The sequence below is a fragment of the Helianthus annuus genome, chromosome 14, assembly GCF_002127325.2.
Source record: "Helianthus annuus cultivar XRQ/B chromosome 14, HanXRQr2.0-SUNRISE, whole genome shotgun sequence".
NCBI lineage: Eukaryota > Viridiplantae > Streptophyta > Magnoliopsida > Asterales > Asteraceae > Helianthus > Helianthus annuus.
In genome coordinates, this window is record NC_035446.2 from 34,905,128 (window position 1) to 34,977,216 (window position 72,089).

Consider the following 72,089-nt stretch of genomic DNA (forward strand, 5'->3'; position numbering starts at 1 on the left):
ATTCTGCTGTGCTGGTGGCTGCTGCTGATTCTGGTTCGCAGGTCGAGCGCTTCTACAATCTTTGGCCTCATGACCCATCTTGAGGCATCTTTGACAACGAACCTTATTACACTGGCCACTGTGATGTTTGTTGCAGGTGTTACACTTTGGAAGGTTTCCTCGATACCCTCCCTGTCTGTGGCTGCCTGAGGAGTGCTGACTGGGACTCTGGTAACTGTCTGTCTTTCGCTGTTGAGCTTGCGACTGCACTGAAGCTGATCCCTTGCTAGAATCCCCATCCCATTTTCTCTTACTTTCACTGGGAGTAGCAAGTGTAGTAGAAGCAGTAGCGGTAGCAGTAGCACTGATACGCTTTGGCAGTTTATTCTGATCCACTGCCTGATCGGTGATGCGATGAGCGAGACGCTGGATTTCCTGGATGTTGTTGAGGTTAGCCGAGGTAACGTGGCTCTGTATTTCTGGTACCAAACCTTTGAGATACAACTCGATACGCTTGTATGGAGGGTCCACCATAGTTGGACATAACACAGCCAACTCATTTGATCTCTTGGTGTAAGCTTCGATTTCCGAACCAACCATTTTCAAGTTATAAAACTCGTCCTCCAACTTGTGAATGTCTTCTCTAGTGCAGTATTCCCTCTTGATCAGTTCTTTGAAATCATTCCAGGGTGTGGCGTTAGCAGCTGCCAACCCTAAGATCTGCACTTGTGCGTTCCACCAAGTGAGCGCAATCCCTTCAAGTGTGCCAGTGGCGAACTTCACCCTGCGAGCCTCAGGGCATTCACACATTTCGAAAACCGACTCGAGCTTTTCAAACCAGTGGAGGAGTCCAACTCCTCCCTCCGTGCCACTGAACGAACTAGGACGACATTCCATGAAATTCTTGAAGGTGCACCCAGGTTGTTGCTGAGCGGGTTGACCTATTGTGTACGAATAGGGCAAAGTTAAGTACGAGAATTAATGTAGGATCTAAAGATCCTAGTGTCTATACTGCAGGGTATACTACCTGCTTGGGCGGCTGCAACTGCCGCAGCAACGAGAGCCTCTAGCTGGGCTTGAGTCATGGTAATTCGTGCGGCCATTGATCTTCACATCAAAGGCAACATAAGTGAGAAAGGTTCGCGAATAGTGCGATGACAGAAGAGTGTAAGCACATAAGTATTCTCATGCAATGACAAGTTGTGAGCAAAGTAATGTAAGCATACTACGAGCAAAGTTCTATGCAAATTCTAGCATGTAGGCAATAAACATAAACCTTATTACCTAGGAAGTTGAGTCTTGCACGTGGAGCGAAGCGTCGTTGTGGATCGTGAGAGCACTGTTCTGGTTATAGTCTGGTTTTAATAAAAACGTTTTTCCATATTAAAACCAAGTTCTCTATAACCAATGGCTCTGATACCAATCTGTCACACCCCCAAAATCCACACGCGGAGTATCACCGCTTGGGAGCGTGACTGACCAGGATCAAGCCACCAATCATATCGAACATGTAATTAATATTAAGTAAAATAAATGTAAACCATCCATTCAATACGATAGGTGTTCAAAACATAACCATAGTTTTAAAGTGTAGCGGAAGCATAGTAAATAAACCAACAATAGTTAATAGTTTTAAACGTCATAATAGTTTCAACGTAGAAATCACGATCCTTGCCCACAACGACCCGCTTCCCCAGTGCAAGCTCCAAGTACCTAACGATCTGCAAGGCATGTAACAGAATGATCAACAAACTAGTTGAGCGAGTTCACAGAAAGTAAATGCGTAATAGTAAGTTTGTTTGTAACAGGTGGCTCTACTGGGCCGTTAGTACGTTCTATTGGTGGGGGCTTCCCACGTTGTATAACCACTAGACTAATCGTATCTATAAGTATCCTTCACAACCGAGGATAGTGATCAGTATAGGTATCCTGCACATCCGAGGATAGTGATCAGTATAAGTATCCTTCACAACCGAGGATAGTGATCAGTATAAGTATCCTTCACATCCGAGGATAGTGATCAGTATAAGTATCCTTCACAACCGAGGATAGTGATAAGTATAGGTATCCTTCACATCCGAGGATAGTAATATGGTAGTCTAGTCATAGTGTCAGTATTGTATCTATTCAACCTTATCCTTTCAATCCCATTCCCAACACCCCGGGAATCCCATGCCTTGGTAAGAGTGTGAACTCACCTTGGTTTGCTCGGTATGCTAGGTTATGCACTCACAAGTAATTAATCACGTCCTATTGTATGCACGTATAACAAATTAGTTCATGTTCACAATGATACGCATGTAATATAATGTTCACCTAACAGTCAGTTTGCATATCGGCACAACACGTATCATTTCACATTTAATCATCAACTATCATTCGATTCACATTACCCATCCTTCGATACATTGCTCATCCTTCGGTCTAACAATTATCACAATTATCACAATTATGTTTCGACACGTCTTTCAATACACAGTTATCATCTTACGATTCATGGTTATCTTTCGACACATCAGCTATGTTTCGACATAGTTATCACAGTTATCATTCGGACCGAATGCTATGTTTCGAACCAATGTCATCTTTCGGTCAATGCTATCCTTCGGTCAACACTACTATGGTTCGGTCAAAGTTATCCTTCGGTCAACACTACTATGGTTCGAAGGACAAGTATCTTTCGGTCTCAACAACTATGTTTCGACATAGTTATCCTTCGACACAGATTATGTTTCGGTCAACACACTATCTTTCGGTCAACTATCAATTCCTAACAGTTTCAGTACGTCATCGATCAAACAGGCAGATTTCAATTGTTTCTCAAGAACCCTAATCGAACCATACATGAACACAACATATTTACATTCAATCAGGTTAACTTTAAAACACGACAAGTTCATAACTAATCAAGATCAATACTCGAACCCATGGCGTAACAATCCGATTAACATAAATATTTTCCAAGACATACATACCAACCGATTACAATATGAACAATCCGATTCAGATGAACAATATCTATCGCACATACAATGCTATCAATCATCAGGTATATACATATGCAATTAAATCGGCCCACATGCGATCAACTAGCAACAAGATCGGTTAACAATGAAATCGTGTAATCATGTGTTCGATTATCAGTTAAAGCAATTAGCACGACAAGATCATCAAAATCGTAGGACACTATTTCGCCGACTATTCAGAATTAGACACACGTACATGTTTTATCACACACACAATTAACCAAGATTAATCATATACTAAAGCACCAATCGGAACTAGAATCACTAACCACAATCCAATACTGAATCGGATTCCAAAGAGAAGGGAAAAAGGTCTTGAAGCTTGCTGCCGTCGCACAAGAGGAAACTAGGGTTTTTGAAAACTAACTGTCGACTTACATGCATTCACGTTTATAAATCGTTTCACAGGAATGGGCCAAGCCCATTAGAAAGACTGGGCCGAAAGATGTCGAAGGATAGAGTCCTTGGTCGAAGGATATGTTTCGTAATCCTTCAAACCGAAAGTTGATCCTTCGAATCGAAGGTTATCTTTCGTGATCCTTCGAATCCTTCGAACTGTATGTCATGTTTCGTGATCTAGACTAAGTGTTTTAATAATAATCTAATAATAATCTAATATTATTTTCTACCACAGCAAGTAATCACATATAGGCAAAATGACAATACGTTTCATTAAAACACAACGCGTACAATTTCAAGTCCACAATCCAAACAACTAAACAGTCAAAGTCAACGCGCATCTAATGCGAAAGTGAAAGTCAGAAACTCGAGTTGTCACATTATCCCCAACTTAAAAGAAATTTCGTCCCGAAATTTGGTACGCACTCACTGAGGAAGCTAGGTAAGTTACATTGTTCACTGGTTTTCCTGGGGTGTCACACACATTTTCAGACTTCTTTTTATCAACATCCGCAGGTTTCAGATTTGTACACTTTCATGCAAGATGTCCTTTTTAATCACATTTGAAACATGTTCTCATAGACACATCTTTGACCTGTGGTTGTTGCTTTTCCTTTTGAGCTAGAAACTCATCATTAGACTGTCGTCCAATTTTGAGTTCTTTCTCTTCAGCTAAAGTCTTTCCTTGAACAAAACTCATTTTTGCCTGATAATTTGGCGTTTCGGTTTTCTTCCAATTTTGTTTCTTCTTAGAACCCAACCCAGCCTTCATGTTTTTCTTCTTGAAACCAGGTTTGTTATAAGAACCTTTGTGACCCTTACCAGCAAATTTTGAAATCTCAGACTTTTCAATCTCAACCATTTTGAAAACTTTATCAACCTTTTCTGAAATCACATTCTGAATCGGGAATACAACATCTAAGAACAATTTGTCCGATCCAATCATGGTATAAACCATTCCCTTTGAATCACCATTCCATTTTTTCTCGGATTTTGTGTTCTTCAAATATCCATCATGAAGATTTCCTTCATCTTCATCTTGTGATTCAGATTTACCTGTATCAACCGACTCTTCTTTCAACACACTTTCAACGACTTTACCTACCACCTTTGAATCATGAGAATCATCAGATTTGGAATAGGTTATGTCAATGTTGTCTGGCAATTGGTCTACCATGTTGAAAGCTTTTTCGACCTTTTCCTCATCATAAAATGCAAACTTTTCCGGTGGTGGAACTTGATGAAACTCTGAGCCAATGCCTTTCTTGTTTTGCTCAGACTCACCATCTCCCGGTTTTATATTGAAAATTCTTTCAAGCACATATGACGACACGTGATCACTTTTTAACTTGTTGTTATCCTGTTCTAGATCAGCAATCTGTCGCTTTAGCTTAGCAACATCCTCAATATAGGAATTAACAACATCTTGCTTTATAGAATACATTCGTTTAAGCTCTTTAGTTGTTTCAGAAAGATAATTCATTCTTGATTGAGAATATTTCATTTCATCTTTCACTTTTTCATATGACTCTTTTGTAATGTGATATGCTAATTTCATTGAGTCATATTCCTTTTTCATTTCTTGACAAGCCATTTCTTTTTGAGAACACTGCTCTGTCATTTTAGAAACATTTTCTTTCAAAACTTCATTTTCTGTTTCTAATTTTTTACATTTTTCTGAAAGTTTTTCATCATTTTCTTTTAAAACTTTTCCTTTTTCTAGCATTTCTTTGCATTTTTCTTTGAAAATGTTTTCAATTTTTGTGAACTTAAGATCTCTTGTTCTGAATTGCTCATCTTTTTCAGTACAAGCTCTGCATGGTTCCATGCATTTCTTGCATTGATCAAACAGTTTCAAGTTTTCAGAATCAGAATTTACCTCAGTGATTGGCACTTCGGTGTTTGTTGCAGTCTCTATCTGCTTCTGATCAGCAACCTTCTGCTTTTCTTCAATACCAACTTCATTACCATCATCACCAACTTTCAAATTCTCATTCTTTACTTCTTCTTCTGCTTTCTTCACATCTTCTCCAATCTGCTGTTCTTTAGTAACAGCTTTCTCCACTTCTTCATTCACCTCAACTTTTTCTTTCACTTCTTCAACATTCACAACTTTGATTTCTTTTACAGCCTCAACTTCAACATTTTCAGCTTTAACTTCTTCAGCAACTTTCTTCAAGTTGGTTACCATTTCTTCAACATTCTTCTTCATTCTCTCTTCATCCCTTTTTCTCAGACACGATAACATGGCATATCTGATTTCTTTTTCATGTCTTTTTGCATATTTGTTGTCTTTCATCACATTTCTATAGTATTCGGCTCTCAAAGGAATTATGAGAAGAACATCATAAAAATTATGTCTTTCTTTGGAACAACTGGTTCTCCTTCTCTGTTGTAGTAACACTCTCTCTTCTTATCCCATCTTCTGCTCATAACAGCACTCTCATATTCTTCCTGCATCTCATCCATTCTGTTGTAAACAACGTTTCTTTCTCGATAAGTTTTCTCACTCAAGATCTCTTCCCGAGTTTTCTCCTTGACCTCAACAACAACATTTTCTTCTTTGTTTTCAGCTGTGTCTTTGTCTTTGTTATCTTCTTTAATTTCAACAACAAAAACAAACTTTCTTTCCTCTGTTATAGCCCTGCCATGAGCTGTTTTTCGAACATTCTCCAACCGATCTTCTTCTGGACAAATAGAGCTCCAGTCAAAACCTTCATCATCGTGAATTACAAAACAAGCTCTTGATCTGGTTTTATCTTCAATCAATTTCGGTTCTTCTTTGCTTCGGTGGTAGATCGCCTTTCGATAATAATCATCGTTGAAAGGACGTTCATTTCCTTCAGCAACTTCAGAGTTTCTGCATTCTCTTTTGAAATGACCCTTTTGCTTGTATCTGAAGCAGGTCACTTTGGATTTGTCAAATCCAAGCTTCGTTGATGGACCACCCAATGATTGCTTCCCTATAATCTCCATATATCTTTGAGCTCTGCGAATGCAACTTGCCATACACCAGCGAATGTCAATGAATTCCATTTCCTCCGGATCAATCTGGTCGTAGTCTTCTTTGGTCAATTCGGAGTTTCCAATTTTACCAGCTACAAGACCTTCATACGATTCCAGAACAGATGCAAGGAAACTCATTTGCTGCTTAGCTGCATTGATGCTCATCGATGGAGAATTCTTCAGTTTGAGAGCGATGTTGCACAGAATCTCCTCAGTTTCATCAGAACTTGATTTTGAAGATGAATGATATCCAGAATGGTAACTTGATGGAGTTGTTTGAGGTTCTTTCATCTTCTCACCACTGAATGCTGTCTTTGGTGAACCAACGCCTTTCTCCAAAGGTACACTGCCTTTGTAATATAGACCAGCATTCTGTTGATGTGAAGAACCAGTCATCTTGCTTTGCTTTTGTAGCTCCAGATCATGACTCTCAATCTTTTCAAACAAAGCATCAAGAGAAATCGTGTCATATAAAGCATCATTTTTCAAAATAAACACAAAAGTTTGCCACTGATCAGCTCGTGGTAACGCTTCAATGACTTTATCAATAATTTCCTCTCTTGTTTTCTCAATTTTAAACCGTTAAAGTTCAATTTTGAGGTGACAGAATCTCTCTATCATTTGCCTCACCGACTCTCCTTTTAAACTATCAAAGAGATCGAATTCTTTTTTAAGCAATGCAATTTTGTTCTTTCTAATCTGTTTACCCCCTCAGCTTTAACACGTAAGGCTTCCCAAACAGATTTTGACGACCCATCATGATTAAGCAATGCAAAAATATCATTTCTAATTGCTGTCTGGATTAAAGCTATCATTCTCTGTTCAGCTGCATTATCTGCTTTGTCTTCTCTAGGTAATTTCTTGAATGAAATTACTTCGCCTTTATCATCCTTTGGCCATTCGTATCCAAACTCTAAACCGAACCAGCTTTCATGCGCATATGCTTTTGCCCAGTTTAGAAAACGTTCTTTCCACCATGTATAATCCTCAATGCTCTCCAGAGTTGGTGGCTTTGAGTGTGTTCCGTAGAAATTATCATGCTTGATGTTCTCATTGATCGCTTTCGTGATAGTCTTTGGTGTAACATTGGTAATCTCGGACGATTCGGATGTGAACGCGTTGAAAAACGTGTTGTAGAATTCTTCAGCCATGATGTAATCCTGAACAGACAATCAGACAAACACAATTAGTACAATCCATATCAAATATTCTGAAATAGACTGACACTCGATTGACGTGAAATGATTTTGACACGAAATTTCACTTTTCAAGCGGAATAGGAAACTCAAGCGAAATCACAGATTGACACTTCAAGCGAAATCACAAACTGATTTTCAAGCGAAATCAATTGTCCAACACTTCAAGCGGAATCAGAAATTGATGTTTTGGAGCGAAATCAGAATCACTTCTCAAGCGGAATCAAGTATCGACCAGTTGGAGCGAAATGAGTTGAATGATAATTCGAGCGGAATCAGATCTGTTATTTCGAGCGAAATCACTGTCTCGAGCGGAATTAGACCCAAATTCCAAGCGGAATAGCTGTTTCGAGCAGAATTAACTGAATGATTCAAGCAGAATTAAAAGTGTTCGTTCGAGCGGAATCTGGTTTTAGGCCTGTTTTAGTCATTTTTAGTCCGAATTTTGGTCTGAAACTCTCAAGGCTTTGTTAATACACTGTTATGCACGTTCGGTGAAAGTTTCATTCCATTTTGACCATGAAATTTTGTCCAGATTGAAAAAGAAGGTGTAGAAGTCAGAAAATAGATGATATCAAGCTAAACTCTTCTTCCTGAGCTCCGATACCACTTGTAGGATCCCTGTGAGACCCGACTGAGTCGTTCAGAAGAGCTTTAAATCCGGTTCAAAGGCGGAATCAGTGAAACGGATGTGGAAACAGCTTGATACTATATAATCTGTCACTTTGATTGATATTAACAAAGATTACAACCTGAACAGATTTTGGCAGCACTTCGTTACAAATTCAGAAGCCGTCATCTACCAAATGAAACAAGTGCACTATATATAGTAGTTGTGATTTCGCCCGAAATGGTCAAGGGACAGTTTCAAGCGGAATCAGAACTTTCTGATTTCGCTTGAAATGACCTCTTGACCATTTCGAGCGGAATCACCTCTTAAGTCCTGAAAAACTGTTTCTCGAACCTCGTGCACTGATTATCCTATCCTATCCTATTACATGATACAAGACGAAGTCCATAGACGTAATGCACTAACATGTTCCATAATTGCACATTTACCTTTCACCATTTCAAGTTCTTCCACCAGCTCTTCGTAAGCAGGACGCTTTTATTTTTTAGTAGCACCCATTATGCTACTAGAACTATATGGATCACGTCCCCACCATTGCAAACGAATAAAGCTTCTTCCAAGTACAGTCTCAATAATTGACTTATCGCTCATTGATTTCACAAGATACTCATTTATTAGCTTCATCATATTTGCCTTTTAGAAAGAAAAAAAAAAGAAGAGAGGTACACTAAATTAATTATATACCTAATAATTGATATTTAGTGTAGAAATGAAAAAGTAAACTTACATATTTTGCAGGCGCATCAGTAGATATGCAACCTTTTTTTGCATCCCAATATGTTAGCCACCAAGTCTCAAGTTGTCGGATGAAGATTCCAAATCCAGTCCACACTCAATATGATAGTGTATTGTACTTTTCATTTCCAGCAATTTTGGTGGTTTATTGGTAGTTCCCATCTCATTGACGAGATTCATATTCTGAATCAGATTTGAAGAACTTCCACTGGCCGCACATGCATTGTACATCTCTTGATCCATACTAGCAAAATTTTTCAAAAATAAACTTTAAGCAAATGAGGTTCCACGCGTATGAGGACAGACGTATGAGGATTTCCATGTAACACCCCGTGTTTCGAAAGTCAAAGTCAAAGTCAAGATTGAAGTCAAAGAAGAAAAGATTGCTAATTACGATTTGTCATTCCTTGCTCAATTCCTGTTTTGACTTCTTTGACTCGTAGATAGTCTATGTAATTGGTTACGTTAGTTATATTATGTGGAGTATCTAGTTATAATCGAGGTTATTAGATAATTATCGCATAATTGATCGCTTTATCTCTTATCGCAATCGCGCTCGCAACTCGAATTACGCGTTCTGGATATTGTTTTATGTGTGTGTGTGCCTTATGTGTTACTTGTGCATGTTTATTAATGCTTTTGTTGTGGTGATTAATCGAAACGCAATCGAAACTCAATTTCAATCAAATCGCAAACGCTAAACGCAAGTAATTTAGGATGATTGTATGTTAGATATAGTAGTTGGGATTAAAAGTAATTTGAATAGGAAACTCTATCGCGTCGCAACGCTCGCAATCGCAATCGAAATGGCAAAACTCGTCGCACCGAACACTTGAATCAAGTGGCTAATCAACCAAGTAGCCAGCCGATCGACCAGCCGCTCGATCGAGCTACAACTCTATCGACAAGCCAGTCGACCGGGCTGCCAACTCAATCGACCAGCCACATTCCACCCATTTCCACTTTTGGTAAGCCTATAAATACCCTTGTCAACATCACAACTTACCACTTTTGCACACCTCTGTCCGACCAGCACTCTAACCTTACATTTTCCTCCGATTTCTCGCGATTCCGGTAAGATCTCGTCCTAAATCTTGTACTTTCTTCATCTACACGCACTCCTACACCTTTCTATCTTTTGAATCTTAACTTTTAACCGTGAAATCACTAGATTTGAGGTGTTCTAGGATGATTTCATCATGGTGTTCTTGAGAACTTCATGTTTTGTCTTCAATCCACCAAGAACAACTTAGATCTGAACGATTTCCACATGAATAAACAAAGATCTTTCATAGATCTGGACATATCCATGGTGAAAAGGATTGAAAGATGGTTTTTCAATTTTCTTTCAACTCTTTTACACTCAATGCACTCAAAACCGATAGAATCAGAGCTTGTTCTAACCTTCGACTCTTTTGTGTTAATGTGTTGGGTCAAGATCTGGATTCTATCCACGAGACCATCGATTTCGGGTTAACCAAGAATAGCCGTCTTGAACCGATTAACTGGTTTGAATTGGGTGATTCCTGTTCAATCGGGTCACTGGGGTTAAGATGGGGTTCTGTTGATTAACACGTTGTCACACCGTCTCCATAAACTACAAACTATCAAAATGACCAAGGAAGAAGACGATCAGGTCGACCAGGTCGGAGCGTCGTCCGATCGAATTACTGTCCGAATGGATTACCATCCGATCGGGTTGCCACCCGATCGGCTTGCACTTTAGGTCCCACACTTAACTCAGTTTTCAAATATTTAAAGTTTGAACGTTGTACGAATTGTTGTCCGATCGGATTACCACCCGAACGGATTACTACTTGACTATGTGACGGTTAGACTTCAACACTTAACAATTTTCAACATGTTCAGTACAAACGGATTGCCACCCGATCGGACTACCATCCGGCCGAGTGACAAACTGCTGTGAACTTGTTCTCACTGAAGTGTCCAACCAATCGGGTTATCGTCCGATCGAACGACTGTTCGATCGACTGACCTAAAAGGTAGAGATGCTTCTATGTTTTCAAAATGCTACAACGAAAACTTCAAAAGACAAGCCATCATACACAAACACATCCTTCCCAAAGGAAGTAACAATCCACTCGAAAGGTCACCCGGTCGGATGACCATCCGAGCGGACTGTCACCCGAACGACCAGCTACCCGATCGGATTGCCATCCGATCGGACTGCTGTTCGACCCACCAACACTTTGTTCCGATTTACGTGTCACTTATCGTTTATGCTATCATTCTGATCAGGCTAACTCTACTCTCTAGCGCTCCCTTCAATCCACCAATCGCTGTGAGTATACTCGATCCCGTTTTGCTTTACGCACTTTTGGGTGTTACATACGTTACTTATTCTAAATCACTCAAACACACTACGCTATACTTTAATCGCTAACCTTTTACCGCATGTTATACGTGACTTAATGAATGCTTGTTTGTTATTTTTACACATGGAATGCTGTCTACCTGCCTTAGCAACGATAGTACTATTTGTTTGGACTCAGCACCTGTTCACTCAGGGGTTGTTAAGGACAATTTGTTACATGGCTCACTGTGGTGAGTGTGTATTACGAACTGCCTTGGGCAGTCAACTCGCAGTCATTGGTATCGATAGGTTCATGTCGATAACTAACATGCCTCATTTTACACTGTGTACGTGCTGGTTATGCGTAACGATTTCGAACTCTATTATATCTATTAAACTTGTATGCTCACCTTTACACTATGTGTATTGACTTTTACTTTAACGTATGTGACAGGTGCTTAGGATGCTTATTTGCTTAGCTTGCTGTGAATTCGAGGCTAGGAAAGACCTAGATCAATAAACAATTGTCTGCAATAAAAATCTGAGTTGTCGGAACAGAACAATTTGACTAGATCTTGTCTGTAATAATTATGTTGCCTTTTATGACATGGTATGGGACGTGTTGCTTTAAATAATTGGTAAATTATAGTTGTTATGGAAACTTCTGGACAATCTGTTTCCCTCAGTGCCGTACCCCGATGATTCCGCCATCGGTTGGGGTATGACATTCCAGGCGTATGAATTTCCACGTATGAACCAGGCCAGATGTATGAATGATCACACATATGTAACCTCCAACGAATGAGCTTTTCCAAGCGTATGAAGTGAAAGTATGACCTTTCCAAACCTATGTAGCAAGCGGGTGAGCTTTCCAGGCGTATGAGGTGAGCGAATGAAGCTTATCACACGTATGAGACTTATATGCTTGAAATCTTTTAACGGATGAGGCTCATGCTCATGCGTGCGTATGAACACATGCACTCAATGATTTCTTCATACATCTGAACACCATTTTATGGAAATTTTTGCAGAATTTTGGTGTACATGGATGAATTTTTGTGTATGCTTTTGATATGTTGTACAATAGTGAAAGATGAAGGTGTAGAAGAAGAATCAGAACTTTTAACCACGAGAAGTATGAGAAATTTGCAAATTAGGTCATTTTAATCTTTTCCAATCAAATTCTTCAATATTCAAGTGAAATACAGGTAGATATTAGCCATCCTCGCTTTGATACCACTTGTAGGATCGGTTTGGACGGTTAGAAATGTGTAGAAACAAGAAAAACCGCTTTCCAAGATATATAACGGATCAAAATACATGTGGAATCCACATGTTGATCATGTATAACACTTGTTTCATAAATTCACTTTGTCATTCCAAAATTCAGCAGCATAACAGTACAAAATGAAATCCTATCAAAAGCTCCTAAGTGTCAAGTTCCAAAAGTCTTAACCCTAAGCGCATGAGCCTATCTATTCATAGGCATCTCATGAGCATGCGGCTCATGGGCATGGTTGAGTCAAGGCCTCATACGCACATATGACTCATGCGTGCGTATGAGTCGTTGCTTTACATTTTCAAACACACATGACACCATGTTATGCTACCTATACATAAAACTAGACACAACTAAGATATAGGCATTAGATATTTTATATCAACCTAGTCTTACTAGGTATACTACACTGTAAGTTGTACACTTATCGGGCATGTGTGGTTTATTTGAGAGTCTCACTTTAAAAGTCGCTGAAATATATAATTATACACTTTTCACACATCATTTATTTGTCACTTTTTGTGATTTCTAGATTTGCTTTGCCTTAAGTTCCTTTGCTAGCTTGCTTTCTATGTGTGTGTTTAGTAGGTTTAGTAATTCTTGATTTCGTGCATGCCACATACTCGTTCTCAAGGATCCCCAAATATTGTTTATTTAGAGCTCGAGCGAGAGCTTCACGAGCGCATGTCCCAGCATATGGAGCGCGTGAAAAAGATCACTGATAAAAAGGTAATCATCCTTATTCATCTTCCTACGTTCGACATGGGTAATAACCTAGACTCACCACCCAGGCGTACGATCCATCAGCTTACAGGAGGTAGTTCTCCTATCACTCGACCCGCCATTCCGAATATCCATAGTTGGAAAATCTCGTCCCATATTATAACCACCATTGCGAATACCACCCAGTTCCATGGCCTTGATGACGATCACTCGATCAAAACACAAGTCAACAACCCAAAAGATCCCCGACACCCATGGGATTTTTGCCGCCCCCTTAGGCAACATCGAGCACATCAATGAACTAAGGCTTAATATGAACTAAAAGAGCAAATGAAATAATCAATCAAAATAAAAAAAAAATTGTAAAAGAGGTAATCAAAAAGTATATTTTGCTGTCCTTCAAGAATCATTTTTTAAAAGATGAAGCTTCTTGTCATTTCTAGAAGAAAAGATGGGTATGGGCATGAAAGTCGTGGGGTATTAAGTAAGTACAATGCCGGAATTTTTTTTTGTCATGATATTGTCAAACACTCCTCAGTATTCAAACATATAAATTTAATTCCTTAACTATTTATACACGAATAGTTATAAATCGTTGTATGATACAAAGCATGACATTATTGACTAGCCTATTGGGTTTACTTTCTAAAGGAAACATTACGATTAAGTCATACGTACTTATTTAATTGTGTTAATGGTTCATATAATATACTAAGTACTCTAGTTATTTAAACCTTTTCCAAAACCGATAGAATTAGATCATCAACATTTTCCTATTAATTTTGTTCAAAATCATGCATTTGGTAACTTAATCGTCACTAAAAAATATTTTGATGGTAAGTGGTGCACTTTACAATTTCAAGCGTGTAGTTGCATGTGTGTATTTAACATACAAAACTAGAAATTGTTAAAAAAAGGGTAAATATATGATTGCATCTAACTCAGCCACGTCTCAAGGTGAGATCTATACATGTAACAAGTGAGTCGCAAAAAAGATAAATATCTTTGGGGGAGAGGAACTGCTTTAGATCGTATTCCGACCGAGGAAACCCTAGCTAAAATAGTCATTCTGATCTATTCATGTTCATGTTCTTTGTGTAGGGAAGCAATAGAGTCGACGAACCACTTATACTTATTCTCTATGTTGCATCAGTTGTTTGGGACTGATTGTCCTTTTGGTGCTCCATCACTCCAATATTTGTTTTTTCTTTCTTGCATCTACTCAAGATCCATGAAGGGATCTTTGGGTCAGCGGTAAAGAGAAACATAGTACATTCGGTGATAGTTGTATTTTGTTTTGGACCTGAAAACTTACAAATTCAATGAAGTGGTTTTTTTGCCAAGATTGTGGACATCACAAGCCTCATGGATGAAATCAAATCATTTGGATTCCTATGGGTGCGAAAGAGATCCAAACTAGAACACTTGGATTGGTTACAATGGTGTACATTTATTAAACAATATCGATGAATATTAACGTGGACCATTCTGACACCCTATGCAAATCTCATACTGCCCGTGACCATGAGAGCTTCTTGGATCATAAGGAATGCTTCTCTTAGATCGCCAATGTGTTTTGGGCGGATTGACTTTGGAGCACATGAAAACTCCAACGTGCTTCGGCAAAAAAGATTTTGTTGCATCCCCCGAAATCTTTTCATGATTGGAAACCGAAATTCCTCTTTATTAAAGCCGGTGTGATTCCGATGAAGATGACCTTCAGGGGTAGGGAAGACGTTGCAACAGAGACCATACAGACTCCTTTTTCGGAGACTTGGTACCAAGATTTGAAGGACGTTCCGTCGATTGAGCTTCCGGGGAAAGCCTTAGTTGGTGCTGGCATGAGTCTCTTCTGGAGGATGGATCGGGAAGATAAGCCGGTATACATGGAAGTGGTAAGAGTAAGATTTTGGATTTTCTTATTCTCTTTTTTTTTTTTTTTTGACTTTCTCCTATTTTCCCTTTGGTAGGTCTCTTTTTATAAGTTGTTGCGTACGAAAGAGAACACAGAAAGATGGCCACCATGCCGAAAAGGGCGGATGAGGAGCTCTGGTACCTGCAGATAATCAAGAATTTTGCCTTGCCACGGGAGGAAGATCTGTCGGCACAACCTCCGGCTGGTGCTGGTAAGTGTATTTCTGGTTTTGATTGATATTGCAATATTACTCTTTGTTGTCTTTGCGCGTGGGGTAATATTGCAATATTTTTCTTCTTTAAGTAGGTGAGCTGACTAACCTGGGCATAGGCCTTGAGAAGAAAAAGCGTGCGCCAGCCGTTAATATTGCGTTGAAAAAGACTAATACGGCGAAAGCCCAATCGTCGAAAGTCAAAAATGTCAGGGGAGAGAAGAAAGGTACGCGCCATTCCTCTGAATCTTATGTGATTATGTAGTGGTGTCTGATTCGTTGGAAGGACTTGCCCGGTAGTTGTGAAGACACCAAAGGCGGAGCCTCGGGATACTGCAGATATCCCAGTGTCTAATCCTAAAGATCCAATTGACTTAGAGTTCAGCCCTGAACCTTTGTTGAAGACAGAGACAGGGAAGAGGAAACAGGTTGAAACTGAGGCTGAGGCGCAGCCTGCCAAGAAGATACCAAGGAGGAAAATTAACAAGCGAGGCAACTTGGACGCTTTTATTACCAAACCTCCTCCAGGTGAGTGTCTTCGTCATTTTGTCTTTTCTTTGTATTAAATGTTGATATGCACTTTGCTCTTTGTAGAAAAGGAAACTCCAGCTGCTAGTATTGAGTCGTCATCTGTTGTTAATGCGGACCTCTCGCCCTCACCACCTTGTGCGCCAATCAGTAAACAGCCAGAAGGTTCCAAAGCCGTTGAAGTAGAAAAGTCTGCTGACGTTGAATCAGAGAAGGTTGCGAATCCGGAGACTACGGATGTTGATGCTACTCATCCGAAGTCTCCTGAAGTTGTGACGCGTGATCTAGAGAAGGGGAAGTCAATTCGTGAAGACCTGGTGATTACTATCCCTGCCTCTGCTACCATTCCTGCGTCGGTGAATGTTGTTAAGAGTCCTGGTGATCAAGGTTTCTCTGCGCACAGTGAGGAGAACTCCCCTATCCGCCCGGATGAAACTCAGGGGGATTATTATTACAGATGTTAATCGGAGAAAAAGGCTGATGAGATTCATGCGCCGGTGTGGAAGTTGAAAAAGGGTGATACTTTTTCCGACTGGTGTGTGTGCCGTGATTGGTTGCAAGGAAACTTTCTTCCTGGTGAGATCAAGTTTCAAGAGGGACGTCCTCACGAACAGACTTATCATGCATATCTTGAAGAAGTTGCTATCTATACGTCCACTACGCATCGTATAGTGCGTGAGTGTCGTAGTATGCACAAGGAATGGGCTGCTTTTGAGGCATCCAAGAAGAAATCTGCTGAAGATGAGGCCCGAGCTGCCCTATTGAGGGCTAAATTGGAAGCTGATTGGGCCAAGTTTGAGAGTGACCAAAAAACTGAAGAGTGGTCTTTTGCTGGTTGGAAAAGAAAAGCAGAGGCTGAAGCTGCTCTCCTTTCTAAGGAACGTAAACGTTGGAGGGAGATCTGTGAGAAGGATGATAATGAAAAAATGGGCCTCCGCAACGTCATCAATAATCTCAAAGCTGAAGTCGAAAGACTGAAGAAACAAGATGCGGATATAGAAAGGTTGAAGCAAGAAAAAGCTGATGCTGAAGCGGCGTGTGATGAAGCGCGCTCTCATCGGGAGAGGAGTGAACATAGAAAGGTACGGACTTGCGCCACCCTTGCCCTTAAGGATAAAAAGATAGACAAACTTACCTCATTATTATCTGAACAGGAACAAATTAAAGCGGAGCTTGAGTCTACCAAGAAAGACTTGCAGCTTGAATGGGTTGAAAAAGCTGACACTTCCCGCCATCTTGTTGAAATCGAAGAAAAGTTGGAAAGTTCTAAGACTGCCCGCGTGACGGCGAAGAGTCAGGTTGAACCAATGAAGAATGACATGCTATGGTTGAAAGATCACAGAATCATAAGCGTAAGTGTATCCGCTTGTGATAATATTTTGAGATGTTTATACACCCTCTTATTTGTCTTATTGCGTAGGTTGCCAATTCTGTTCTCAATCCCAATGAGTTGGATGAAACGGTTGCGCACCTACTGGTTGCTGCGCGCAATGATGGGTATGCCCAAGGGTACACAGAGTGTGCTCAACATGTTGTTAGTGCTTTAAAAGTTGATTGGGATACCAGTAGGTCTGCTACGCATGGTGTGGATACTGATGCGGCTCTTGCTGCTGCGAAGGCTCAATACAACACTCTGCAGCTTCCTGTGATGGACCTTGTTACTGTTGCGCTGCAGTCTGAAGATTTCATGACGCGACTGAGGGAAGTTTTCCTAAATAGAGAAGATGACAATAATGAAGGCCTAGAGTAGGTTTTCTTTGACTTTTGTGGTTGTATGAACAATTATTAGTTGAAATAGGTTTGGAATGTGGATCCCTGTTTGTTAATGTGCTATGGCGCAAGTAACTTTGTCGATGCTCTGCCGTGCATGTAAATGGTTTTTTGTTAAGGCGCACGGTGTGCCAGTAACTGTTATAATATATGTTTGAATTACAATATTTTGTATGAGTACAATTTCTTTGATTAGGTAAGGCGAATAAAGGTGGTATAAAGCTCATGTGTGAACGTAAGGCTGGGCCTTTGCGCGATACGTGCGATCGCATACCGTTCATGAGGCTTGTGTTAGGGTTACCATAGTGTTTTTGTGCTTACCAAAAGGAATTGCATGCACTTTGTAATAAACACAGAAATAATATAACAAACTTTGTATTGATTTTGGATAGGGGTCAGAGGCCATAGTTACAAAGTTGTTTCTTAGGATAATTAATTGAGACTTAATTTACTCATTCGAATAGTCCTGTGTCATAGATTGGTAAGTTGAAGAACTTAACAAATATGAAGGAAACTATTATATGTTTGTTGCTCTGGCGCGGCTTAACTTTTAGCTTTTTTGCTTGGCCCCTCATCCCCGCGAGTAATCTGTTTGATGTCCTTCCGCACATTTTGAAGTAAGTGGGTGAATTCGCCACTTTTTAGTGCCTTCTCGATCTCGGTGCGGAGACTTGTACAACTATTGTGGTATGGCCGATATCCTTATGGTATTCACAATACTAGTTTGGGTCCTGCCCTCGCTTGTTTTTCATTGGCGGAGGAGTTCTAAATTTCTAATCCTCTATGTTGAGTACCTCCGCCAGTGTTTTCGTGAAAGGAGTCCATTGCCGCTCACGGTTCTCCTGCTTTGCTTCTTTCTGCGCTGCTAGTTTGTTTATTGTTGCACGAGCGTCGTCGGACGAGTATGTTCCAGAGGTTGAGTCTCGCAAGTTCTTCTTGAATTTCTTTCCGCTGCTCCCACTCATGTCCTACGGACGACTGTTTGGTGGCGGTGGCCTGTTAGAGCTTAGGTTACGCTCGGTTTGCGAGTAAACTTTGGCTGCAACCATTAGTTTTTCCCAGCTTTTGGGTAAACCCTCTGTTCCTGATAGAACTTTAATCATGTCATCACACCTTACAGCGTATTTGAATTGTGCTCGTATCAGATGTTCGTGAATGTCACCAATCTCTGGCACCTCCTTGTTCGTTATGAAGTCCTCCAGGCTTTCATCATCACGCCTCTAGATATTCATTACATCGGTGGTATCTCTGATGGATCTGCGTTGCTGGCTAAAGTGGACCAAGAATTTTTCTTTTTAATCCACCCATGACGTTAACTTCCCTACCGGTAAGTTATCAACCACAATCGCGCCGCACCTGTCAAGGTTTGAACGAATAAGTGACACCACATAGGCAATGTACAACCCCCTACCAGGCCTGCGCTGGTAAATACAAAAAGATGGTCATCTGGATCTGACATCCCGTTGAATTTTCCGACGTTTGATGTTAGTTTCGCCCTTTCGAGGGGAGCTAGAGCGATTTCACTGACAAATTTCGAGTTCTCAGCTGCTTCTACCGTGCGGTAGATTAAGTTATAATCATGTTCTGCATCCGGATTATAAACCGCGCGAGGTTTATAATTTGCATGGTCCCGCTGCAGCCGGCTGAACACACTTGTATTATCACCTTCTTGATATGTTTTGTTGTATTCGTCGGTCTGGGTATCCCGCTTCTGGTAAGAACGTGGGCCTAACCAAGAAGGGATTGACTGCCTTCTACGAGAATATGGTTCATCACGGTAGTCTCAGAGTGAGTAGATTCATACCTGGTAGGAGATCTGGAATAGACTTCTGTGTCGTCTATTCTCAATGGTGCGTCATAGTGTGATGTACGTGGTGCAGACGGTGCTCGTACATGAGATGCAGATCTCCGTGATTGAGTTACAGGAGGAGCAGCCTGTGCACAGAGCTATGCATATACTGCATTTAACGCACCCTGAGATCTGACGTACCACGAGATGGGAGTTTCACCGAGAGGTAAAATTGAACTTATCGGGATCTCAGGTTATACTCCTGGAGTAACAGGATCATTCGGATGATTAACGTTGTACTGGACCTCATTATCATCAGAAGTTTCTTCCACAATCCCTTCGACGCGAGGATTGTGTGTGAAATTTGTTGGCCGAGGGCTTGATTGACGGTTTGTCGGAGTCTCTTCCATTGAAAACAGAGGTTGAAAAGTAATGAATCAAAACGAGAAGATGAGAACGGAAATTGAGAAATCGGTGGGCGCCAATGAAGAAACACTGGTTCAAATGACCGGAATTAATTGGACCAGGGGTTTAGTTCTGCATAAAAGGGTTATATCCTCTCGTTCGATTTGGGGTTTGGCTAAGCTCCTTCTTCGAATGATAACTGCAAAACGAACAACCGTTAGACTCACCATAGGGAGAATGGGGGTTCTCTCGTGACCACCCTCCGGCGTGAGAATAAGTACAGATCTCAATGAAGAAGAAGAAGTAATAGTGAAAGTGAAGTGAGAGTAACTTGAGAAATTGTACCTGACTTGTCTTATTTATAACCGGATTTGGGCGGGAAAGTTTGTTGACGGAAGAGATAACGGAAAGTATTTTCCGTAAGTGTTACTCCTCCTGCCGTTAATCTTCATCTTGATGTTTAAGCACACGGATCGTGAGTGAGATCAACGGCTAGGGAGGTGTGATATGCGTGAAGTGTTATATATTTTAGGTGTATATTTTAAGCCCTTTTACACTTTTTAGCCAAGTTTTAAATTTATAAAGCACGATATTTACTAACACTAAACACACATATGGGCAAGTGCACCTATCGTGGACGTAGTAAAGTGTTGGTAAGAACCGAGGTTGTCCAAGGACACAAGAGCTTTTAGTACCGGTTTATCCTCAATGTCTAATCAAATCAAAAGTTAGAAAAAGGTTTTTAATCTAGAAAAATAAAACTAACTAAAATGCTGGAAATAAAAATAAAAGTAAAAACAGATAGACAAGATGAATCACTTGGATCCGACTCGTGTGTAGTGTAACCTTTGATTATTTCCGCACTTTTGCACTTGTTTAAGAGATTATCTTAGTTATTGTAGTAGACCCCTCTTTTGAAGGTGACGTTACCCTCAACCCAGTAGCTTGAGTCAGCAAGGATACAATCCTAAAGGGTCGGATTATTGAAAGATAATTAATTAAGTTATTAATGCATAATGTGGTAGGCCCCTCTTTTGAAGGTGACGTTACCCTCGGCTAAGTAGTCTGAGTCAGTAGGGATACAGTCCTACGTAGCCGGGTTAAAGTTTTAATAGTAGTTTAACTTATGAGGGGATCAAAGAGTTTGGACCCCCTCCATCCAATACCGGTGGGTATTGAAGGAGGTCCTACTAAATTTGACCCAGGTCCTTTGCAGGATCTATACACTGAACAATGGCAAGACTCTTACCAAACCGTTCCCTTAACCCCCGACCAGGTAGCCAACATATCTCCATATAGACCGTGGAGATATGAATGGTGAAAATCTTTTATTTTATATAGACAGTAAAATAATGTCAAGACACCACAGACAAACGATAAGGAAGAATCACCTTCAACATAAGAAACTAGTTATTAAAGTCATTAATACATAACCAATTAAAAAGTGGGAAAAGATTAAAAATAAAAAGTATTACACTAGACACTTGTCTTCACCAAGTGATGTAAGAGACTTAGGCAAGCATGGCATTTGATTGTCAAGAATTCTTTCGATCAATCTTGGATCCCGAGACGACTCACACACTCTATGATGGACAATGGATGATGGTGGTGGATGATGGTGTTGTGATGGTGGTAGGTGGTGGGTGAAGTGTGAGAGAGCTCGTGTGCCAAGGGATGAGTTGCAAGTGATCCAAGCACTCCTATTTATAGGCTGAACATAAGCTCGGCCACGGCCCCGTGTCCATTGGGCACGGCCCCATGTCCATTGGGCACGACCCCGTGTCCATCCTCCTCTCTTTCTTCATTAATTGCAGTTTGTCTGCATTAGTTGACCACGCCCCCGTGTCCGCTGAGCACGACCCCGTGTGTAGAAGCGTATCTGTACTATCAAGATTTTCCTGGATTCTGCGAATCTTATAGTTGACCACGGCCCCGTGTCCGCTGAGCACGGCCCCGTGGTGGGCGATAGAAGCTTCTACAACTTTGTCTTTTCTGCTGACACTTGGGCACGCCCCCATGCTCACTGAGCACGGGGCGTGTTCAGTCTTCTGTTCTCTTATTTTGCTTGGGAAGATGTTGTCGGGAGGCCGGGCATGCCACGTTTGTTCCTTTTCTTGTATTTATGTTAGATTTAGCTGCCTTTTTGCTTCTTTTGTTTTTTTGAGCTCATTTAATCCTGAAAATACAAAAGGAAGACAAAAACACACTTTTTCTAACATTAGTACTAAAAAAGAGTTAGTTTTATGCCACAATTGATGTAATTTATATGTTGCATTTTGTGCACATCAAATACCCCCACACTTGAATCTTTGCTTGTCCTCAAGCAAAATTCTTTATAATGTGGCTTTTACACTCCCAAATGGAATGGGTATAAGAGAAGGTTTTTGGGCTTGTCATAGAGTGTCGGGTTTTTCAAGATTCTTTATTAAGTTTTATTTTTATTTATTTACAATCCTATTCGTCATGATTTATTAAAAACGTTTCATAAGATAAATTAGTTATTAGGGCATAACATGCCTTTTTAAAATTCCATTTATATACAAGTTCACATACCTCACGGGGGATCACTCAACACTCGGCCGAAAATGTATTTTAGTGAATCACTCGAGAGCGGCATGGAACTTACTCCTACCATAAGCTTGCCAAGCAATCAATCCTCCTCCTTTTTAACTATACACCTTTGTAAATATCAAGAGCACTTTTGGGTGAAGGGTTAGGCTTGGGCTAAAGGTGGGTGGTTGGGTTAGTGGTTAGTAAAAGGGCGAAAAGTGTAAAAAGCGTCGGTTTTCATAAGACTCGTTATTTTTCAAAACTTTTTATTTTGATGAAGCATTCCTTTCAAACAAAGTTGTTTTTGATAAACTTGTTTGTTTATTTCTTTGCCTTCATCCTCATATATTATTTTTTTCATAACGAAGTCATAAGAAAAATTGAGCTTGTTACTAAAATAAAGGGTTTAAAATGAAAAAGGGTTTAGGTGGGTAAAAAGGGTTTTTAGTTTGGGTTAAGAAATGAAAAGGTTTAGGCTCAAAGGGGTTAACTAGGGGGATTTTGGGTAGGTGGTAAATGTAAAAGAAAAATAATGGTGTAGAAATAAAAAAAAGGTTAGTCCTAATGCCTCCATCATTTACTTACTCGGGTTTAAGTTGGTAAGGACCGGGAATGTATTGTCGTGGCAAGTTCTAGAGTCGTACGAACCAAGCGGCTATTCACACAAGAAACGAAAAATGAGCATTTAGTTTAAAGATATGTATTTGTATGCTCAATAAAGGCTCAAAACTCACTTTTGTGGGAATGGGTTTTTATGTGATCAAGTATATATAATCAAATTTTAACTAAGTTTGTCATGCCGTTTCATAATTTTCTTATGTTGGTTCTTTTTATCACGACGCTATCGGTTGTAAATTTGTAAAAATATAACTTTTTAGAATTTGACATTCCCAACTTAAACCTAGACAAGTTAAGAAAAATGAAAATTTTTGAAAAAAAAATTGGGGTGATTAGCAGTTCCAATAGATTTTTGTGTAAGGCTTGTTAATTAGAACTTGCAAGATTCAAAGTTTTAGCATCCCCCCCCCCACATTTAAATTACACATTGTCCTCAATGTGTCCCAAAAATAAGTTTTTAGGTTGATTGAATGTGTAAAAAGGTGTGAAAAAGCAATTTTTATGTTACTGGGCGTCTGGACACGGCCCCGTGGTGTCCGGGCACGGCCCCGTGTTCAGGTGCCAGTAACAAAAGTTTGTAAAAAGAAACAAAAGCCTGGACACGGGGGCGTGTTCAGTGAGTACACCCCGTGTCCAGTTACCTGAACTGGGCATTTTCTGCAGATTGTGCAGCACGGGGCCGTATTGGGCGGGCACGGCCCGTGCTGAACTTGTTGTAATGAAGAAAATTTTGTCGGATGGTCCCGTTTTCGTGCATGGGGTGCTGGTGCAAGTTTCCCTTGTTATCCTTCGCCATCCCGAGTGTGTTTTATTCGTTACAACATCATCCAAACACCAAATTACTAAAACCATCATTCATTAAAACATAGAGAGAATTACATAATAATCCTAAAAAGTTAGAGTTCTAAATAAATAAGTCAAAAGAAGCACAAGAAGTTCAAACCAAGAAGTTCTAGCCTAAAATTTATTCTATTAGCAAAATTTCCGAAAAGATACTTCTCTCGGTTGGACGCGGCTTGAAGAACTTCTTCCTCCAGGAATGGGTCCCTTACACGTCGGCGAGCCACTCCTCTATCTCCCTTGGGAGAAGAAAAGCGGGCTCATCGGCATCGGGTTGAGGGGGTGCAACCTCCACCGGGACTTCTTGTAGATCTTCAAGAGGAGGCTCCGCTGGAATGTCATCCCACCCAGTAGGATTGTTGATTTCAAGTGCTAGGTTCCAATCCTCTTGAGGGAGGATTGGTTCCATGGGAGGTGTTACAAGAAAGTTTAACCTATGGTGCAAGAGGTTAATTTCTTGAAAACTGTTTTCCAGCCCTACCGTAAGATAATTTATACGGTCTATAAGGACGTCCTCCACCGAAGTCATCTCGTCAAGGGCTTCACGTAATACCATTACGTAGCGTACGAGAGTAGCTTCAATCGAAGACCTTCTTTCCCTCCGACTGTTTCTGGAATGTGCAGAAGATGTTCCACTGTTTTGACTTGACATTCTACGAAAACAAACCAAAAAGAGCTCGTTTTAATGAAACAGTACATCGGACACGGCCCCATGCTCAATGAGCACGACCTCGTGTTCACCTTTCTGCAGATTTTTGGAACAAGGAATCTTAAAGTTTTAATTATTTTTCTAGCTTATGAGGCATTTTTGAGCAGAAGTAACTTAAAACAATGTTATACAACTTATTTGTAACAAGATTCCTTGAACAAAAACCCAATAAACACCACAATAAAGCTTGGAACCATGGTGATCTCAAGCTTTAATGGAGGTGTTGAAGCAAGAAAGATGAAGAAGAAGGTATTAGATAAAAGAGGAAAGGACAAGATGGTTGTTAGAACCTTCTTTTAGAAAATACCTAGGAGGGTATGGGAGAAGATCCTCTCAAATCTCTGTCCCTAGATGGTCCAAATGTGCAGGATTCTTGGCTGCATTTATAGAAAACAACAGCATGCTGGACACGGCCCCGTGTCGGCTGGACACAGCCCCGTGTGCAGGCAGGATCCTGACACATTTTGTCCGTATTCTGACAAAAAGTCAGAAAGGAATCTTTCGGTGGACACGGGGGCGTGTTGACTGGGCACGGCCCCGTGTCGAAGGGCTGTTTATGAAGTTTGTCTATTTCTAAGGAATTTATCTGTATTGGGTGGTTCCTTACTGGATGGAACAACCTCAAAGTGCCTAAGATACCTTAATTGCTCTAGATTAAGACGAGAACGCAAGAGGTTGTCGGTGAGGGTGATTCCTATGCTAAATGTAGGTGGACAAGCCCAACCCTTTCCCGGTCTCTCGTTAAAGAAGGTGTATGCCGAATCGCTCAGGTCTATGTATGCACCGAACGAAGTCGATGGAGAGTCCTTCACGGCACAATCAGCACAGGGACGACTATCGGCCAAGTCTTCGCTAGAGTCGAAGGTATTATCGGGAACAACGAAGTTGTTTTTATTCGAATGTGATCCCAACAATTCTTCTTGGTATCGTCTTGAGATGAATTAACAAACTCCATCCTAAGTTCTTTTAACCAATTAAGAATTAGATCTTCTAATTGAAATAATTCATCAAGAAGTATTTCTCCTAGAAGGTCCGGTTGAGCGTATTCGAGGGAAAGATAGGGATTATTTTTACTTTCGCCCCTCTTAAGGCTACAGGAAAACAATGGGTCTATATAATGGGGCTTATAATTTAGAAGGTAGCATGCTAATTCTTTTTGAGAGCCACCACATATTTGACACCACGTACCATAAGAGTGCCGAAAGTAAAAAGTATCAGTATCACTAATGTTTGTGTCAGAAATTACCAAGCCTCGGGATCTTACAGTTCTGTTTTCAGTAACTAAATCTTAGGCACGGGGCGTGTTGAGTGGGCACGGCCCCGTGTTTAACTTACTGTCTGACTTAAAACAGGATTACCAGTTCCAAAGATTGGGCACGGGGCGTGTTCAGCGGGCACGACCCGTGCTGAGTTCTGCAGAAGCTGAAAAATTAAGAAAATCCTAAAAAGAAAAGAAAATTTTAGAAAAAAACGATTAGGCCGTTGATTCCTGACTTTCTTAAAATCCTTGTGTCCCCGGCAGCGGCGCCAAAAACTTGATGTGCGTGAAGTGTGTTATATATTTTAGGTGTATATTTTAAGCCCTTTTACACTTTTTAGCCAAGTTTTAAATTAATAAAGCACGATATTTACTAACAATAAACACACATATGGGCAAATGCACCCATCGTGGACGTAGTATAGTGTTGGTAAGATACCGAGGTCGTCCAAGGACACAAGAGCTTTTAGTACGGATTTTTCCTCAACGTCTAATCAAATCAAAAGTTAGAAAAAGGTTTTTAAACTAGAAAAATAAAACTAACTAAAATGCTGAAAATAAAAATAAAAGTAAAAACAGATAGACAAAATGAATCACTTGGATCCGACTCGTGTGTAGTGTAACCTTTGATTATTTCTGCACTTTTGCACTTGTTTAAGAGATTATCTTAGTTATTGTAGTAGGCCCCTCTTTTGAGGTGACGTTACCCTCAACCCAGTAGTTTGAGTCAGCAAGGATACAATCCTAAAGGGTCGCATTATTGAAAGATAATTAATTAAGTTATTAATGCATAATGTGGTAGGCCCCTCTTTTGAAGGTGACGTTACCCTCGGCTAAGTAGTCTGAGTCAGCAGGGATACAGTCCAAAGTAGCTGGGTTAAAGTTTTAATAGTAGTTATGAGGGGATCAAAGAGTTTGGACCCCCGCCATCCAATACCGGTGGGTATTGAAGGAGGTCCTACTAAATTTGACCCAGGTCCTTTGCAGGATCTATACACTGAACAATGGCAAGACTCTTACCAAACCGTTCCCTTAACCCCCGACCAGGTAGCCAACATATCTCCATATAGACCGTGGAGATATGAATGGTGAAAATCTTTTATTTTTTATAGACAGTAAAATAATGCCAAGACACCACGGACAAACGATAAGGAAGAATCACCTTCAACATAAGAAACTAGTTATTAAAGTCATTAATACATAACCAATTAAAAAGTGCGAAAAGATTAAAAATAAAAAGTATTACACTAGACATTTATCTTCACCAAGTGATGTAAGAGACTTAGGCAAACATGACCTTTGATTGTCAAGAACTCTTACGATCAATCTTCGATCCCGAGACGACTCACACACTCTATGATGGACAATGGATGATGGTGGTGGATGATGGTGTTGTGATGGTGGTGGGTGGTGGGTAAAGTGTGAGAGAGGTGGTGTGCCAAGGGATGAGTTGCAAGTGATCCAAGCACTCCTATTTATAGGCTGAACAGAAGCTCGGGCACGGCCCCGTGTCCATTGGGCACGGCCCCGTGCCCATCCTCCTCTCTTTCTTCATTAATTGCAGTTTGTCTGCATTAGTTAACCACGCCCCCGTGTCCGTTAAGCACGACCCCGTGTGCAGAAGCGTATCTGTACTATCAAGATTTGTCTGGATTCTGCGAATCTTATAGTTGACCATGGCCCCGTGTCCGCTGAGCACGGCCCCGTGGTGGGCGATAGAAGCTTCTACAACCTTGTCTTTTCTGCTGACACTTGGTCACGCCCCCATGCTCACTGAGCACGGGGCGTGTTCAGTCTTCTGTTCTCTTGTTTTGCTTGGGAAGATGCTGTCGGGAGACCGGGCATGCCACGTTTGTTCCTTTTCTTGTATTTATGTTAGATTTAGCTGCCTTTTTGCTTCTTTTGTTTTTTTGAGCTCATTTAATCCTGAAAATACAAAAGGAAGACAAAAACACACTTTTTCCAACATTAGTACTAAAAAAGGGTTAGTTTTATGCCACAATTGATGTAATTTATATGTTGCATTTTGTGCACATCAAGGTGCCACGTGGAAAGTGAATGTGGTTGGATCCATCTCCAAGTTAGTGCCATCATCGTGACCTTGATGAGTGTTCAGGATGATGCCACGTCATCGTTCGGTTATAACTGAATTGGTCATGCACGATAGGGCCTTCTAGATGGTTTACAGCTGTAATCCTCTAAGCCTCTGCCCCATGGTAATTCTTGTTGTAACAGAAAGGTCTTTTCTGTTTAAGTCTGGGTTGCAAATGTGCGGAGGTATTTTGCTTCCATCCTAATTGTTCGGTTGCATGAGTCTGCGCAAGGACATGCTATTGGCTTTCTCGGCGCGCTGATGTTGAGGACTGTTCTCTTTTAAGTTATCTTCTATAGAACTGGTGCGCAGCCGCGCAGGGTTCTCTTAAAAAAGGTTAACGGTGGTGAAGTTGTGGTGTGGTCCCACGCACCTGCGCAAGGTTTTTGGGACCTTATCCCTTCACCAACCAGAACAACCCTCTACTCTTCATTTCATTGTCGTACAATTGGTTTGAGGTTAGATTTTTTGGGTTTTTTTTTCTTTTTTCAAGTTCACGTTGCAACCATTGCTCTGTTCGGCTCTCTTGATTTCAATTCTGTTTTAGCATGGTTTGACAATTTTTTGTTGTTTTTGTTGTTGTTTTTCGTTCTTTTTTCTTTTCAGTGGCAGATAACTAGAAAACGAAGATAGAAAAGTTCAATGGTCAAAATTATTGATAGTGGAAGATGCAAATAACGGATTTGCTAATTTGCAAATAATGAAGAATTTGGATTTCAATTGGCTAGCTCTTAACAAGACGGCTAAGTGTATGATTAGGCTTGCTATGTTTATGTACACTATGTACAATCACTACAAGAAATTTGGTTCTTTACCAACACAAAGTATATGTGGGAAAAAGCCTATAATGTGTTGGTAGTTGTTTTTACCTACACATCAATTAAGTTTCATTATGTGTAAACCCGGTGACTATGGATATAGATCATCACCCAGACATAATTATGTGTAGTTATATAACAGGCTATACCTACACATATATGTGTGGCTAAAAGCCATTTATATGTGTGGTTAGAAGTTTAACAATTTGTTTAGAAGACATCTGTCGTGGTAATGTGACATCTGTCGTGGTAATGTGACATCTGTCATGGTAACTAATGTGACATCTGTCGTGGACTATAGTATTGACAAATGTCATCAATATATGTGTGGGTAAAAGTAATATTATGTATAAGAAAATGTGGAAGATGTGTAGATATTGATCTTAATTTGTGTAGAAAAAAAACAATGATATGTAAATATATTTTAAATTGTAGACATTAATCAAACTATATGTAGACAATAATCTTCAAATATGTACAAACAAATACAAAAGCAATAACAAGATGGAAACATGACCAAATTAAAATTAATAATTAAAATTAATGAACCATCAATCATTCAAACAACAAAATAAAAATACCAGATACAGAAATTTAAATACTAAAACAAAAATTTTCTATAAGTTACTAACGAGTTATAGAATCTACTAAAATGACTTCATTCGTCTGTTTTCAACACCCACTAATGTATCACATTGAGATTATTCTAGTGTGCTTGATGGATGAGGCATAATATTATTCTCAATCAACGCTTGTTCCATAATTGCACATTTACCTTTCACCATTTCAAGTTCTTCCACCAGCTCATCGTAAGCAGGACGCTTTGATTTTTAGCAGCACCCATTATGCTACTAGAACTATATGGATCACGTCCCCACATTGCAAACGAACAGAGCTTCTTCCAAGTACAATCTCAATAATTGACTTATCGCTCATTGATTTCACAAGATACTTATTTATTAGCTTCATCATATTTGCCTTTTAGAAAGAAAAAAAAAAGAAGAGATATACACTAAATTAATTATATACCTAATAATTGATATTTAGCGTAGAAATGAAAAAGTAAACTTAAATATTTTGCAGGCGCATCAGTAGATATGCAACCTTTTTCTGCATCCCAATGTGTTAGCCACCAAGTCTCAAGTTGTCGGATGAAGATTCCAAATCCAATCCACGCTCAATATGATAGTGTATTGTACTTTTCATTTTCAGCAATTTTGGTGGTTTATTGGTAGTTCCCATCTCGTTGACGAGGTTCATATTCAGAATCAGATTTGAAGAACTTCCACTGGCCGCACATGCATTGTACATCTCTTGATCCATACTAGCAAAATTTTTCAAAAATAAACTTTCAAGCATATGAGGTTCCACGCCTATGAGGACAGACGTATGAGGATTTCCAGGCGAATGAATTTCCACGTATGAACCAGACCAGATGTATGAATTGTAACACCCCGTGTTACCAAATGTCATAGTCAAAGTCAAAGTCAAAGTCAAGTTTGACCTCTTTGACTGTAATTAGTCTATTTTATGTTTTATTTATATTATGTGGAGTAAGTGTTGTTAATCAAAGTAATCGAACGAATCGAATGTTAATCGACGCGAAACGTTTTACGACTGTGAATAGTAGGAAGTAACGATGCGATAAAGTTAATCAATCAATAATCAAGCTAATCGAATCATCAATCGAACTCGAAACTAAAATTACGCGACTTTGGTATTATTATACGTGTGTGTGTGTGCCTTATGTGTTACCTGTTCGTGCTTACTTTATGTTATGTGTGGTGATCAATCGAATCGAAACTCGAAACTCAATCGAACTCAATCGAAATCAAATTATGATGAATGGAAACGAAAAGATAAGTGAAATATAGATGCTTGTATGTAGATATAGTAGTTGGGACTAAAAGTAATTTGAATAGGAAACTCTATCGTATTCATATCGTCTTCAATCGAAATCGAAATATCAGAAATCGTCGCAACAAATGCTCAACGCAGGCTGTTGATCGATCAGGCTCCTAGCCGATCGAACAGCCCAGCCAATCGGACGGACTGTCCGATCGAGTAGGTTGCCCGATCGGGATGCCTGGCCGATTGGCCAGCTCTTTCCCTCTTTGGAAGCCTATAAATAGGTCTGTCATTGTCATTCTTTCCACTTTTGGAAACCCTCTGACCGACCAGCTCGTGTTCTTCACTATTTCTCATATTTCTCTCAATCCCGGTAAGATTTCATCCTAAATCTTGTACTTTCTTGATATATGCACACTCCTACACCTTTCTATCTTTCAAATCTTAACTTTTAATCGTGAAATCATCAAGATCTAAGTGTTATAGGATGATGTCATCATGGGTTCTTGAAGAACTTCATGTTTTGGCCTCAATCCACCAAGAATCACTTGGATCTAGCCGATTTCCATAGAAACAAACTAAGATCTATCACAGATCCGAACATTTACATGGTGTGAAGGATTGAAAGAAGGATTTCCAACTTTCTTTCAACTCTTTTACACTCAATGCCTTCAAACCGGTAGAAACGGAGCTTGAGCCAACTCACTAATCGTTCTAAGGGTTGTGTGGTTCAAGATTCGGATTCTATCTACGAGGTTCACCGGTTTTGGGTTAAACGTTAAACTACCGTTCCGAAACGTTCACCGGCCGGACATTGGGTGATTCCTGTCCGAGCAGGGGAAACAAGTAAGAACGAAGGTGCCATGGTTCAACTCGTTGTCAAAATACCTCGATATAACGTCAAAAAATCAGAACAGCCAAGTGTTAGACGAACAGGCCGACCAGGTCAGAATGCTGACCAATCGAACAGGCTGTTCGAACGAACAGCCCAACCGATCAGACATGTCAGCCGATCAACCAGGCCAGCCGATCGGCTAGCACATGGCCCCACACTTTAACAATTTCATGAAGTCTAGTATTGAACAAAGTGCTGTTCGATCGAACTACGGGTTGGGTTGAATTACTCTTCGGATCATGAGATACTATGCTTCAATACTTAATCGGTTTTCAACTTGTTCGACGTATTGGAGTGCCACCCGATCGAACATGCTGTTCGATCAGGTGACATCCTACTGAGGACCCCTTCTGAAGTACCTAACCGATCGGTTAAGCCGGCCGATCGAACAGCCCGTTCGATCGATCGACCTGAATGGTAAGAACACTTCAATGTTCTCAAATACTACAACGAAAACTTCAAAAAGACAAGCCATCATACACAAACACATCCTACTCAAAGGAAGAAACAATCCACTCAAACAGACCAACCGATCGAGCCTACCGGCCGAAACAGGCTGTCCGAACGGACTGTCCAACCGAACGAACAACCCGTTCCATCGAACCTACAGTTCGATCGACCAGGTTGTTCGACCCATCATCACTTGTTCCCATTTAACGCGTTACTCATCGTTATGCTATCAAACTATTCAGGCTAACCCTACTCTCAAGCGCTCCCTTCAATCCATCAATCGCTGTGAGTATACTCGAACCCTTTTTGCTTTAGCACTTTTGGGTGTTACATACGTTACTTATCCAAAATCACAATCGAACACACTACTCAACTATTTAAACGCTAACCGTTCTGCATGTATTACGTGACTAAATGAATGCTTGTTGTTATGTTTACACGTGGAATGCTGTCTACCTGCCTTAACGACGTAGTACTATAGTTTGGACTCAGCACCCGTTCACACGGGGGTTGTTAAGGACATTTACTTGCATGGATTACGGTGGTAATCATGTATTGCGAACTGTCTCGGACAGTTAACCCGCAGTCATTGGTATCGATAGATCCATGTCGATAATTAACATGCTTCGTTTTCCTTTATGTACGTGCTGGTTATGCGTAAACTATTTCGAACTCTATATGCTATTATCAAACTTGTATGCTCACATTTACATTTTATGTATTGACTTTATTTCAACGTATGTGACAGGCAATTAGGATGCTTATCTACTAGGAAGGCGAGCTTAGAATAAGCGTCTAGAGCATAGTTGTCTGTAGATCTTGCAGATCGAGTCTCTAGAGGCGTTTGAACAATTATATTATTTATATTTGAATCTGAGTTGTCGGAACAGAACATTTGACTAGTTGTTATCTGTAATAATTTGTTTTACTATTTGGGATACGGTATGGGACGTATTAATTAAACTAAATAGTAATGATAGTTGTTGTGGAAATTTCTGGACAATCTGTTTCGCTCAGTGCCATGCCGCGATGATTCCGCCATCGGTTGGGGTGTGATAGATTGGTATCAGAGCCATAACTATAGGGAATTAGGCTAGACACGACCTAGTCCGGGTTGCTGTCTTAGAGACCTAGACTATAGTGAGGAACCAACAGACCAAGCTTATGTGCTATACCCAGCTATTTCTCGCTATCACTGCACTCGAATTTTCAAATAGAATCAAGCGATTTAGTCGGGACTAGGTGTGAAAACCGCAAACTCTCGACTAAATTGCTTGGTCAATGCTGATTTTATCAATTTATCAATGATTTCTTCATTAATTTCTCAAAAACGAACGAGGAGAATTGTACCAAATCAGGAGTGAAATCCATATTTTGATGAATAATCTCCTCAATTTTTACTAAAACAAGGAAGAAGTTGCTAAGCTAGGGGTGAAACCCTAAACTTGACAACTTGTTCTGATTTTTATTTCATCTCACCAAAGCCTCGACGGACTCCAATGACCTGAACTCACAAGTATGACCTAGGGAATACGTGTTGAATGCCCAAGAATCGAGGCAGCAACGCGAACCTGAAAGTCGAAAAGTGACGACAAGTCCACTGCGAATAGTCGAATCGCTTTGGGTAGTCGATGTCTAGTAGCCACAGACAATCTATTCCTCGATTTTATGTGTTTCGATTCTGAGCTCGCAACTGCCAACTCTGATAACTCGTTCATTTTATGTGTTTTAAGTGTACTTGTCTGTTCACGTGTTTTGATTTTGAAAAATTATTCGATTTTTGCTATCACTTCGATCGACACACACGCCTCGTATTGCTATTCTATCTCAAGATGCTAACAAGTCGCTGCAATTTTAGACAAAATTATGCTACGATTATGCTATACTACTCGACACGCTATACGACTATACGATGCTACTCGATATACTATTCGCGATCACTATATTCGAACGACACGCGAACTTGGAAGGATAGGTTTCTGTATTCTGACCGCATCTGTTATTAAATGCGTATGTGCTTATGTGTTTATGTGCTTCTGTGATTATGTGATTTTTGTGCTTATATGTTTATGTGATTCATGCCTTATCGTGTTCCTGAGCTTTAGTAAGTAGTAGACGTGTGAGGTAAGATTCGATTTGTTGTGTCTGAGACCTACAACAATGTCTGTTGCAGACCATGTCGTTATCTGGACACCGAACCCCTTGTTAGTGCATCACATCTGTCGACTTCGTCTTGTATCAAGTCTAGGGTTGTTTAGGTTAGATATGGCACGAAATCCTAGAAACAAGTGTTTTAATAGGTTTCGCTTATGTGTCATAGTCTTAGGTTCGCTTATATGAACAAGTTAAGAGATCCGCTTATATGAACATGATAGGTTCGCTTATACGGACATGACCGTATAAGCGAAACCTCCTCATCTATATATAGGGGTCACTCAAGCGGATCTAGTAGGTGGTGTGTGTGTGTTTTCTTCCGGTGAGCCACGAAGTGCTGCCGAAGTGCTGTCAGAACGTGTACTTGTGTTATGATCAATACAACAGCAAATTTAAGTGAATCCAACTGAAATAGCACCAAATCATTAGTTTCCGCCTCTTGATTTGGATAGGAATTCTTCTGATTGACTCAAACAGGGCCGAACACGATCCTACAAGTGGTATCAGAGCTCAGGAGGAGGAGTTCCTGCCATTTCAGCTGCATTTCATCTGTTTTTCTACACTTTCTTCAAATTTTCACACTTTTATCGGTCGAAATTGTCTCAAAATTTCACAGAGTGTGCGCAATTGAATATTAACAAACCCTGGAAAGTTTCAGACTAAAATACGGACAAAAAATGGACGAAATGACCTTCGAACTTAGTTCCGCTTTTACGGACACTTGATAGTTCCGCTTCAGTGACAGCTTAGTTTCGTTCTAAGGAACAGTTAGTTTCGCTTCAGCGTCACCTAAGTTGATAGTTCCGCTCGAAAGTACGTGATAGATCCGCTTCAAAGACGTTTTTCAGTGGTTTCGCTTATCTGGTCCGCTTATCTGGTCTGCTTATCTGGTCCGCTCAAGAGATCCGCTTGAACTGACATCAAGAAGATCCGCTTGAACAGACAACTTGTAGTTCCGATTGAAAGGTCTCGCTTTTAAGACAGTTTGAAGGTTCCGCTTGTGTGACAACATTAGAGTTTCGCTTTTAGTGACAAGTGAAGTTTCGCTTTTCTGTACAACCAAAGGAATCGCTTTTGTGAACAAGTTTGCTTAAGCTTGAAAATTTGTGATCTTTGAACCTTGAGCAATGGACAACGAATTTTATAACGCTTTTGCTAGTCCGATCTCTATTACTCAGAATGCTTTGATTGATAATGAAACCGGAACGTCTCAGAAACCACCTAAACTCATGGATATTGATGATTATAACGTGTGGTCTGAACGATTTGGAAACTGGGTCAAGGCTTATCACTTGGATGCATGGGAACACACTGAAGAACCATATATTAGACCCGTTACAAATGGTGTGCAGCAAACAATTCGAGAGATGAGTACGGAAAATAAAAAGAAATATCGAGATGAGAAATTGATGGTGAGTCTGCTTCAGCAAGCGATAAAAGAAGATATCTTGATATTGCTTCAACATGATGGAACTGCTTATTCAATCTGGACAGAATTGGAAGCAAAATTTGTTGGGAGTGATGATATGCTCAAAAATAAGATGTCTCTCATGAAGAAAGAATTCGATTTATTCCGTGGTTTGAAAACTGAAAACACCAAGCAGATAATTGACAGATATTGTAACTTGGTGAGAAATATGACAAAACTTGGAATTAAGAAAGATACTGACGAATTGATTGAAAAACTTGCAGATGCGCTACCACATGAAACATGGGGAACGTTCCTGATGATGCTGAGATCCAACAGAAAAGATTACAAGAATATGACACTGGGAGATTTCATCAAACATCTGGAAGCTCAAGAGATGGAGCAGAGGAAGATAGCCAGGATGAAGAATTACGATGGAGAACAAGACATCAGTTTATACTACAAGAGTGGTGTTCCCGGAACGACAAATCATTCTCCGAAAATCGAAACTGCTTTTAGTGTTAAAGATTCTTCTGAAAAGAAATCATCCCAGGGATCAAGCAGCACAAGATTTTCATCATTTGATCCAAATATTTCTGTAACAAAGAATGGTAGAAAACTTCAGTGCAATATTGTTCTTAGTATTGAAAATGATCAAGATTACACTGAAGAGATTGCTAAAAATCAAATGTCTTTGTTGGGAATGGTTCTTGAGTCTTATAGTAGTTTTGTGGCCGGAAAGATCAGTAATCCAATGCTCACGAAAGAGGATTACGATCAAATTGATGCTGAGGAAATGGAATTGATGGACATTAAATGGTGCATGGCTAGTGTGATGAGGCAAGCTGAGAAGTTTAAACAAATTACGGGAAGAGATGATTTCCGTGATGCAAATGTTTCAACTTTAGGCTTTGATAAATCTAAAGTTACGTGTTTTCGTTGCAGGGAAAAGGGGCATTTCAAGAGGGAGTGCAAAAACCGTGAAGCTACTGGAGCTCAGAATCCTTTTGGAAACAACGATTATCACAAAAAGGCGATTTATCATCAAGTCACACCACCAGCACAGCATCAGGCACAAACTGCTCACGAGAGAGATGTGATTGATGGGTCAAAAAGAGCATGTCTAAGCAAATATGAAAACTTTTCATGGGATAAATATATTCCAACAAACAGCAAAGTGTGTTTGGCAGAACAAGATGATGAAAAGTTGGCTGAAGGTTTCTGTTGGGATGATTTTTGCCTAGATCAAGATCTCATGGCCAAAGAGATGTCCAAAAACACTTCAAATGTTGATGCTTTCGTTGCTAATGCCTATGATTTGAAATGTGCAGAAAGAAGCAGGAAAGTCATGGAAGCTGCTGAAGCAAGACGAAGAAAGCTCGAAGAAGAGGAAGAAGAGGAAGAGAGATTAAAAGCTGAAGCTAAAGCTGAGAAAAAGAGAAGAGCTGAATTTTTACGATCAAACAGAAAAGTCAAAGAGGTTCCTGAATTTGAAGTAAAAGTTGATGCTGAACCTGTCAAAGTTCCTGAAAAATGCATGAATTGTGATTCTTTAATCAAACAGAACAATGAGTTGCTGCATAATATAAACAGATTGAAAGAATCCTATGATACAATGAACAGAGAAATCAACAAGTATACCGATTCGAGTGGTGAACAAGCTGTGGCAATGATTACACTGAAGATAGCATATCTGAGACAGCTTGATGATGCCAATTTTCATATAAAAAAATGTGCTGGTCTAGAGTTGGAGTTAGCAACACAAAAGATAGAAACTGAGAAAGTTAAGAAATTATTAGAAAGTTACTCATGTTCTACTTTTGTTGTTGGCAGGATTTATCCGGTTGTGGAGAATTTGAAGACGTTTGGAGAAGAGAAGACGTCCGAAGAAAAGAAATCTGTGACAAAAGACGAAGAAAAAGTGAAGATTTCTAGTAAGAAATCAAGTGTGGTCTACAATAGATGTCTGCCCCCGGTCGAAAATGGATATTCACCTCGAAATCCAAATTCCGAGAGAGTCGAAAAAGCAATAAACTTAGAATGGGAGTCTGGGCCATCAGATAACTTGCCAGAAAATATTGATGTCACATACACGTCATCCGACACTGATCATGAGTCAAAGTTGATAAAAAGTGTGGTCGATCAGGTGTTAGATAAAGATGACAGTGAGGAGTCAAACATGGAGTCCAAACCCGAGTCAAAGTCAGGGTCCAATGCGTCAAAGCCAACATTCAAAAAGGACAAACGGGTTTATGATAAAGAGTTTTTGCTATCAAAATCTAATTTGAATGATGAATCATTCAAAGTGGCTTATACTTTGAAAGATTCTGACAAATTATATTCTGATGATGCTTTTCCAATAAGAAGTGTCAGATTTGAAATGATTCAAAAGGTTTTCAAAATAACAGAAATTAATATTTCTGAAATAAAAGATTTACATCTTTCCGGAAAACCTAAACAATACACTTCAAGAAATCAACAAAGAATTAACAAGAAAATGGGTTACAATTGTGGTTATAGTTTCCAAAAGAAACCAAACCATAATCGTAATTTCAAAAAGAAAGGTCTTGGTTTTATTCCACCGAAAAACTATAAAAATGAAAAAATGTATAAACCAAAAACTATGTTTGTTTCAGGGAAAACATCAGAGGCTGAAAAAGAACAATCATTCAGAAAGCAGACAAATCAGGAATTCCTTGCCAAGAAGCAAGAAGAGTTGAAGAAGAATGATGTTCCAAAAAAGATTGAAAAGAGAACCTGTTTTCAGTGTAAAACTGTGGGTCATGTTGCGAAGAATTGTCCGAAGACATTCAAGCCAAAACAGGAAGTCTCTGGTAAAATGAAAGAGAAAGTCGTTGAGAAAACTGAACTTTCAACCCGAAAGTTTACTGGTTTTAAAATTCAACTTTTGAGAAAGGAGAATGTTCAAAGAGTGCTTTGGAAAGAAAAGATAATGTGCCAAATCAAAAATGGGTTGTGAAAGGTTAAGGTAATAATACTGGTGATGAATCTGATTCCACAAAATCAGAGGAGCCACGTGTTGAGAAAAAGGTTGAAAGAAAAGTTCCAACTATGAACGATGAAAATTTTCCACCTTTGCGTGCTGAAAATTTTATGAAGAAAGTTGGAAAGGTTGAAATTTCAAATCAATTTTATTCTGACAAGAAAAAATTTGATGTTGAAAAGACTTTCAATGGAAATGTGAAACACATTTTTGGCAAAATGGTCAATGGTAAGGCCAAAGGTGTTAAAGAATTTTACGCTGCCAAAAGAGGGGTTCACAAGTCCGTTGAAAGAAAAGATGAAGAAGTTGTTGTTACACCCAAGGAAGGTCAGGCTTGGGTGGATATATTTTTCAAAGAATAAAAACCTGACTTGCCGGAGATCCCAAGTTAGTAATCGTGGATCATGAATCGGCATCATTCTTTATTATGTTTGTATAATGTGTTTGAAAAGTTTTTGCAGGACTTGCCGGAACTCCCAGGTTTGTGAGCGAGGAGTAGGAATCGGCACCTTGAGAATTCAATCAACAGATGGTAATTGGTTGAAAAACAGGTTTGAAAATTTGTTTGTGCATATCTGCTTATGGTAAATCAAGGACATTAATTTGTACTTGAATATTTCCTACATGTGGTTGAAGATAATATGATGAACCACATCCCTGAACTTGTTAATTGACAAACCTACAAGTGGTAAGATCAACAAAACTTATTTTCCGGAAAAACCATTCTGATTAAAACAAACTTGAGTGTTTTGAAATCATTATGGGAAAATAGTTTGTTGTGAGGGGGAGTTCTGACTGTTTAAGCCAAACGGATGGAGAATTGAGGTGTTTCAATATCAGTTGTCATGTTCTGTATAGTTTGTTTTCAATTTTCTTTAGATGTATTTGAATTTTCGGGGGATTAAGAAATTTTAGAAAATCCAAAAACATCAGAAAATTTAAAAAAAAACCAAAAACATGATAAAACTGAAAAATGAGTTTTGGTTGCATAAAAGAGGAAATGATAGTACATCAGTGGACTATCACGACATGCTAAAGAAATGTAAAGTCAAAATGTGATAAACAATCTTACTGTGAATGTGTCAGTAGGTTTTTGCACATTTAGTAAACTGTATCGAGATATAAACCTAATTTCAAACTTGCTTATTCTGTGGGTTAACAAAACTGCTTGGATATATAGGTAACCCCTGAAATCTTGTTTGAAAGGTCCCTTATTCTGAGATACTAGGTCTTTATGCTTAGTGATATCTGGGGTATTATCTCGGGACTTCTGCCGTATGGAAATACTGACCTAGTCCCCGGATAATGCTTTCTGCAAAAAGCTTTGAAATATAAGCTCACCCTCAGCATGCTGATGAAACAATAAAATTGATAGTCGCTGCTGTTGTAATTAAAAGATCCTCTAAAGGGGACACACCGAAAGTCGAAGCCGTCATCTCTCTGCGTATACGGAAGTATCGACCTGAGCTCTCACGGCCCTCGCACATAACCTCTTTACAGATATTAGCTGTGGTATACTCACCTGTAAGACTGAATATTGGGATCTGGATACAGGAGTATATTCAAGTAGTGGGACACACGGATAAGTTTAAGTATCTAAGACACTAATTGCGTATCTTGAAACAGTTGAAATCTGTGTGAAAATTTAAGAGGACAAAACATACTGACAATCTAGGTAAATTGTTTAGAGCTTATAATGAAATAAAGCTTAACGGTGTTGATGATATGTCTCAGAAACTGATATGATCCTCTTGCACAAACTCACAAAAATATTGTCTGTAAATATTTCATTTCTGCATTGTTTCGTGTTTTTACAAGTGGTACTAGTTATTTTTTTTTGAAAATCCAAAAAGAGTTTAGTGTGTTTTAGCATAAATTTTTTTAAAATCCAAAAAGATTTTCGACAACTGGTGTTGAAAAGCTGATTTTCAAAGTTCAATGTGCTAAACATGAAGAACAATTTTGGGAGAGTGTATTTGATGTTGTTAAGTTTGTTTGAAAAGAGCCAGTAAAAGATCTTGGATGTAAAATTATTTCTGGAATTTTTTACAAAAAGTTTCTGAAGTGATTGAAAAGATTTAATCTTTGAAGAAACTTATGTTTGGGAAGAGATTGTGCAGGTATACATGTGCCAGGTGACTATTTTGTGATGGAATAGAGCCAGGTATCGATCTTGAAGATAAATTTTGAAGCTGTGAATTTCATATTTCGATCTCAGCAGATTGATAGGGGAGTCTGAAGACAAAAGTTGAGGAAGCAGTTAGAGCCAGTACTGATCCTGGAACTTGCTGTCAAGAAAGAGAAGCTTGTTAGTGATGAAGATAGAGAATGAGAATTCTTGCAGTGACAAATATTTCAGAGAAGAACGAAGACTGATCAAGACTAAAGATGGTTAAGACTTGACACTGCGACTCATCAACATCTAAGGGGGAGTATGTTAGTGTATCACATATGTCGACTTCGTCTTGTATCAAGTCTAGGGTTGTTTAGGTTAGATATGGCACGAAATCCTAGAAACAAGTCTTTTAATAGGTTTCGCTTATGTGTCATAGTCTTAGGTTCGCTTATATGAACAAGTTAAGAGATCCGCTTATATGAACATGATAGGTTCGCTTATACGGACATGACCGTATAAGCGAAACCTCCTCATCTATATATAGGGGTCATTCAAGCGGATCTAGTAGGTGGTGTGTGTGTTTTCTTCCGGTGAGCCACGAAGTGCTGCCGAAGTGCTGTCAGAACGTGTACTTGTGTTATTGATCAATACAACAGCAAATTTAAGTGAATCCAACTGAAATAGCACCAAATCATTAGTTTCCGCCTCTTGATTTGGATAGGAATTCTTCTGATCGACTCGAACAGGGCCGAACACTATCCTACACTGTCACACCCCCAAAATCCACACGCGGAGTATCACCGCTTGGAGGCGTGACATGACCAGGATCCTAACCACCAATCATATTGAACGTGTAATATAGTTAAGTATAGCGGAAGCATTTAAGTAACCCAAATATAAATGTTAACGTATGAAATATCATAAGTGTTGAAATAGCATTCACGACCCTTTGCCCACAACGACCTGCTCCTCCCTATGCAAGCTCCAAAATGTACCTAAGGTCCTGCAAGGCATGCAGCAGAGAATCAACAACTAGTTGAGCGAGTTCACAGAAAGTAAGTTCAGTAATAGAATAGTATAGCAAGCATTGCGTTCGTTTATCTAATCATGCATCGTACTAGTTCGTTCATTGTTCATGTATAGTATTGGTTCGTATCGCGGGCCATTTCGGCATGTATGCGAAGATTGGGGAAAGTTCTCAAGTATTCTAGACTATGTATATTTGTATCGCTGGCCACCCTGGCATGTGTGCGAAGTTTTAGCATGTTTAGTTCGCAGCCTTCCTGAGGCATGTGTGCGAAGATTAGTCATAATATCGCAGCCAACCCCTGGCGTGTGTGCGAAGATCAGTTCAAGTAGGTATACTAGTCTAGCTGTATCTCATCATTTACCACCCTCACCCTGAGGACACATTTCATTATGTTCCGTTAACTAGGTATGTACATATTTTTCATTCAATCCCATTCCCACCCTGGGAACCCCATGCCGTGGCTGTGTGAACTCACCTTGGGTTGCTCGGCAGATACACAAAGAGAAAGAGAGTTCTTGAACTAACAGTGGTCAACCACGTCCTAACAGGGTTATCACATAAGTCAGGTTCGCATATAGCACGTATATTGTATCACGTATAATCATGGCAAACACGCACACGTATTAGTAATCCGATAAGAATTCTAAGTGTTCGGCCCAACCATAACCCGGCCCAATGACAATAATAGCCCATAACAACATATCAGTCCAACCAGATAAGCAGTCCAATTAGCAGAGATGTAAACAAGTCTAATTATCCGGCCCAATTAGTTGGGCTCGTGTCAGTGTGCAAGTCCAAATATGTGCACGTGCATGGTCTCGACTCGAGACTAGAGATCTCGAGTCGCAACAAGGGAGATCTCGACAGATGCATATCCTTCGAGACTAGGTGGTCTCGAGTCAGGTCTCGAGTCGCAACGGGGTTACGAGTCGCAACAGCTGGTCTCGGCTCGTCATGGTCCGGTTACGAGTCGCAACGGGACTCGCAACCATGGTTTCGGCTTGTGTTGTTGTGTGAGGTTCCGCGTCGCAACAAGACTCGCAATCTCGGTTTCGACTCGCAATCCGTGTGACTAACAACTTGTAACAGTTTCCATGTTTCATGCAATCAGTTATGCCAATCAATTATCAACTTCCATAATTCAAATCAACTATCAGTTTCCAATGAAACCTACCAAGTATTATCGATCAAACAGTATCCAAGAACATTCATATTATCATCAAGAACAATAGCAATTAAATCAAACAAACATGCAATCAGATTATCAAACCAGCCGATTCTAACTAGCATGCACCCTAGCCTGTGTGTAATTACATCTGTTAATATGATCATCAATCCGTTCAAGCTATACCAACACTATCAGATCTATACATGAGCCGATTACATGAACATCATCAATCACATACAATAGCCCTAGATTATCATGCAAGAAACATCACCAAACATGAAATCATAAAACATCATGTATAAGCAACCAACCATAAATACTAACCGATTCTAGAGTGTGCACGAGGGATGATCCGATTACAAGGAACTTCGAGACTTGAGAGGGTCGGCTGCCTTGAGTTCCGATCGAGAGAGAGAGCGTTTGGTGTGTGTGTGTGTTCTTGATTGCTAAGTTTGTAAAACCAAAACCCTAGAGGTAATGTGTGTATATATACGTGTGAAAGGGAAGTGGGCCGAAACCCCACTTGGGCGATCTCATGGTCTCGAGTCCACTAAATGGACCGAGTGGGTTTTCGTGTAATCCAATACTATTCGGTTTAAGCAACAAATCACGCAATCACATAACCATGTAACACATAACATGTCATGTATTCGTTCAAGTAATATAGTTCACGTGAGCATATAACGTTACACAAGATAAGTCTAGAGTACGGGTTGTCACATTATCCCCAACTAATTGGAAATTTCGTCCCGAAATTTGGTATGCACTCACTGAGGAAGCTAGGTAAGTTCAATCGTTCACTGGTTTTTCCTGGGGTGTCACATCCTCCCCCCGTTGATCTGGAATTTCGTCCCGAAATTCCGAAGTAGTAGCTTCAGCCTCAGTAGTGGTAGCACTGGTTTCGAATAACTGGGGGTACTTTTCTGTCATTCTGTCTTCGCGTTCCCAGGTGTACTCTGGGCCACGTTTGGAGTTCCAACGAACTCGGACAAGAGGGATTCTCTTGTGTTTGAGGACCTTCACATCCCGGTCCGTGATGTCAACTGGTTTCCCCAACGAACTGCAACCGCTCGTCGATAGTGAGTTCCTTAAAAGAAGGGATGAGGGTTTCATCTGATAGGCACTTCTTTAGGTTCGATACATGAAAGACATTGTGAACTGCCCCGAGTTCAGCTGGTACGTTCAATCTATAGGCTACCCTGCCTATGCGTTCTATGATCTCGAATGGTCCGACATACCGCGGATTCAGCTTGCCCCGTTTGCCAAAACGAACTACACCCTTCCAGGGTGAAACTTTCAATAAAGCCCGGTCCCCGACCTCAAATTCTAATGGCTTTCTACGCTTGTCCGCGTAGGCTTTCTGACGGTCGCGTGCTGCCGCCATGCGTTGCCGTATCTGTGCAATCTTTTTCCGTGGCGTCCATTACAATCTCTGGACCCGTAATCTGACTATCCCCCCACCTCTGCCCAACAGAGAGGTGACCGGCATTTACGCCCGTACAATGCCTCGAATGGTGCGGCTCGTATGCTATTGTGCTCAGGTTTAATCGTGAGTTGAATGGTTCGTGCATTGCTTGCCAAAGTTCTGACGTGAATCGTGCATCGCGATCCGAAATGATGGACGTGGGCACCCCGTGCCTCGAAACAACTTCTTTAGGATAGGCGTCTGCGAGAGGGGAGAACTGGTCCGTTTCCTTTATAGGTAGGAAGTGTGCAGACTTGGTGAGTCGATCCACGATCACCCATATGGTATCGTTCTCACGCTGGGATCTAGGTAGGCCTGTAACCAAAATCCATGGAAGTTTCTTCCCATTTCCACTGAGGTATCTTAGGCTGTTGAAGTAGGCCTGCTGGTTTCCGATATTCAACCTTGACTCCCGCACAGGTCAATCATTTTCCAACGTATGTAGCGATGTGGGCCTTCACACTAGGCCACCAATAAGTAGTGCTGATGTCGTGGTACATTTTATCCGACCCTGGATGTACCGAGTAATGAGACTTGTGAGCTTCATCCATCTCAAGTTCGCGTAGACCGTCGTAAAGTGGGACCCAAATCCGGCCCGTTACATAATAGGCGCCGTCTGCCTTCTGTTCCATTTGCTGTCGTGAGCCGCGTAAGGCTTCAGCCTTGACGTTTTCGGGTTTCAGTGCTTCTATCTGAGCAGTTCGTATCTGTGCTGGAAGGCTAGACTGAATCGTAAGCTGTAGCGCTCGCACGCGCTGAGGTAGAGTGTCCTTCCGACTGAGGGCGTCTGCCACCACATTGACCTTGCCTGAATGGTACTTGATAGCGCATTCGTAGTCGTTAAGTAACTCGACCCATCGTCGTTAACGCATGCTTAAATCCTTCTGCTTAAGGATATGCTCGAGACTCCTGTGATCGGTGTAAATCGTGCACCTGGTACCGTACAGGTAGTGTCGCCATATCTTAAGCGCGAACACATCAGCTCCCAGCTCTAAATCGTGCGTCGTGTAGTTGCGTTCATGAATCTTAAGTTGACGTGAAGCGTAAGCAATAACCTTGTCGCGCTGCATTAACACACATCCAAGTCCCCGAACGGATGCATCACAATAAACCACGAAGTCGTCTGTGCCCTCTGGCAGAGAGAGGATAGGTGCACTGCGAAGTCTATCCTTCAGGTGCTGTAGTGTGATCATGGCTATCCTTAGGTGCTGAGAAGCAGTCTCCTGGGGATTTCCCCAACGGTAGGTGACACCCTTCTGTGCCAGTAGCGTAAGTGGCTGAGCAATTTTCGAGAAATCCCTGCGTAAACCGTCTGCAGTACGTGGTGCAGGCCAGTTTCTGGTTGAGTCTACCTTGGATGGATCGACACGGATCCCATCCTTGTTCACTACGTGGCCTAAGAGGTGGACTTCACGAATACTATGACGAACTTGTCTAGGTAGGGTTTGCACACCCTGTTCATAAGGTTCTTAAATACGGCAGGTGCGTTCAAAAATATCAAACCATCCATCAAAGCAAACATAAGGTATAGTAGTTAAAATAATCCATAAAACCCAATACGACTGATATTCAAACCAAACTTTGTTTGAGTAACAGAGACATAATAAAGAAAATCCCAAAACGAGTTATAAATTCAAAGATTGTTCACAGCGTCTCCTTGTCCTAACACGAAAGCTCGACCTCTTGCCTCGTTGCCATTGTTGTTGTTGTTGTTGTTCCCATTGCCCTGGTTATTGTTGTTGTTCTGATTCTGGTTCAACTGTGGGCAATCGCGCTTGTAATGACCTTCTGCCCCACACTGGAAACATCCCCGATTTCCACGCTGTGGCTGCTGCTGCTGTGGGTTCTGAGGAACTGGTGGTGGAAGTTGCTGGTTCTGGTTTGCAGGTCGTGAGCTCCTGCAATCTTTGGCTTCGTGCCCTATCTTGAAACATCTCTGGCAACGTTCCTTGCGACACCTTCCACTGTGGTGCTTGTTACACTTGTTACATAGTGGGTGTACTCCCCTGTATCCACCCTGCTCCTGACTGCCAGATGATTGCTGACTCGGATTCTGGTAGTCATTCGTTCTGCGCTGCTATGCTTGAGACTGATCGGAATCCCCATCCCATTTCCGTTTGTTGTCGCTGGGTGTAGCAGAAGTAGCAGCTGGAGTGACTGTAGCAGTAGCGTTGACACGCTTTGGCAGTTTATTCTGATTCACTGCCTGATCGGTAATGCGATGAGCGAGGCGCTGAATTTCCTGAATGTTTTCGAGGTTAGCCGACGTCACGTGGCTCTGAATCTCTGGCGCCAATCCCTTGAGATACATCTCAATGCGCTTGTATGGAGGGTCCACCATAGTTGGACACAGAACGGCCAGCTCATTCGACCGTTTCGTATACGCTTCGATCTCTGACCCAATCATTTTCAGATTATACAGCTCGTCTTCCAGCTTGTGAATGTCTTCACGCGTACAATACTCACGCTTGATGAGTTCCTTAAAGTCGTTCCAGGGTGTGGTGTTAGCAGCTGCCAACCCTAAGATTTGTACCTGGGCGTTCCACCAAGTCAATGCTATTCCTTCCAAAGTACCGGTGGCAAATTTGACCTTGCGAGCCTCAGGGCACTCGCACATTTCGAATACCGATTCTAACTTTTCAAACCAATGGAGGAGTCCCACTGCCCCCTCTGTGCCGCTGAAAGAATTTGGACGACAGTCCATGAAGTTCTTGAATGTGCAGACAGGCTGCTGCGCGTGTTGACCTATTGTGTACGAATAGGACGAAGTTAAATACTAGAGTTAATGTAGGATCTAAAGATCCTAGTGTGTGCCTATACTGCAGGATATACTACCTGCTTGAGCTGCTGCAACTGCCGCAGCAACTTGAGCTTGAACGAGAGCCTCTAGCTGGGCTTGTGTCATGTTGATTCTTCCAGACATGATCTTCATTGTAACAAGTAGCATACGTAAGAATGGTTCGCGAGTAGGGCGATGACAGAAAAGTGTAAGCACGTAGGGATTCTCATGCTATAGTATCATGTGTATCTAAACGTAATGCGAGCAAAGTTCTAAGCAGTTCTAGCAAACAGGCAATAATCATAAACCTTATTACCTAAGATGTCGAGTCTTGCACGTGGAGCGAAGCGTCGTTGTGGATCGTTGAGAGCACTGTTCTGGTTATAGTCCGGTTTTAATAAAAACGTTTTCCCATATTAAAACCAAGTTCTCTATAACCAATGGCTCTGATACCAATCTGTCACACCCCCAAAATCCACACGCGGAGTATCACCGCTTGGAGGCGTGACATGACCAGGATCCTAACCACCAATCATATTGAACGTGTAATATAGTTAAGTATAGCGGAAGCATTTAAGTAACCCAAATATAAATGTTAACGTATGAAATATCATAAGTGTTGAAATAGCATTCACGACCCTTTGCCCACAACGACCTGCTCCTCCCTATGCAAGCTCCAAAATGTACCTAAGGTCCTGCAAGGCATGCAGCAGAGAATCAACAACTAGTTGAGCGAGTTCACAGAAAGTAAGTTCAGTAATAGAATAGTATAGCAAGCATTGCGTTCGTTTATCTAATCATGCATCGTACTAGTTCGTTCATTGTTCATGTATAGTATTGGTTCGTATCGCGGGCCATTTCGGCATGTATGCGAAGATTGGGGAAAGTTCTCAAGTATTCTAGACTATGTATATTTGTATCGCTGGCCACCCTGGCATGTGTGCGAAGTTTTAGCATGTGTAGTTCGCAGCCTTCCTGAGGCATGTGTGCGAAGATTAGTCATAATATCGCAGCCAACCCCTGGCGTGTGTGCGAAGATCAGTTCAAGTAGGTATACTAGTCTAGCTGTATCTCATCATTTACCACCCTCACCCTGAGGACTCATTTCATTATGTTCCGTTAACTAGGTATGTACATATTTTTCATTCAATCCCATTCCCACCCTGGGAACCCCATGCCTTGGCTGTGTGAACTCACCTTGGGTTGCTCGGCAGATACACAAAGAGAAAGAGAGTTCTTGAACTAACAGTGGTCAACCACGTCCTAACAGGGTTATCACATAAGTCAGGTTCGCATATAGCACGTATATTGTATCACGTATAATCATGGCAAACACGCACACGTATTAGTAATCCGATAAGAATTCTAAGTGTTCGGCCCAACCATAACCCGGCCCAATGACAATAATAGCCCATAACAACATATCAGTCCAACCAGATAAGCAGTCCAATTAGCAGAGATGTAAACAAGTCTAATTATCCGGCCCAATTAGTTGGGCTCGTGTCAGTGTGCAAGTCCAATTATGTGCACGTGCATGGTCTCGACTCGAGACTAGAGATCTCGAGTCGCAACAAGGGAGATCTCGACAGATGCATATCCTTCGAGACTAGGTGGTCTCGAGTCAGGTCTCGAGTCGCAACGGGGTTACGAGTCGCAACAGCTGGTCTCGGCTCGTCATGGTCCGGTTACGAGTCGCAACGGGACTCGCAACCATGGTTTCGGCTTGTGTTGTTGTGTGAGGTTCCGCGTCGCAACAAGACTCGCAATCTCGGTTTCGACTCGCAATCCGTGTGACTAACAACTTGTAACAGTTTCCATGTTTCATGCAATCAGTTATGCCAATCAATTATCAACTGTGACAACTCGAACTTTAGACTTACTGTGATGTAACGTTACGTGCTTACGAGAACTGAATTATATGATTTTAAATGAATATTTGTTATGTGTGCATGTATGCTATGTGTTGCACGAGCCCAAATTACACGAACCGGTCACACAAGCCCTTTGGGCCACACTTTGAAATCGGACCCCATAAGGTAACCGAGTTGGGCTCGGCCCACTCCCCACTCGCAAACACTAAACCCTTTGGTAAGGGTTTGATTCTCATTGTGGTTACAATTTTCATAACACACACACACCCTACTTGCTCTCTCTCTCTCGGCTCACTTGGAACCCGACGGCAAGAACACCCCTACTCGGATCACCCTCTTCTCCTTCTTTAATCCGGTTAGTGATTATGTTATTGATTGTGTGTTATTGGTTGTTTGTTGATGATTGCTTAATACTCGAAGGATTCTTGTTAACATGCTATGAATAATAATATTACTAATCAATGATAGATAATGATCATGTAATTGGCTTGCACACGAATCGGATATATATGAATGTATCGGCTGTTATGTATTGTTTGATCGGATATGATTAGTAACCGAGATCCATGTTAGAATGTATAATTATTGATGAGTTGTTTAAGGGTTTTTCATGTTGTTCATACGAATTAAGGTTTAGAAAACCCTGTTTGATCGATAAATTCTTGAATGGTAAACTGTTAGTTGTTAATTGATTTTTGGAAACTGACAACGATAATTGATTTGCATAAATGTTGTAACTGAATTGCATGAAATCAGGAAGGCTGTTACACATTTGGTTGCGACTCGGATTGCGAGTCGGAACCCCACTCGAGACCACAACAGCACAAGCCGGAACCATGGTTGCGAGTCCCGTTGCGACTCGTAACCACACCATGAAGAGCTGAAATCACCAGTTGCGACTCGCAACCTCCTATTGCGACTCGTAATCTCCGGCTGTGACTCGTAACCGGGCCATGATGAACCGAGACCGCCTGTTGCGACTCGTAACCACCGGTTGCGACTCGAGATCGCTGGTTGCGACTCGAGACCCCCTGTGCACGTACACTGTTTTGGGCCTACACTGTCACGGGCCCAACCTTATGACTGTTATGTTATTGGACTGCTTAGGTTAATCGGGCCGACTACTTGGACTCGTTATTTGATATGAACTGCTGATATGTTTATGTGCGTTGCCATGATCATACTTGATACCATACGTGATACAAACGTGCTACATACGAACCTAACTTGCATAGTAACCATGATAGGACGTGGTTGATTCCTTACTTGTACACTTGAGCATTATACTGTCTGCCGAGCAAACCCAGGTGAGTTCACACTCCTACTAAGGCATGGGATTCCCGGGTAGTGGGAATGGGATAAAGGTTACAATTGACTAAGAACGAACATATACTTTTCCTAGACTATCACCTACCATGATCCTCGGATGTCAGGACGGTTCCGTAGGTTAGGATAACACCTACGTGGTCATATGCCATTACTGCCTCGGATGTCAGGCACGCACGTAAAACCTACGTGTACGCATTACTTACTTCTATCCTCGGTACAAAGGATACGTACGTGAAACCCACGTACACCCCCGCGTCTCCTATCCTCGGTTGTGAAGGATACGTACGTAAGACCTACGTACACCCCATACGCGCTACTGTTCTCGGAAGAAGAACAGGGATGATACGAGTAGTTGATACGAATAGTCTAGTGGTCACATAACATGGGAAGCCCCCACCTATATAACTTACTATCGGCCCAGTAGAGCCACCCTTTACTTACTGTTACGCACTTACTTACTGTGAACTCGCTCAACTAGTTTGTTGATCATTCTGTTACATGCCTTGCAGATCATTAGGTACTTGGAGCTTGCACAAGGAGGAGCCGGTCGTTGTGGACAAGGATCGTATTACTTTGATTAGATATTTATGACATTTCAGTATTTTAATTTGGGTTTATAACAATGCTTCCGCTACTTAAACAATACTTGGTTTTGAAATATCGATCATGTCAGGATGAACTACTTTATGACTTTTATTATTATTAAATGCAATGTTTGATATGATTGATGGCTTGATCCTGGTCACGTCACGCTCCCAAGCGGTGGTACTCCGCGTGTGGATTTTGGGGGTGTGACAGATTGGTATCAGAGCCATTGGTTATAGAGAACTTGGTTTTAATATGGGAAAAGTTTTTATTAAAACCGGACTATAACCAGAACAGTGCTCTCAACGATCCACAACGACGCTTCGCTCCACGTGCAAGACTCGACATCCTAGGTAATAAGGTTTATGTTTATTGCCTACTTGCTAGAATTACTTAGAACTTTGCTCGTGGTATGATTAGACTACAATGCTCACTATTTGCTATTGCTTAAGAACCCTTACGTGCTTACGCTTTTCTGTCATCGCACTATTCGCGAACTTTTCTCACCTATTTCGCCTTTGACATGAAGATCAATGGCTGGAAGAATTAACATGACACAAGCCCAGTTAGAGGCTCTTGTTCAAGCCCAAGTTGCTGCGGCAGTTGCAGCAGCTCAAGCAGGTAGTATATCCTGCAGTATAGGCACACACTAGGATCCCTAGATCCTACATTCACTCTTGTATTTAACTTCGTCCTATTCGTACACAATAGGTCAACACGCGCAGCAGCCTGTCTGCACTTTCAAGAACTTCATGGACTGTCGTCCAAACTCTTTCAGCGGCACAGAAGGAGCGGTTGGACTCCTCCACTGGTTCGAGAAGCTAGAATCAGTATTCGAGATGTGCGAGTGCCCTGAGGCCCGCAAGGTCAAGTTTGCTACTGGCACCTTGGAAGGAATCGCGCTAACCTGGTGGAACGCGCAGGTGCAGATACTTGGGTTGGCAGCTGCTAACGCCACCCCATGGAACGATTTTAAGGAACTCATCAAGCGTGAGTATTGCACGCGTGAAGATATACACAAGCTAGAAGACGAGCTGTATAATCTGAAAATGGTTGGATCAGAGATCGAAGCGTATACTAAACGGTCGAACGAGCTGGCCGTTCTGTGTCCAACTATGGTGGACCCTCCATACAAGCGCATTGAGTTGTATCTCAAGGGATTGGCGCCAGAAATTCAGAGCCACGTGACGTCGGCTAACCTCGAAAACATCCAGGAAATCCAACGCCTCGCTCATCGCATCACCGATCAGGCAGTGGAACAGAATAAACTGCCTAAGCGTGTCAGCACTACTACTACAGTCACTCCTTCAGCTACTCCCGTTACCCTCAGTGACAACAAGAGGAAATGGGAGGGGGATTCAAGCAAAGCATCAGTTTCGGTTCAGTCCCAGAATCAGCAGCGAAAGACTGACAATTATCAAAGCCCCAACCAGCAGTCGTCAGGTAGCCACAGGCAGGGTGGATATCGCGGAAATCTTCCAAAGTGCAACAACTGCAACAAACACCACAACGGTCAGTGTAACAAGGGTCGTTGTCAAAGATGCCTCAAGATGGGTCACGAGGCCAAAGACTGTAGAAGCCTTCGTCCTGCGAACCAAAATCAGCAGCAGCCTCACGCTCAGCCCAACCAGCAACAGGGCAACAAGGGATGCTACAATTGTGGTACTGAAGGCCACATCAAGAGACACTGCCCACAGCTCAACAGGAACCAGAACAACAACAACAACAATCAGGGCAATGGCAACAACAACAATGGGGGAAACAACAACGGCAATGAGGCAAGGGGCCGTGCATTCGTACTAGGTCGTGGCGACGCAGTGAACGATCCCAACGTTGTTATGGGTAAGTTTCTCCTCGACAATATTTACGTTACTGTTTTGTTTGATTCGGGTGCGGATACAAGCTATATGTCTGTGAAAATGTGTCAACTGCTAAAACGTGCACCAACACTTTTACCCACCAAACATGTAGTAGAGTTAGCTAACGGTAGAAGTCTAGAAGCCACGCACGTAGTTCAGGGTTGTAACCTTATTCTAGCTGGTCAAGCCTTTTCTATTGATCTCATTCCCATAGTTTTGGGAAGTTTCGACGTCGTGATTGGGATGGATTGGTTATCCCAACACCAAGCAGAAATCCTATGCAGCGAGAAGATTATTCGCATTCCTCGTTCTGGTCAGGAACCTCTTGAAGTTCAAGGCGACAAGAGTGGTGCTGTGGTTGGCATCATCTCATTCTTGAAGGCTCAGAAGTGTTTACGTAAAGGTCACACAGCCATTTTGGCTCTTGTATCAGACGTATCAGTAAAGGAAAAGAAATTGGAGGATATTCCAATTGTACGTGATTACCCTCAGGTGTTTCCTGAAGATTTACCTGGCTTACCGCCTCATCGTCAGGTCGAATTTCAGATCGAGCTCGCTCCAGGAGCAGCACCCATAGCTCGCGCACCATATCGTCTAGCTCCATCAGAATTGGAGGAACTGTCAAAGCAGCTACAAGAGCTCTTGGAAAAGGGTTTCATTCGTCCAAGCTCTTCGCCTTGGGGAGCTCCAGTGCTTTTCGTGAAAAAGAAAGACGGTACGTTCAGGATGTGTATAGACTACAGGGAACTGAAAAAGGTGACGGTGAAGAACCGTTATCCTCTTCCACGCATAGACGACTTATTCGACCAGTTGCAAGGGTCGTGTTACTATTCCAAGATCGACCTACGGTCAGGATATCATCAACTGAGAGTCCGCGAGGAGGACGTCTCTAAGACAGCATTCAGAACTCGCTATGGTCACTACGAGTTCATGGTTATGCCGTTCGGACTTACGAACGCACCTGCAGTATTCATGGATCTTATGAACAGGGTGTGCAAACCCTATCTCGACAAGTTCGTCATTGTATTCATCGACGACATCCTGATTTACTCCAAGAGTCAGGAGGAGCACGAGCGACACCTACGCCTTATATTGGAACTCCTTCGAAAGGAACAGTTGTACGCCAAGCTTTCAAAATGCGACTTCTGGCTTCGTGAAGTCCACTTCTTAGGCCACGTGGTAAACAAGGATGGGATTCATGTCGATCCATCCAAGGTAGATTCGATCAGGAACTGGCCTGCTCCACGAACGCCAACAGAAATACGCCAATTCTTGGGTTTGGCAGGTTACTACAGACGGTTTATCAAAGACTTTTCAAAGATCGCACAACCACTTACGCTACTGACACAGAAGGGTGTCACCTACCGTTGGGGCAACACGCAGGAAACTGCTTTTCAGTATCTAAAGGATAGGCTCTGCAGCGCACCTATTCTTTCATTGCCAGAGGGCACAGATGACTTCGTGGTATACTGTGACGCATCAATACAGGGTCTGGGTTGTGTATTGATGCAACGTGATAAAGTGATAGCCTACGCTTCTCGGCAACTCAAGGTTCATGAACGCAACTACACGACGCACGATTTAGAGCTGGGAGCTGTTGTTTTCGCGCTTAAGATATGGCGACACTACCTGTACGGTACCAGGTGCACAATTTACACCGATCACAGAAGTCTCGAGCATATCCTTAAGCAGAAGGATTTGAACATGCGTCAACGACGATGGGTCGAGTTACTTAACGACTACGAATGCGCTATCAAGTATCATCCAGGCAAAGCCAATGTTGTGGCTGATGCCCTTAGTCGAAAGGACACTTTACCGAAGCGCGTGCGAGCGCTACAGCTTACAATCCAGTCTAACCTTCCAGCACAGATACGAAATGCTCAGGTAGAAGCATTGAAGCCCGAAAACGTCAAGGCTGAAGCCTTACGCGGCTCACGACAACAAATGGAACAAAAGGAAGACGGCGCCTACTATGTAACGGGCCGGATTTGGGTCCCACTTTATGGCGGTCTACGCGAACTTGTAATGGATGAAGCTCACAAGTCTCGCTACTCGGTACATCCAGGGTCAGATAAAATGTACCACGACATCAGCACTACTTATTGGTGGCCTAGCATGAAGGCCCACATCGCTATGTACGTTGGAAAATGCTTGACCTGTGCGAGAGTCAAGGTTGAATACCAGAAACCAGCTGGTCTACTTCAGCAGCCTAAGATACCACAATGGAAATGGGAAGAAATTTCCATGGATTTTGTTACAGGCTTACCCAGATCTCAGCGTGGGAACGATACAATATGGGTCATAGTTGATCGACTCACCAAGTCTGCACATTTCCTACCGATTAAGGAAACGGACAAGTTCTCCACTCTCGCAGACGTCTATCTCAAAGAAGTTGTTTCGAGGCACGGAGTGCCCACCTCTATTATTTCGGATCGCGATGCACGATTCACGTCAGAGCTATGGCAAGCAATGCATAAATCATTCGGCTTACGATTAGACATGAGCACAGCATATCATCCTCAGACGGATGGGCAGTCTGAGCGAACGATCCAAACTCTCGAAGACATGCTTCGGGCATGCGTCATCGATTTCGGCAACGGCTGGGAAAAGCATCTCCCTTTGGTGGAGTTCTCATATAATAACAGTTACCATACCAGCATTCAAGCCGCTCCATTCGAGGCATTATACGGACGTAAATGCCGGTCACCTCTCTGTTGGGCAGAGGTGGGAGATAGTCAGATTACGGGTCCAGAAATTGTAGTGGACGCCATAGAAAAGATTGCACAGATACGACAACGCATGGCGGCAGCACGCGACCGTCAGAAAGCCTACGCAGACAAGCGTAGAAAGCCTTTGGAATTTGAGGTCGGAGACCGGGTTTTATTGAAAGTTTCACCCTGGAAGGGTGTGGTACGTTTTGGCAAACGGGGCAAACTGAATCCGCGGTACGTCGGACCATTCGAAATCTTAGAAAAGATTGGCAAGGTAGCCTACAAGTTGAACCTACCAGCTGAACTCGGAGCAGTTCACAATGTCTTTCACGTATCGAACTTAAAGAAGTGTCTATCAGATGAAAACCTCATCATTCCTTATAAGGAACTCACTATCGACGAGCGGTTGCAGTTCGTTGAGGAACCAGTTGAAATCACGGACCGGGATGTGAAGGTCCTCAAACACAAGAGAATCCCTCTTGTTCGAGTTCGTTGGAACTCCAAACGTGGCCCAGAGTACACCTGGGAACGCGAAGACAGAATGACAGAAAAGTACCCCCAGTTATTCGAAACCAATGCTACCACTACTGAGGATGAAGCTACTACTTCGGAATTTCGGGACGAAATTCCAGATCAACGGGGGGAGGATGTGACACCCCAGGAAAACCAGTGAATGCTATAACTTACCTAGCTTCCTCAGTGAGTGCATACCAAATTTCGGGACGAAATTTCCAATTAGTTGGGGATAATGTGACAACTCGAACTTTAGACTTACTGTGATGTAACGTTACGTGCTTACGAGAACTGAATTATATGATTTTAAATGAATATTTGTTATGTGTGCATGTATGCTATGTGTTGCACGAGCCCAAATTACACGAACCGGTCACACAAGCCCTTTGGGCCACACTTTGAAATCGGACCCCATAAGGTAACCGAGTTGGGCTCGGCCCACTCCCCACTCGCAAACACTAAACCCTTTAGTAAGGGTTTGATTCTCATTGTGGTTACAATTTTCATAACACACACACACCCTACTTGCTCTCTCTCTCTCGGCTCACTTGGAACCCGACGGCAAGAACACCCCTACTCGGATCACCCTCTTCTCCTTCTTTAATCCGGTTAGTGATTATGTTATTGATTGTGTGTTATTGGTTGTTTGTTGATGATTGCTTAATACTCGAAGGATTCTTGTTAACATGCTATGAATAATAATATTACTAATCAATGATAGATAATGATCATGTAATTGGCTTGCACACGAATCGGATATATATGAATGTATCGGCTGTTATGTATTGTTTGATCGGATATGATTAGTAACCGAGATCCATGTTAGAATGTATAATTATTGATGAGTTGTTTAAGGGTTATTCATGTTGTTCATACGAATTAAGGTTTAGAAAACCCTGTTTGATCGATAAATTCTTGAATGGTAAACTGTTAGTTGTTAATTGATTTTTGGAAACTGACAACGATAATTGATTTGCATAAATGTTGTAACTGAATTGCATGAAATCAGGAAGGCTGTTACACATTTGGTTGCGACTCGGATTGCGAGTCGGAACCCCACTCGAGACCACAACAGCACAAGCCGGAACCATGGTTGCGAGTCCCGTTGCGACTCGTAACCACACCATGAAGAGCTGAAATCACCAGTTGCGACTCGCAACCTCCTATTGCGACTCGTAATCTCCGGCTGTGACTCGTAACCGGGCCATGATGAACCGAGACCGCCTGTTGCGACTCGTAACCACCGGTTGCGACTCGAGATCGCTGGTTGCGACTCGAGACCCCCTGTGCACGTACACTGTTTTGGGCCTACACTGTCACGGGCCCAACCTTATGACTGTTATGTTATTGGACTGCTTAGGTTAATCGGGCCGACTACTTGGACTCGTTATTTGATATGAACTGCTGATATGTTTATGTGCGTTGCCATGATCATACTTGATACCATACGTGATACAAACGTGCTACATACGAACCTAACTTGCATAGTAACCATGATAGGACGTGGTTGATTCCTTACTTGTATACTTGAGCATTATACTGTCTGCCGAGCAAACCCAGGTGAGTTCACACTCCTACTAAGGCATGGGATTCCCGGGTAGTGGGAATGGGATAAAGGTTACAATTGACTAAGAACGAACATATACTTTTCCTAGACTATCACCTACCATGATCCTCGGATGTCAGGACGGTTCCGTAGGTTAGGATAACACCTACGTGGTCATATGCCATTACTGCCTCGGATGTCAGGCACGCACGTAAAACCTACGTGTACGCATTACTTACTTCTATCCTCGGTACAAAGGATACGTACGTGAAACCCACGTACACCCCCGCGTCTCCTATCCTCGGTTGTGAAGGATACGTACGTAAGACCTACGTACACCCCATACGCGCTACTGTTCTCGGAAGAAGAACAGGGATGATACGAGTAGTTGATACGAATAGTCTAGTGGTCACATAACATGGGAAGCCCCCACCTATATAACTTACTATCGGCCCAGTAGAGCCACCCTTTACTTACTGTTACGCACTTACTTACTGTGAACTCGCTCAACTAGTTTGTTGATCATTCTGTTACATGCCTTGCAGATCATTAGGTACTTGGAGCTTGCACAAGGAGGAGCCGGTCGTTGTGGACAAGGATCGTATTACTTTGATTAGATATTTATGACATTTCAGTATTTTAATTTGGGTTTATAACAATGCTTCCGCTACTTAAACAATACTTGGTTTTGAAATATCGATCATGTCAGGATGAACTACTTTATGACTTTTATTATTATTAAATGCAATGTTTGATATGATTGATGGCTTGATCCTGGTCACGTCACGCTCCCAAGCGGTGGTACTCCGCGTGTGGATTTTGGGGGTGTGACATCAACTTCCATAATTCAAATCAACTATCAGTTTCCAATGAAACCTACCAAGTATTATCGATCAAACAGTATCCAAGAACATTCATATTATCATCAAGAACAATAGCAATTAAATCAAACAAACATGCAATCAGATTATCAAACCAGCCGATTCTAACTAGCATGCACCCTAGCCTGTGTGTAATTACATCTGTTAATATGATCATCAATCCGTTCAAGCTATACCAACACTATCAGATCTATACATGAGCCGATTACATGAACATCATCAATCACATACAATAGCCCTAGATTATCATGCAAGAAACATCACCAAACATGAAATCATAAAACATCATGTATAAGCAACCAACCATAAATACTAACCGATTCTAGAGTGTGCACGAGGGATGATCCGATTACAAGGAACTTCGAGACTTGAGAGGGTCGGCTGCCTTGAGTTCCGATCGAGAGAGAGAGCGTTTGGTGTGTGTGTGTGTTCTTGATTGCTAAGTTTGTAAAACCAAAACCCTAGAGGTAATGTGTGTATATATACGTGTGAAAGGGAAGTGGGCCGAAACCCCACTTGGGCGATCTCATGGTCTCGAGTCCACTAAATGGACCGAGTGGGTTTTCGTGTAATCCAATACTATTCGGTTTAAGCAACAAATCACGCAATCACATAACCATGTAACACATAACATGTCATGTATTCGTTCAAGTAATATAGTTCACGTGAGCATATAACGTTACACAAGATAAGTCTAGAGTACGGGTTGTCACATACACCCCTCTTATTCGCCAAGAAAAGAGAGACAAGCGTCTCGCTGCTATCATCACCAAGCAAGTGGCAAAAGCTGTAAGCGAGGTGTATGAAAACGTCAGCAAATCGTCTGAGGAGTCGTGAACTGAAGCTCCTAAGGACGCTAACAAGACTGTTTTCTGTTTCAAACAGTTTAAGGCATGTGGACCAAAAGAGTTTACCGGAGAAGATGGCCCTACCGCCATGTTTCAATGGTTTGATTCGGTTGACGTCACTCTGCGCCAAAGCGGCTGTCCTGAAAATCTCCGTACCCTAAATGCAACCGGCGTTTTCCAGTCCCAAGCTCTAGACTGGTGGATGGCCGAGCAAAACAAACGGGGGAATGATGCAGCTTATGAGCTGACTTGGGAAGAGCTGAAAGCCATTATGATGGACGAATTCTGCCCTCCCCATGAACGCCAAAAGCTGGAGGACGAGTTTTGGAACATCAAGCAGAAGGACGGAGACAACGCTGCCTTGACTGCTCGCTTCAAGCAGCTTAGCATTATCTGTCCCGATCAAGTCAAGACGCCAGACATGGCCATCAAGAAGTACATTCGTGCTCTACCTGATTGTGTTGTCGACTTTGTTCACGCCGCCAAGACATCATCAATTGAGGAGACCTACTTGCTTGCCGCCGAGATCAATGACAAGCGGGTAAAGTCTGGTTTCTGGGATAAGCCATCCAAGTCTCTACATCAAGCTACTACTACACCAACCGCCGATGCCACCACTGCTCAACCCTCCAAGTCATCACGCCGAAAGAAGAAGCACAACAACAGCAGCTCCAGCAACAAGAACTGTGATGTCACAACACCTGTTGCCCCTCTTCAAGCCGTACCGGCTCAGCAGCAGTCGCAACACCGACCAGCTCCAGTGACCAATGCATCGCCAGCAAAGCGTGCTTACACAGGTCCCCACCCGCTCTGCCCGACATGCTCATATCATCATCCGGTGGGACTTGCCTGTCGTTTCTGCGCACACTACAACCTCTACGGTCATTTCACTGCGAACTGTCGCTATTGTCACACCCCCAAAATCCACACGCGGAGTATCACCGCTTGGGAGCGTGACTGACCAGGATCAAGCCACCAATCATATAGAACAACGTATATAGTATAAGTAAATGTCATTAAACCAAACCCATCCATATGAAAGGTGTTCAAAACATAAGTAATAGTTCAACGTTTAGCGGAAGAAAATAAGTAAAAGCCCAATCATAAATAAGTATGTAATGTCATAATGTTCAATCATAGCATTCACGATCCTTGTCCACAACGACTTGCTCCTCCCTGTGCAAGCTCCATATGTACCTAAGGTCCTGCCAGGCATGCAGCAGAGAGTCAACAACTAGTTGAGCGAGTTCACAGAAAGTAAGTTCGAAATAGCAAAATCGTATGTTCATTTAGTGGGGGCTTCCCATGTATGTATGTACTAATAGTGGGGGTTTCCCATGATTATATTTATTACTAATGGGGGCTTCCCATGTTTATCCTTACTAGACTATTGTAACCATGTGTGTTCTTCTTAATCCGAGAACAGGAATACGTACAAGGTCACGTAGGTTTTACGTGAGTGCCCTTCCCCGAGGACAGTGGTACGCGTGGGGTTTATGTAGGTTTTACGTAAGTGTCCTTCCGACCCGGAAGACAGTAGTAGGTATGAGTTTACGTTGGTTTTACGTAAGTGTCCTCCCGACCCGGGAGACAGTGGTAGATACTAGTTTACGTAGGTTTTACGTAAGTGTCCTGACTAACCTGAGGACGATGGTATATAGTCTAGCAATAGCGTAAGTACGAGTAATTATCCAATTCAAATCTTCCAACCCAATTCCCAACCCGGGAATCCCATGCCTTGGCTGTGTGAACTCACCTTGGGTTGCTCGGTATGCTAAACTATGTGCTCGCAAGAAATCAGTCAAGTCCTATAGTTATGCATGCATACACAATCAGTTAAGCTCGCATGGATTCGCATGTAATATATGTCACGAAGTGTTTTTAAGCAATCATCGTCATGTAACACATAACAGTTATTTCACGTTCATCCAATCACACTTGACAGAGTTAACATCTAACAGAACTAATGAGCTAACTGAATAAATAGAATTAACAGAGTTAATTGATTAACAGGATTAATCAACCTAGCTTAACAGGGTTGACATGCTTAGCAGAATTAACAGAAGCTCGGATCATGTATCATTACTATAATTCGGACCATAACATAACATAAGAGTTCGGACCATAACATGTCATACAAACTCGGACCATTACATTACACAAGAAACTCCAGTAGTCCCACAAAGGTCATGGGTTCGATTCCCACAAAGGGGGTTTTCCTAGATTTATTGGGTTTCCTCCTGAATTGGTGTATAGGCATTATTGCCTAGTGGAGATGGATATGATCGGGTGGTTCTGCTGGTGGCACGATGATACTCCAGTAGTCCGTCAGTGATCCAAATTTGCCGTTCAAAAAAAAATTACATTACACAAGAAACTCGGACATAGACCATCAAAGCATAACTCGAACAACATGTGCAAGCAAAACTTCGGACCAAGCATGCCTTAGATTAAAACTCGGATTAATTGATTTAGATTAAAACTCGGACTCCATCATGTAATAAGAATTCGGACAGCATCATTTAAACAAGAACTCGGATGGTATCAATTAACAAAATTCGGATGGCCTTGTCCCTTGTCAAAAGTCGGACAAGGGGACTTCCCCCTTTACAAAGTCGGACAAGGGGCTTGGCCCTTTAAAACTCGGACACCCCCCTCCCACACTTGAGAAATTCGGACCCCCTTTTACTATACAAAAGTCGGACCCTAAGCACCATGTGAAATTCGAACATCATATACTACAACAAGTTCGGATATCATGCTCCATTATTAAAAATTCGGACTACATGAAGTATAAAGGTCGGACTAGTTAACCTCACAAAAATTCGGACTCCATATCTTACAAAAGTTCGGACCTTTCACACTTCACAAAACCCTGATATAATTCTACGGACTAGAAATCATACAGTATTCAAAACCAAGTTCAATATAACAGTTACGTTTTTGGTTTTCATACGATCAGGAAAACCCTAATTCATTCATTTTGCATAGAAGAAATCAAATCAACAATTAACATCTTCATCATACCAGGCATATTAGCATCAGACAATCGATTAAACAACCAATCACAACCATTTCACAATAAATCAGAATTGATCAAAAACACAGAAACATCATATGAAAAACTAGGGTTTTTTTGCATGAATCAACAATCAATGATTAACACAAACAATCATTAAACAATTACCTTGGATTGATTCTAAATGGATTGAAAGATCAAGATTGATGCAGAAGACTTGTGCCAATGATGAAGAGGATGGTTGTAGAGAGAATTGGAGAGGAAATCTTAGGTACGTATGATGATTGTGTGAATGATTAGTGAAGGGGATTAGGGTTATGAGTTGTTAAAGTTTCACTATTAGCACTAAACACCCTTAAGTATTATCTATTACAGTTTCATCACCACATTCAAGTATTTGTCAAATCTTTCACAAGTAACACATAACCATGCACAATTACAATACGCTTTATTAAATCAAAACGTGTATAATTACAAGGCAACAAATTGTGCAAGTAAACAACTAAACAAACAGTGAACGTGCAATAAATGCGAAAGTGGAATCTCGGAAACTCGAGTTGTCACATTGACCCCAACTTGAAAGAAATTTCGTCTCGAAATTTAGCATGCAGTTACTGAGGAAGCTAGGTAAGTTGTATCGTTTACTGGTTTTCCTGGGGTGTCACATCATCCCCCCGTTGATTTGGAATTTCGTCCCGAAATTCTGCAGTAGTAGCTTCAGCCTCAGTAGTGGTTGCACAGTTTTCGAATAACTGGGGATACTTGAGTTTCATTTGGTCTTCTCGCTCCCAGGTGAACTCTGGGTCGCGACGGGAGTTCCAATGAACTCGAACAAGAGGGATTCTCGTGTTCTTGAGGACCTTAACATCCTGGTCCATGATTTCAACAGGTTCCTTGACGAACTGCAACTGCTCGTCGATAGTGAGCTCCTTCAGAGGAACTATGAGGGTCTCATCTGATAGGCATTTCTTCAGATTCGACACGTGAAAAACATTGTGAACTGCACCGAGTTCAGCTGGTAAGTTTAGTCTGTAGGCCACTTTGCCTATCCTTTCTGCGATTTCGAACGGTCCGACATACCGCGGATTGAGTTTGCCCCGTTTCCCAAAACGAACCACACCCTTCCAGGGTGAGACTTTAAGTAAAACCCGGTCCCCGACCTGAAATTCCAATGGCTTCCTACGCTTATCCGCGTAGCTTTTCTGACGGTCGCGAGCTGCCGCCATACATTGTCGTATTTGTGCAATCTTTTCCGTGGTGTCCACTATAAGTTCTGGACCCGTGATTTGACTATCCCCCACCTCTGCCCAACAGAGAGGTGACCGGCATTTACGCCCGTACAATGCCTCGAATGGAGCGGCTTGTATGCTGGTGTGATAACTGTTGTTGTATGAGAACTCTACCAAAGGGAGATGTTTTTCCCAGCTGTTGCCGAAATCGATGACACATGCCCGAAGCATGTCTTCTAGAGTTTGAATCGTGCGCTCAGACTGCCCATCCGTCTGAGGGTGATAAGCCGTGCTCATATCTAACCGAGAGCCAAAAGCCTTGTGCATTGCTTGCCATAGTTCTGATGTGAATCGTGCATCGCGATCCGAAATGATAGAGGTGGGCACCCCGTGCCTTGAGACTACTTCTTTCAAGTATATGTCTGCTAGTGTGGAAAACTTGTCTGTTTCTTTGATTGCCAGGAAATGAGCAGACTTGGTGAGTCGATCCACGATCACCCAAATAGTATCGTTCCCATGCTGAGATCTAGGTAGGCTTGTAACAAAATCCATGGAAATTTCCTCCCATTTCCACTGTGGTATCTTTGGTTGCTGAAGTAAGCCTGCTGGTTTCTGATACTCTGCCTTGACTCTTGCACATGTCAAGCACTTGCTAACATAGGTAGCGATGTGGGCCTTCATGCTAGGCCACCAATACGTAGTTCTGATGTCGTGGTACATTTTATCCGACCCTGGATGTACCGAGTATCGTGATTTGTGAGCTTCATACATCACCAGCTCACGTAAGTCGCCATAAAGTGGGACCCAAATACGCCCTGTTACATAGTAGGCGCCATCTTCCTTCTGTTCTAATCGTTGCCTTGAGCCGCGTAGGGCTTCAGCCCTGACGTTTTCCGGTTTCAATGCTTCTACCTGAGCATCTCGTATCTGTGCTGGAAGACTAGACTGAATGGTGAGTTGCAATGCTCGTACGCGCTTAGGTGTAGTGTCTTTCCGACTGAGGGCATCAGCCACAACATTGGCTTTGCCTGGATGGTACTTGATAGCGCATTCGTAATCGTTTAAAAGTTCGACCCATCTTCGTTGACGCATGTTCAAATCCTTTTGCTTAAGGATATGCTCGAGACTCCTGTGATCGGTGTAAATTGTGCACTTGGTACCGTACAGGTAGTGTCGCCATATCTTAAGCGCGAAAACAACAGCTCCCAGCTCTAAATCGTGCGTCGTATAGTTCCGTTCATGAACCTTGAGTTGACGAGAAGCGTAGGCAATAACTTTATCCCGTTGCATCAATACACACCCAAGACCCTGTATCGACGCGTCACCATAAACCACAAAATCATCCGTGCCCTCTGGCAATGAGAGAATAGGTGCGCTGCATAGTCTATCCTTCAGGTACTGTAAAGCCGTTTCTTGTGTATTACCCCAACGATAGGTAACACCTTTCTGTGTCAGTAATATAAGTGGCTGTGCGATCTTTGAGAAGTCTTTGATGAATCGTCTGTAATACCCCGCCAAACCCAAGAATTGGCGTATTTCCGTTGGCGTACGCGGTGCAGGCCAGTTCCTAATCGAATCTACCTTGGATGGATCGACATGAATCCCATCCTTGTTTACCACGTGGCCTAGAAAGTGGACTTCACGAAGCCAGAAGTCACATTTTGAAAACTTGGCGTACAATTGTTCCTTTCGAAGAAGTTCCAAGATAAGACGCAGATGCTGCTCATGTTCCTCCTGACTCTTGGAGTAGATCAGAATGTCGTCGATAAAAACTATCACAAATTTGTCTAAGTAGGGCTTGCATACCCTGTTCATTAGATCCATAAATACGGCAGGTGCGTTCGTTAACCCAAATGGCATGACAAGAAACTCGTAGTGACCGTAGCGAGTTCTAAATGTGGTTTTGGTGACGTCCTCATCCCGGACTCTCAGCTGATGATACCCTGACCTCAAGTCTATCTTGGAGTAGTAACTCGACCCTTGCAACTGGTCGAATAAGTCGTCTATACGCGGAAGAGGATAACGGTTCTTCACCGTCACCTTGTTGAGTTCCCGGTAGTCTATGCACATCCTGAAGGTATCGTCCTTCTTTTTCACGAATAACACTGGAGCTCCCCAAGGCGAAGAGCTTGGACGAATAAAGCCCTTTTCCAAGAGCTCTTGTAGCTGCTTTGACAGTTCTTCCAGTTCAGTTGGAGCCAAACGATATGGTGCTCAAGCTATGGGTGCTGCTCCTGGAGCGAGCTCGATTTGAAATTCGACCTGACGATGAGGCGGTATGTGACAACTCGAACTTTAGACTTACTGTGATGTAACGTTACGTGCTTACGAGAACTGAATTATATGATTTTAAATGAATATTTGTTATGTGTGCATGTATGCTATGTGTTGCACGAGCCCAAATTACACGAACCGGTCACACAAGCCCTTTGGGCCACACTTTGAAATCGGACCCCATAAGGTAACCGAGTTGGGCTCGGCCCACTCCCCACTCGCAAACACTAAACCCTTTGGTAAGGGTTTGATTCTCATTGTGGTTACAATTTTCATAACACACACACACCCTACTTGCTCTCTCTCTCTCGGCTCACTTGGAACCCGACGGCAAGAACACCCCTACTCGGATCACCCTCTTCTCCTTCTTTAATCCGGTTAGTGATTATGTTATTGATTGTGTGTTATTGGTTGTTTGTTGATGATTGCTTAATACTCGAAGGATTCTTGTTAACATGCTATGAATAATAATATTACTAATCAATGATAGATAATGATCATGTAATTGGCTTGCACACGAATCGGATATATATGAATGTATCGGCTGTTATGTATTGTTTGATCGGATATGATTAGTAACCGAGATCCATGTTAGAATGTATAATTATTGATGAGTTGTTTAAGGGTTATTCATGTTGTTCATACGAATTAAGGTTTAGAAAACCCTGTTTGATCGATAAATTCTTGAATGGTAAACTGTTAGTTGTTAATTGATTTTTGGAAACTGACAACGATAATTGATTTGCATAAATGTTGTAACTGAATTGCATGAAATCAGGAAGGCTGTTACACATTTGGTTGCGACTCGGATTGCGAGTCGGAACCCCACTCGAGACCACAACAGCACAAGCCGGAACCATGGTTGCGAGTCCCGTTGCGACTCGTAACCACACCATGAAGAGCTGAAATCACCAGTTGCGACTCGCAACCTCCTATTGCGACTCGTAATCTCCGGCTGTGACTCGTAACCGGGCCATGATGAACCGAGACCGCCTGTTGCGACTCGTAACCACCGGTTGCGACTCGAGATCGCTGGTTGCGACTCGAGACCCCCTGTGCACGTACACTGTTTTGGGCCTACACTGTCACGGGCCCAACCTTATGACTGTTATGTTATTGGACTGCTTAGGTTAATCGGGCCGACTACTTGGACTCGTTATTTGATATGAACTGCTGATATGTTTATGTGCGTTGCCATGATCATACTTGATACCATACGTGATACAAACGTGCTACATACGAACCTAACTTGCATAGTAACCATGATAGGACGTGGTTGATTCCTTACTTGTATACTTGAGCATTATACTGTCTGCCGAGCAAACCCAGGTGAGTTCACACTCCTACTAAGGCATGGGATTCCCGGGTAGTGGGAATGGGATAAAGGTTACAATTGACTAAGAACGAACATATACTTTTCCTAGACTATCACCTACCATGATCCTCGGATGTCAGGACGGTTCCGTAGGTTAGGATAACACCTACGTGGTCATATGCCATTACTGCCTCGGATGTCAGGCACGCACGTAAAACCTACGTGTACGCATTACTTACTTCTATCCTCGGTACAAAGGATACGTACGTGAAACCCACGTACACCCCCGCGTCTCCTATCCTCGGTTGTGAAGGATACGTACGTAAGACCTACGTACACCCCATACGCGCTACTGTTCTCGGAAGAAGAACAGGGATGATACGAGTAGTTGATACGAATAGTCTAGTGGTCACATAACATGGGAAGCCCCCACCTATATAACTTACTATCGGCCCAGTAGAGCCACCCTTTACTTACTGTTACGCACTTACTTACTGTGAACTCGCTCAACTAGTTTGTTGATCATTCTGTTACATGCCTTGCAGATCATTAGGTACTTGGAGCTTGCACAAGGAGGAGCCGGTCGTTGTGGACAAGGATCGTATTACTTTGATTAGATATTTATGACATTTCAGTATTTTAATTTGGGTTTATAACAATGCTTCCTCTACTTAAACAATACTTGGTTTTGAAATATCGATCATGTCAGGATGAACTACTTTATGACTTTTATTATTATTAAATGCAATGTTTGATATGATTGATGGCTTGATCCTGGTCACGTCACGCTCCCAAGCGGTGGTACTCCGCGTGTGGATTTTGGGGGTGTGACATCAACTTCCATAATTCAAATCAACTATCAGTTTCCAATGAAACCTACCAAGTATTATCGATCAAACAGTATCCAAGAACATTCATATTATCATCAAGAACAATAGCAATTAAATCAAACAAACATGCAATCAGATTATCAAACCAGCCGATTCTAACTAGCATGCACCCTAGCCTGTGTGTAATTACATCTGTTAATATGATCATCAATCCGTTCAAGCTATACCAACACTATCAGATCTATACATGAGCCGATTACATGAACATCATCAATCACATACAATAGCCCTAGATTATCATGCAAGAAACATCACCAAACATGAAATCATAAAACATCATGTATAAGCAACCAACCATAAATACTAACCGATTCTAGAGTGTGCACGAGGGATGATCCGATTACAAGGAACTTCGAGACTTGAGAGGGTCGGCTGCCTTGAGTTCCGATCGAGAGAGAGAGCGTTTGGTGTGTGTGTGTGTTCTTGATTGCTAAGTTTGTAAAACCAAAACCCTAGAGGTAATGTGTGTATATATACGTGTGAAAGGGAAGTGGGCCGAAACCCCACTTGGGTGATCTCATGGTCTCGAGTCCACTAAATGGACCGAGTGGGTTTTCGTGTAATCCAATACTATTCGGTTTAAGCAACAAATCACGCAATCACATAACCATGTAACACATAACATGTCATGTATTCGTTCAAGTAATATAGTTCACGTGAGCATATAACGTTACACAAGATAAGTCTAGAGTACGGGTTGTCACATACACCCCTCTTATTCGCCAAGAAAAGAGAGACAAGCGTCTCGCTGCTATCATCACCAAGCAAGTGGCAAAAGTTGTAAGCGAGGTGTATGAAAACGTCAGCAAATCGTCTGAGGAGTCGTGAACTGAAGCTCCTAAGGACGCTAACAAGACTGTTTTCTGTTTCAAACAGTTTAAGGCATGTGGACCAAAAGAGTTTACCGGAGAAGATGGCCCTACCGCCATGTTTCAATGGTTTGATTCGGTTGACGTCACTCTGCGCCAAAGCGGCTGTCCTGAAAATCTCCGTACCCTAAATGCAACCGGCGTTTTCCAGTCCCAAGCTCTAGACTGGTGGATGGCCGAGCAAAACAAACGCGGGAATGATGCAGCTTATGAGCTGACTTGGGAAGAGCTGAAAGCCATTATGATGGACGAATTCTGCCCTCCCCATGAACGCCAAAAGCTGGAGGACGAGTTTTGGAACATCAAGCAGAAGGACGGAGACAACGCTGCCTTGACTGCTCGCTTCAAGCAGCTTAGCATTATCTGTCCCGATCAAGTCAAGACGCCAGACATGGCCATCAAGAAGTACATTCGTGCTCTACCTGATTGTGTTGTCGACTTTGTTCACGCCGCCAAGACATCATCAATTGAGGAGACCTACTTGCTTGCCGCCGAGATCAATGACAAGCGGGTAAAGTCTGGTTTCTGGGATAAGCCATCCAAGTCTCTACATCAAGCTACTACTACACCAACCGCCGACGCCACCACTGCTCAACCCTCCAAGTCATCACGCCGAAAGAAGAAGCACAACAACAGCAGCTCCAGCAACAAGAACTGTGATGTCACAACACCTGTTGCCCCTCTTCAAGCCGTACCAGCTCAGCAGCAGTCGCAACACCGACCAGCTCCAGTGACCAATGCATCGCCAGCAAAGCGTGCTTACACAGGTCCCCACCCGCTCTGCCCGACATGCTCATATCATCATCCGGTGGGACTTGCCTGTCGTTTCTGCGCACACTACAACCTCTACGGTCATTTCACTGCGAACTGTCGCTATTGTCACACCCCCAAAATCCACACGCGGAGTATCACCGCTTGGGAGCGTGACTGACCAGGATCAAGCCACCAATCATATAGAACAACGTATATAGTATAAGTAAATGTCATTAAACCAAACCCATCCATATGAAAGGTGTTCAAAACATAAGTAATAGTTCAACGTTTAGCGGAAGAAAATAAGTAAAAGCCCAATCATAAATAAGTATGTAATGTCATAATGTTCAATCATAGCATTCACGATCCTTGTCCACAACGACTTGCTCCTCCCTGTGCAAGCTCCATATGTACCTAAGGTCCTGCCAGGCATGCAGCAGAGAGTCAACAACTAGTTGAGCGAGTTCACAGAAAGTAAGTTCGAAATAGCAAAATCGTATGTTCATTTAGTGGGGGCTTCCCATGTATGTATGTACTAATAGTGGGGGTTTCCCATGATTATATTTATTACTAATGGGGGCTTCCCATGTTTATCCTTACTAGACTATTGTAACCATGTGTGTTCTTCTTAATCCGAGAACAGGAATACGTACAAGGTCACGTAGGTTTTACGTGAGTGCCCTTCCCCGAGGACAGTGGTACGCGTGGGGTTTATGTAGGTTTTACGTAAGTGTCCTTCCGACCCGAAAGACAGTAGTAGGTATGAGTTTACGTAGGTTTTACGTAAGTGTCCTCCCGACCCGGGAGACAGTGGTAGATACTAGTTTACGTAGGTTTTACGTAAGTGTCCTGACTAACCTGAGGACGATGGTATATAGTCTAGCAATAGCGTAAGTACGAGTAATTATCCAATTCAAATCTTCCAACCCAATTCCCAACCCGGGAATCCCATGCCTTGGCTGTGTGAACTCACCTTGGGTTGCTCGGTATGCTAAACTATGTGCTCGCAAGAAATCAGTCAAGTCCTATAGTTATGCATGCATACACAATCAGTTAAGCTCGCATGGATTCGCATGTAATATATGTCACGAAGTGTTTTTAAGCAATCATCGTCATGTAACACATAACAGTTATTTCACGTTCATCCAATCACACTTGACAGAGTTAACATCTAACAGAACTAATGAGCTAACTGAATAAATAGAATTAACAGAGTTAATTGATTAACAGGATTAATCAACCTAGCTTAACAGGGTTGACATGCTTAGCAGAATTAACAGAAGCTCGGATCATGTATCATTACTATAATTCGGACCATAACATAACATAAGAGTTCGGACCATAACATGTCATACAAACTCGGACCATTACATTACACAAGAAACTCCAGTAGTCCCACAAAGGTCATGGGTTCGATTCCCACAAAGGGGGTTTTCCTAGATTTATTGGGTTTCCTCCTGAATTGGTGTATAGGCATTATTGCCTAGTGGAGATGGATATGATCGGGTGGTTCTGCTGGTGGCACGATGATACTCCAGTAGTCCGTCAGTGATCCAAATTTGCCGTTCAAAAAAAAATTACATTACACAAGAAACTCGGACATAGACCATCAAAGCATAACTCGAACAACATGTGCAAGCAAAACTTCGGACCAAGCATGCCTTAGATTAAAACTCGGATTAATTGATTTAGATTAAAACTCGGACTCCATCATGTAATAAGAATTCGGACAGCATCATTTAAACAAGAACTCGGATGGTATCAATTAACAAAATTCGGATGGCCTTGTCCCTTGTCAAAAGTCGGACAAGGGGACTTCCCCCTTTACAAAGTCGGACAAGGGGCTTGGCCCTTTAAAACTCGGACACCCCCCTCCCACACTTGAGAAATTCGGACCCCCTTTTACTATACAAAAGTCGGACCCTAAGCACCATGTGAAATTCGAACATCATATACTACAACAAGTTCGGATATCATGCTCCATTATTAAAAATTCGGACTACATGAAGTATAAAGGTCGGACTAGTTAACCTCACAAAAATTCGGACTCCATATCTTACAAAAGTTCGGACCTTTCACACTTCACAAAACCCTGATATAATTCTACGGACTAGAAATCATACAGTATTCAAAACCAAGTTCAATATAACAGTTACGTTTTTGGTTTTCATACGATCAGGAAAACCCTAATTCATTCATTTTGCATAGAAGAAATCAAATCAACAATTAACATCTTCATCATACCAGGCATATTAGCATCAGACAATCGATTAAACAACCAATCACAACCATTTCACAATAAATCAGAATTGATCAAAAACACAGAAACATCATATGAAAAACTAGGGTTTTTTTGCATGAATCAACAATCAATGATTAACACAAACAATCATTAAACAATTACCTTGGATTGATTCTAAATGGATTGAAAGATCAAGATTGATGCAGAAGACTTGTGCCAATGATGAAGAGGATGGTTGTAGAGAGAA